The sequence below is a fragment of the Diadema antillarum genome, unplaced genomic scaffold (genome assembly GCF_040938485.1).
Source record: "Diadema antillarum isolate AM-2024a unplaced genomic scaffold, OU_Dant_1.0 seq00002606_RagTag, whole genome shotgun sequence".
NCBI classification, from domain to species: Eukaryota; Metazoa; Echinodermata; class Echinoidea; order Diadematoida; family Diadematidae; genus Diadema; species Diadema antillarum.
Genome location: NW_027273206.1, coordinates 1 through 60,974, shown reverse-complemented (window position 1 = coordinate 60,974; position 60,974 = coordinate 1). Strand labels below are relative to the sequence as shown.

Here is a 60,974-nt window from a genome sequence, read left to right as displayed (position 1 = left end):
GGGTTCCACAGGATTCCAGGATACCAACAAGAAATGGACACACACGGAAAGAGATTCATCTCTACTCTGGCCCGATCAACACCAAATACGGAAACAAAATTTGGTCTCTTTTCTCTTCCTCTCACTCTCGCTGCTTTTTTTTTTTCTTTCCAGCCCATTTTAGAAAAATGAATAACGAGTGATGCATTATAAACTGAATCTGTTCATGAAATGCAAAGGAATTTTACCAACTGGAAAGAAATTCTGGAGTTTGAATTGACTTTTCCATAATCTTCACAGACACTTCTGTTTAAATTGTAGTGGCTTTCACTATCGGAATTTTTCGACAAAGAGCCGTTATCAGACTAACCTGGAGATGATATTCCTATGCATGAAGGAGCACTCACTGCACATAAAAAGTACTGTATGAATGCTTTGGAAACTACATTGTACAATGTTGTCACTATAATCATCACGAGGCCTGTACATACAAATGTATTTGCATAAACTCTGCATATTATTATGCTAATCATACACTGAATTTTCATATTTTAATGATGCTTGCATTGTACCATTTTTTTTCAAATGAGTGATAAATTGCCATCAATGACATTTGAATCTAAGATACATTGTACTGTATATGCTGTTATTTTTGCGTACTTATTTTCGCCAATGGGGAGGTCATGGACATTTTTGCAAGATGTTGTTTTTGCGATTTGACACCGAGGCTTATCATTTAAGTGTACTATTACAACTGTAGCCTAGCATAATGGCAACATTTTCATGTGTTGTTAAATTTGCGGTCTGGCAGTGATTTGCAAAATTCATGAAAATTAAACCCTCGCGAAAATAACAGCTTACAGCACATTAACACCAATTACTGACAGTGTCTTGAGTTTATATACATTGTACCCATGACAAAATTAGCCCCAGTGTGTCAAAAAGTCACAACATCTACCTGGTACTTGAATAATAATATTCTACCAGTAATGTGAACAGGAAATACTGAGTAATTACATATGATCACATTAATCAAAACTAAGAAATTTCACATTAAATGAACCATTCTAATAGCATATATACTGTACATGTGTGCAACCCCTATATGACTGCCATATGGGGAAAAATGGATGTGGCATATCATACAATTAAACCGGCATTTAAGAGCGACTTCAATTACATCAGAACCACTTTGAGGACAATGTATTGTACCAATGCACTGTATAGATACTGTATAAATGTCATTTCCAATTCATGGCATTTATCGGATGCTGTACAGTGTAGGTGTGTCAAGAACGACAGAGCAAAGGTTACAAAGAAGGTTGTTGGTGTTTTTTTTTTCAATTTTATGGAAAGGCCTTCCACAACGAATGGTTGTGCCAGCCAGATGCAGAGCTATTTTGTTTGGATGATGTAAGCGATTAAATCTTGCTTGTAATGTATGGCAATGTGATAAATGATGACTAACATGTACAGAAACACACAGCTCTAATTATGTTTAAAAATGACTCTAGTGTATTAAAGGCTACTACAATGTATTTACATTGTATGTGCCATGTGTACAACAATATAGTAAGGAAAATATATACAACGTAATGGAGAATTTCATCATATTCTTTTTTTTTTAATGCACATTCCCTCAGGCTCAATTTGCATTTTCCCGCTTTCTAATAAAAAAGAAATACAGAGTCAAGTACATGTACTTGTTATAAATTCCAATGCTAAAAAAGTGAAAATACATTGAATTTTCTGCAGGGTTCGAAATTGGCGATGGTCCGCTGGCCATTGGCCACCCAAAATCACGTCGGACTAGCTAAAAATCGTAAATTCTGAAGTTACTAGTCCGTCTGGCTAGCCAAAATATTGCTTCAGTGTCAAAAATTGATTCTAAGTAGTCCGCCTGGCTAGTTTAAAAAAAAGTTAAGTGCGACCCCTGTTCTGTTCATTTGCTTCAATACATGTACATCTTTTCCCATGATACAATGTATGTAACATCACAAGTGTAGTGTGGAATAGTCTCCTCATCCAGCATTGGCTGCACAAAACTTCCAAATTTCATCAGTTTTGAATCAATTTTCCTCAAACTTCGATGATGTGTTCTATTGATATTGCTGCATTCGCTCATTTCACATAAAATATTCGGGTATCATTCTCCTTAAGAAATTCCAATTTAATTCAAACTTTTATTGCACTATTAAATACTACAGGTGGGCAAAGCGTGTAAAAAAAAATTAATAAATCCACAAATCCTTTGCAACAAGCAATGCACAGGCTGTGTACCAAAATATAAAGCACTGCATAATAAAAAGCAATGGGACTTAACATACCATGTACAATAATTGTGTACAGTCTGTACAATGTATCACAGCTTGATATTGACATGATCTCCTCATGTTGTTTTTGAACTTTTTCTCTTTCTCACCCGCAGTGATTATTGATTGTCTGTGTGGTTTCCAACACTACACAATGGGGAAAAAAGAAAGAAGGTGCCTGGATATCCAGGTCAGTGGGTGTGGTCTACTCTCTCTCTCTCTCCCTCTCTCTCTCTCATAAAATGCCTTCACACCAGCAGTGCAATGGTGGACACTCTCGGAATGTCATTACAGACATTGTACCTTGCGTGTACATTGCCTGTAAATTGCCTACCATGTCATACCTCATAATCCATCCTGCTCATAATGCGAGAGGTCTCATCCCGGCATGCGCACTATTTTGTCCATATGTCTACCTACAGTGTTGTGTCACTTGGCTATTAAATGTTCCTACCTATTTATCTACCTATTCATCACCAGTGTATCTAGCCAGCTACATACATTGCCTTTTATTTATCTACATTGTAGCCTTCTACAGTGTACATCAATTTCCTCAACAATGTACAGTATGTACAGGTACAGTGCAAGCCTACAACGTACAAATGTACATCTTGAAATGTAATCTTCTTTGTTTTCTCATATAATACTCTCTATCTACACTCAATATCTACATACATGTTGGACCTATCGGTTGATAATTTACCTATAGCTAGCATAAAATTTCATTTTACTGTAGATTTATCTATATGTTCAGCTACATGTAGATTCTAATATGTATAATGTACAAATTATACCTACACATAGTACAGTGTACATTCCACTATTCATCCAGGGTGGTGTCTCTTCCCACCTCCCTGATTCATCCATCAAACTACAATGTACATTGTACCTATCCTTCCATTCATACATCAATCAATTCATCAATCTATCCTACTACAAAAATTGTATCTGCCCATCTATCCACTGTGGTATCTGTTTTGTCTATTAATCTACAGTACACACTACACCTATTTATTATCTGTGAAAGCTGCAGTGTTTTTTCTCCTGACATATTTCCACAGCTAGCCAATCAGCCATCTTTATTCTTCGAAGCGCCTTGCTTTAACAAACCCAGCTGTCAAGTCACTCATTGTGATAGATCCGTCTCTGAACAATTGAAAATCCTACACTGGTATGCATAGGTCTACAGTGTACAATAATATATCATCATCTCATAGGGTTTGCATAGAAAAGAGGGTGGAGGCAGTTACACTGTACATCTATTCCATATATGGCTGCGTTTATCAACTCACTTCTGGTCCCAATTTTATCAAAAGATATAATTGATTACAAATTTTCTTACTACATGTACACAGCCTGTCATAGACTTACCATGGAAATCAACTTACTGTCCATGTAGTTATGATCAATTATAATTGTAACTCTTCATAAAACAGGGCCCTTGCTGCAGTTTCAACACAACTTTCAAGGAGTTTTGGGCAGTTGATGAACGCATCTGTTTTGATTACATGGGAGTTAGTTCTAAACAGGTTTCTGAAACACCAAAAGAAGTGCAATCACACAAATGTGCTTCTGTAGACTTAATGAATGCAAAGTAGTTTTGAAATGCATTCATACAAGTGTACAGTAGCTCAGACCTGCCCACGCCAGCAACTGCAAACTACACGTCTCCACTTCTTGGGTCAAACTGTGCAATGAAGCTGAGCAGTGACAAGGCTTCCCAGTCGACTCACGACAGAGGTGATAAATGCAAGAACTCGAAAAAACGCGACCTGAAGCTTTTGCAAACCCGTTGTGATAGTTGGTATATTGAAATGCCTTTCAAACATGGGAAAGTTAATAAACACAGCCTATATAGTCTACAGCAGTTTTTTTTTTCTTTTTTTTTACTTCAAGACATTCCCTTAATAGAAAAGGAAGTGCTCAGTTTGAGTAGAATGTGGAATAAAATAGACAATCTTTGAACAGGAAAAATACAACACATTTCTCACAAATGAAATTGCATTTATATTACCTTGCTGCTCAGTCTATTTGTTTGTACCCAAGATTTTTCTCCAGTCAGACCATCTCATTCTTCTACTGTGTGCACATACTGTATATTTTTTAATGTACAACCTGTACCATACGGAACATACCGAGCATATCAAGAGGAATTCAAAGTTTATTTGATGAGAATCGGGTTTGAAATGACTGTAAAACATCCAAAAACAAAGTAAAACGAAGCAATCATAATAAAAGGTGGGTCCCACACTTTATTAGAATCGCTCTGTTTTAGATATCTCAGCCATTTCAAAACCTATTTTCATCATATAAACGTTGAATTCCTCATGGAATTACATGCTCTTTAATATTTCATAAGAGGTTCCTCATTATCTCACACAAAAAAAAAATGTTAGAAACCTGAAATTAGGTCTCAACCAAGGCTGTATGATCCCTTTTAACATACATTGTACATGATCTCTGGTTTTCCATTCATCCTTCAAAAAAAACCAAATCATTCATCAAGTCTCCTATCTATCATCCACCTTCCATCTTTTTATCTCAGCAATTAACATCACATTACGTGGATACACTATGTACATACATTGTACATGTACAGTAAACTTGTGCAAAGACAAGCCCAGAGCTACCAAGTCTCACGCATTCTGCGTGAGACCCAAGCATTTACAATGTAGGGGCCATCTCACGATCTCACGCATGGCACACATTTTTCTCACGCATCGGGCGAAGTCTGCAACTTGGGCCTATAATAATAAGCATAGCTCAAAAACTTTAAGTGAGAGTTGCAAATGAAGGTATATTTCCCTTTTGTCTTTCAAAACAAGTAAGGGTCAATCCACGTCAAATCATCCAGTGCTTGTCACCCGACCCCCTCCGATTTTCTTTAAAATCGCACCAAATGTTCCCCAAAGTGTCTGACGGAAAATCCCAAAATATTTTGCCCCAAGGTCAATTGGTTGCTAAGATACAGCCTCACATAGCAACCGATGCGCATTCCAAAATATTAGTTAAAAGAAAATTATGCATTTTTGATTGATTGTGGTAGCATGGATATTTATGCAAAAGTGTTCATTATCTGGAAATTGAGAGAACATTATAGTCTTTGCAAGAAAAAGTGACTGTGACGCGAAATTGGCTTTTCGTTAACGTGCACGAGGTCACCGAAAATGGTGTTAAATGTTAATTTCGAAAATTTTAATGCATATTTAGAGGTTAATATCTTCCACATTTCATCACCTTAGGTTCTAAAATATTATGCTGTTGAAGGCTTTGACTTGCTCAGTAATTTTGAAAAAAATTAGCGGATTCGTGCTCACCGTTTTTATGGAGAGCGCCCTCAAAGTTGACAAAAATGAAAAATGTGCCAAATTCAAGGTCACGGATCACCCTTCGTCCCACCTAGGAATGGCATCAATTTTTTTGTATTGATAGACATTTACCTATATTATCTTGGGTTACCAAAGAAATTTTGCTACCGAAATGTTCAATGGTAAATTTACCCCACTGAAAATGGACGTAAACGGCCAAATTCCCATGTAATATCACATATTGGGTTTAGAGGACATTATAAATGTCCATGCTTTCAAGCTGAAAAGCCCTAGCCCTGTGATATTTGCTGTAGAGGTAGTCTGTTATACATATTTTAATAATATATACCACAAAACACTTTTATTTCATAATAATGACCTTGAAATTTAATCCAAAATTTGATAAAAACAATAAGTCGCTCTATTTTCCTCATTGCACTACATGTAATAATGTGTTTTGAAAGACTTTTCACAGAGCAGTATTTCAAGAATTATGAAAGCTGACAGCCTACCATATTAAGGTTCTAAACTATTTGTGCTCTTCTTTCAGATTTAGTGTCAATTTGATCATGAATGTTATACCTTTGACCTTGAAGTGTTTCTAAAAATAGCCGTAAATATGTTAACTACAAATTACACACATGACAGGTGTTTTATGGCATGATATACTTGTGATTCTTTCACAAACACAAAAGCTTTTTATAGTGTAAATGTTATATACTGGAATAAATCTATACGTGCTTGCAAGATTATGTTACAATTAATTACTTTGTTTTGACAATGACCCTCAATTTCAATCACAAAAGGGGACAGTAATATTTTGTGATTTTGTGTGCATTTCCTATGGAAAACAGTGCTTTGTGGTGAAATTCATAAAAAAACTTGACCATTTTTACTATTTATCACTTTGATTGATTAATTCTATTCAAATTATGGTAGAAAAAGTGGGCTGTGACAATTTCCAATAAAAAACCCCCACAAATGTTGTAGAAAATAAAAAACAAAGAAATGCTTAACAAATATTCCAAAACAAGAAAATACATAAGAATGGAAATTATTTTGGAAGTTGTCATAAGTTACAGAACAAATCCCCCCAAAAAGAAGACTCTCAGTGCTTTTAATGTGCGTTTCACAGGCTAGAATAAGAATCTTATGTGTTGGGTGCAATGTCCATAATATCAACTATTACTTAAAGCAGTCTTTATGGGCAGGAATAGGCATTTCTCCTGATTTTGAAGGTCATAAACTCAGGGTCATTGTCAGAACAAAGTAATTGATTGTAACATATCTTGCCAGAACCTATAGATTTATTCCAGTATATAACATGTACACTGTAAAAACTTTTGTGTTTGTGAAAGAATCACTAGTATGTTATGCCATAAAACACCTGTTGTGTGTGTAATTTGTAATTTTAACAAATTTACAGCTATTTTTAGAAGCACTTCAAGGTCAAGGGTATAACATTCATGATCAAATTGACACTAAATCTGAAAGAAGAGCACAAATAGTTTAGAACCTTAATATAGTAGGCTGTCAGCTTTCATAATTCTTGAAATATTGCTCTGTGAAAAGTCTTTCAAAACACATTATTACATGCAGTGCAATGAGGAAAATGGAGCGACTTATTGTTTTTATCAAATCTTGGATTAAATTTCAAAGTCATTATTATGTAATAAAAGTGTTTTGTGGTATATATTATTAAAATATGTATAACAGACTACCCCTACAGCAAATATCACAGGGCTAGGGCTTTTTATCTTGAAAGCATGGACATTTGAAATGTCCTCTAAACCCAATATATGATATTACATGGGAATTTGGCCGTTTACGACTATTTTCAGTGGGGTAAATTTACCATTGAACATTTCGGTAGCAAAATTTCTCTGGTAACTCAAGATAATATAGGTAAATGTCTATCAATACAAAAAAATTGATGCCATTCCTAAGTGGGACGAAGGGTGATCCGTGACCTTGAATTTGGCACATTTTTCATTTTTGTCAACTTTGAGGGCGCTCTCCGTGAAAACGGTGAGCACGAATCCGCTAATTTTTTTTCAAAATTACTGAGCAAGTCAAAGCCTTCAACAGCATAATATTTTAGAACCTAAGGTGATGAAATGTGGAAGATATTAGCCTCTAAATATGCATTAAAATTTTCGGAATTAACATTTAACACCATTTTCGGCGACCTCGTGCACGTTAACGAAAAGTCAAATTCACGTCTTAGTCACTTTTTCTTGCAAAGACTATAAAGTTCTCTCAATTTCCAGATAATGAACACTTTTGCATAAATATCCATGCTACCACAATCAATCAAAAATGCATAATTTTCTTTTAACTAATATTTTGGAATGCGCATCGGTTGCTATGTGAGGCTGTATCTTAGCAACCAATTGACCTTGGGGCAAAATATTTTGGAATTTTCCGTCAGACACTTTGGGGAACATTTGGTGCGATTTTAAAGAAAATCGGAGGGGGTCGGGTGACAACTTTTCTGAAAATTGGATGATTTGACGTGGATTGACCCGTAAAATAAAAAATATGCACCTGATCGCACCATTAAGAGCTAAAAATTGAGAAAGCTCCCTACCGTGTGAGGCCACAGGGGGGAAAACCCCCTCCCACACCCTCACTCACGCGCACATTCGCATTCCGAGATGCCGAGTCATGAAAATCTCACTCATACAATTTTTTTGAACTTGGCATCCCTGCAAACCTACACATGTATGTATACAAGTACAGACAGACAGACTGACACACACACACACACACACACACACACACACACACACACACATATACAAGGCTGAGGTTTCTGGTGTCACTATGAGGTACTGTAGTGGAGAAAAAAAAAAAAGTTTCGTAAGAAGAAAAAAACTGTTTGACCTCTTTCTGGGAAACTCTGGACAACAAAAGCTGAGCTATAAAGCCAGTTTTCCCCCTGAAATTCTTGGAACTGCCCTTGGGCAGTCAAGTTGATACCTTTGGAGTGTAAAGATGTTTTCTTTATTTTGAACAAAGAATCAGATTTCCTCCCACATCTTGCCACTATTGGCCTGTGCAGCCCAAGGACTGTGTATACCAGGAACAACAGAACACAGTGTTTACCAATGTGGTTTGAAATGCGATTCCGGGGATGCTGTGTTTCCTACACATTCTCTGATCACGAAGAATGCCATTTTTACCTGTACAACTGTTCTGTATTTGCCAAGTCCAAGACTGCTCTAATTTCAATGTCTCAGTTTATCAAAAGTCATTTAACTAGCACTTCCTACATGCTTCAAGTGTATCTGTACACAGAAATTTAGTTTTCTGACATTGTAGATTATTGTACTGGTATTAATATCCCTATCAAATATAAGAGTGCAATGTTACTCACACACAGAGATATACATTTGAAGCAATATAAAGAGACATCATATAGAGCATTCTCTAAAATGCCCAAAATGACATGCGCCTTGATCTAAGAGTGGTCGTCTGGCGTTATCGACTGCATGCCATTGCGTAATTCGATGCTTTTCTGTACGATCAGTGTACTACGATACTCTCAAAATACGCAAACGCACGCAAATGTCCATGTACGCAGCTAGGTTGGTGCTGCCGCGCCACGCCGGGCCACTGACCAGGCAGCCGCGGCAGCATCTACTCATGCGGATGCATAATTTATATGGCTTGATGAAGTGATACCGATAGACAGTATTCGATACGGCTGTGTGCCGACGGAGGCGAACGAAGGACACGTGCACACACCGATGGTCTACAACTACGCGCAGCTAATATTTTCAGATCTGGCTACTATGGCAGCGCGCACTAGTACGTGCTGATAATATTTCACCGTTTTGGGGTATTTTTTTCTGATGGGATATAATTTTCTCTAGAGTTCTTAGTACATGCTCTCACACCTCTCAAATTTAAATTTTAGGGGAGAGATTCCCTTTCATTTAAATGATTGACACTCTATAGAGTATGAAGATAGTGAAAGCACTCTTTTCTCTCTTTTTTTGTTTTTAAATCAGAATATGAAACTGTAAACGAAAGGCAATAACTGGCAGCTTTACTTCCACTATTTCCTATCTAATGTGTACAGAAATTAAACTTGAGAATAAGGCCACATGGCAGTCAAACTAAACTTGAGGAGAGTGCTTTCCTCGACAAAGAAAATAAACAGGGGTTTCTCTATGACAGATTGTGGTTTCTAATGTTTCATTTTATCCAGTTTTCTGTGGGTAGTCTCCACTTCAGGCTGACTGTCTTTTTACAAATTGACACATGGTATGTCATCAAGGAAGTTTCAGCAAATCAAAAAACAAATGTCTCCAGTCCTACACTGTACATATTAAACGTATGAAGGCAATTCTAATCATTTTACCTTCTCTGTGGTTTGTTATTACAAAACAAAATGCATAAACGTATTTTGTTTGTATGTTTTTCTACCATTTTTTTTTTGTAACATTGGATATCCGTGTAATTTCCATTTTATAATCAGAAAATGTAAGGTCATTTTGTCTTTCTTTTAATACACTAGCCAGTGAATACCGTCTTGAAGTACAATATGCAGGAACAGCTTGCTCTCGTATGCTATCACATATCTGTACATACTGTATACGCTGAATATTTCGTAAGGTTTTTATTTTCACAAATTTCGCAAGTCAGGTGCTAATCGCGAAATTAAAGACACGCGAAAATATTGACTCTGTTCCCAATGTGGATTTGATGCACACTTGTACATTTCTCCATTCAGTACAGGACTCCACGATCGCGAATTTAAACACTCGCGAAATCGTCGGGAATTCCCGATTTGCGAAAATTTAGGCTCACAAAATATATATGGCGTATTCAGTAGTATGTAAAACATGTTCTTGTATTTCAATTCTAGTCATCAGAGTGGACTGAATTATCAGCAGTGTGCAATCAACACACAAACAGCCATGAATTCCAACTCCTTCAGGAAAGTTACATTTGTGGAATGCCTGGGAAGATGACAAGAGAATTTTAATACAATTTTACAAACATACAGTGTATATTTAAAGCTCCCAGTGAGTATTGTAATACACTTCCTGATGTCATCCTATGGGTCGAAAAAGGTACATTTTTTCCTACATTATGATTGCATGTGCATAGTAACATGTGTACAATTGTATGTTACAATAACATGCTTGCATACTTGCATGTGTGTGCAGTGTGTGTATCCCCCAAGTACATTCGTTTTGTGTGCACGCCTAGTGGGGTGGGGTGGGGGGGGGGGGGGGGGTGGGCACAAGAAGGGGTACCCAAAGGGTCATCAAAGCACATATTACGTACATTTTTTTTAGCAAATCTGGCAGGTTAAAAAATCAGACTGCTGGTATTGTACAAGTATATGTGCAGCACAGGATTTTGACTCAGTACAACATGTACATTGTAGACCCCCTACTACAACCGCCTGTGACCTTGGAGTGAATTCTAACACACTGTACGCACTTGACCTTTCACAATTCATCACAGAATGGTTTATGGCACCATCCTGGGGGGTAATGCATAATTCACCTCCTCACATGAATACCAACTTGTATAATACAACATTCCTAAGACAGCAAACAACATGTACATTGTACAATCCTTGTTGATTTCCCTGTAGCATGCCCTGCAGAGCTGTGTACATACATGTACAGTACAAGGCTATCAACCATGTATTCACTTGGTGAACTTTGCCATCGAAGAATGCAGGACACGCCTAGAAAGTCGCCCAGAGTATTCCGGGTATTTCATTAATCAGTCGAAGATGCACAAACAGAACCCACTTTTCGCAAAGTTGACTGCCCTGTGTTGTACGTCTAAAAATCCTGCATGACAACTGTCATTGAACAATACACACAATGTGCAGTCATTCACTCTTATGCTGTACATACAAATCTTGGCCTCACTGAACCTCACCTCCCTAGAACAGTGTGAAACTCCAGTGCGTTGCCCCCATCTCCAGCATTGTGATGCGAGCTGGGGGACTGAACATCCACAGAGCAATTACTATGACTCCAAATGTTGAGACAGTGCACTCTCTGCTATTTAAAAAGTGCAATTTTGAGGTAATCTGCGTACATTGCTTCTACAATGTAAATACCTGAACATCAGCGTGATAAGAGACACATTGTAATCATACATTGTAGAGCATTATCACAAGGGGAAGAAAACCTAATCCCCTGGCCCTGTGTAAATGCATCACTAGAGGTAAATTCTATTGTTGAATACATATGTAACAAAAGGCATCCAATTCACAGTACAGTACCCTCATGGCTTCAAAAACAGAACCTTTTCTGAATGCAATATTCTCGTCATTTTTGTCCATGCATTATTGGACCATGCAATAATAAAAAAAAAAAGAAATGAATTACCTCCTTGCATATTAAAAGATTACAGGGTTTTTTATAATTGAGTAGTACACCATTAATGATAATATTTCATAGAAAACACAAGGGAGAAAGAAACAGATCCCCAGCACACAACAAATAAATTTAGGTCTGAAAAAGTCTGCTGATTGCATCAGCACTTTGCCCATTTCCTTGTTGCCCCTAGCAACCACCGATGCCAGGGGTCGCCTGGTTTCACTGCCCTTTTAAGGAGAAGAGTGTGTGTGTCAGTCGCTGGGTTTTGCTCCCTGCAAAAATATGCCAGTTTTGAAACAAACAAGCAAAACTGGTTTACAGATTACACACCATCCTGCATTCTGTTTCCATGGCAGCAGCCATCGGTATGCTGTAAAAATGTCATCCTGAACAAAACAGATGTTTTTATCTCTACTAAAAAATTTTCTTTCTTCTTTTTTTTTTCCCTTCCTCCCTTACTTATCTAAGGCTTATTTTTTCAACATACGATAGAAATAAGTAAGAAATCCTTTCCATCGGGAGACACAGAGCCAGGGCGGGAGAAATCAAATCTCAAACGGGAGAACGGGAGATTGTCCAAAAATGGGCTTTCGGCGGGAGATCTCCCGTCGAAAACGGGAGAGTTGGAGTCTCTGCATTTTAATATATCGTGTAACATTTTTCAACAGGGTGCTACAACTTTCCTTCTTGTCATGAGCTCCTCTAAAAACTTATGCATGTGACTTTGACTGAGCCATAAAGTTCTATACCTGGAACAAAATAATATATATTCCTTATGAAACCTTTCTTCCTTATTTCCTAGAGTTGATGATGAAACTGTCACTGCTCACCGTTTTCTTTCCTTTTTTACTCACTGATGCTCTACGGCTATATGTCAGGGAGAACTTATAAATGTATTCAGTGGAGTGGTTACAGTGTATGTGGTACACCGCAAGAAGTTCACTAACTTGAGCATCTACTGTACTTCAACGAACATATTACGTGACCAACTCCAGCCTAGATGTCCAGGGTTTTGGAAATACCACACTCAACACTCCCAACAAGTGGAACCTGATACAGCTTTTGCATGGAGCTGGAAAATGCCTACCGATCAACGGCAAAAGGACGCATGTGAAAGATCACTGAAATCTCAATACATTGGACTCCAGGGGGGTGTTTCATCAACGTTCGTCAGTGCTGACAAGTGTCAGCGCTGACAATTTCAGCAAAATCCTTGGTTTTTATTGGCTGAGATGCTCTGGTCACTGACTGTTACTATGGTGATTCAAGTTGTCAGCGCTGACAAACGTTGATGAAACACCCCCCTGGTCATATGTTCAACTTGGAATGAAGAGTTTTGCACCGAATGGGTCATTACACTGAGGAGCATTTCAAAAATGCCACAACACAAGTATAGATTTTGCTGACATAAATAACACGAAATGCATTTTTAATTTCACAGTATAATTCGACATTGTTGTAATTTTGCTTATTTTTTGCCCAGCTACACCTTGTAGGACAGACTCTTTTTTTACGGCTGGCATCCCTGCCTCTTTGTAAACGGCATAAATTCACAGCTTTGGAATGTCTGGCATTCAAACAAGCTTTGAGAAATCCCTGACTTCACAAAGATAGGGTCCGTACAAAGATTTGAATAACACTTCAAGATTAAAGTCCGCAACTGATGGATTGTGAAAAGCCAACCTACAATGTACTTGAGTGTGCATGATTCCCAAACTCAGATATCATCCTAACGCAGATTAGCAGAATTTTGAAATCAAACAAATGTCATAGGATTATAGAAAAGAGAAAAAAAAGGATAAATTTTAAGATTTGTACATAATGAAAAGTTTTTACAAGATACCACCGTACAGTTTGTATTCTATAAACAAGTCTGTGAACTACAGCTGTACATGTATTGTACATAGAAATCTGTAATCTAGAGAGACTTCTTCCAACATTTCCATACCTTGTACACCTTGTACACCGTCACACTATCATAATTCTTTATAGTCTGACTAAAAAGCCTTGGGAGGCCCTTTGTGTTCTATTGTAACAAAACTGATAAATGATGAAATCTACTTCATAATCAACATGTGTGTCACTGTCAGTAGTTGTCATAATGCACCAATGCCTCACACCAATACCTTAAATTATTCAAATTCAATGTACTGATACTTTAAATGTCATTGACTGCAGACCACAACAAGGATCCTTGCATGAGGATTCACTGGATGGGATAATATAATCTACTTTACTGATATAGCAAACAAAATTCATGCAACTGGATTCCAAATATTCAGAGAATTTTTATTAATTAAGCAGGTACAGATGGATGAAACATTCACTTGTTACACAGTCCAGGGAGGAAAAATATCCATAAATTTGAATAAAGTACACACTACAGGCTGTAGTAAACAGGTTTAACACTGCAAGATAAATGTGGAGAGTTTGAGGCTGTTGAACTCCAGAGCGTGTTTTGGTATATTTAACCCAGTTACAGAAACTATTTATGTTGACAACACTACACTCTGCATTACTGTACAATTGTACAGTGTACGGTGTACATGTACATGTAGGCAAATTGAGAAAGCAGTGTTTTGGGCACAATCATTATTCATGAAATGCAACATTTGCTGCTAAAGGACTCCTCTATACACCACAGACGTTGGATTGACAGTCTGTAGTACGCTGTGTTTTCTGCTGAGCCCCTAAAGCTCTACATGTATACTACATGTACGAGTTAGGGGCAGCTGACGGCAGGGAAAGGAGTCTTACGTGATCTCTTTCGAAAGTGATTTTCCTGTCATATCACTGCCACGATGGACATGTCAGTTCATGGATTTGCTGTATAATCAAAACATGGCCACAGTGTTTATATGATACTGTAAATACATACATACAGCATAGTACACATCACACACTCTTTGCACGAGTTCATACTACCCGAACTACTGTCCTACAAATAATTTATAAACAGATCTGTCATTTTCATTACCACCACCAGTATCAATCGTTATCATTTTAGTCTTCATTATCTACACCTGCAATGTATGTAATACATGTACTCAATAACTACTACCAGAAATCTAGTTTTGTTTTTAAAGGACAAGTTCACCTTCATAAACATAAGGATTGAGAGAATGTAGCAACATTAGTAGAACACATCATTGAAAGTTTGAGGAAAATCAGACAATCCGTTCAAAAGTTACGAATTTTTTAAGTTTGTGTGTAGTAACCGCTGGATGAGAAGACTACTGCAGTGTATGAATAACTTAGATGTCACATGCGTACAACAATATAAAAGAAAATATAAAGAGAATTTCACAAAATTCCATCTTTTGAAAAAAGTACACATTCCCCTGACTCGTTACCGACAAATGTTATGGGTAATATCATTCCCCCTGCCTTTAGAAAGAGGGAAGTCAAGAGCTCTTTTATTATGCGAAAAAAGTGAAAATATGTTGAATTTTCTTTTACATTTTCTTTATACCGTTGTACGCACATGACTCACCAGCTGTAGTAGTCTCCTCATCCAGCGGTTCCAACACAAAAATTTTAAAAATTCATAACTTTTGCATCGATTGTCCAATTTTCCTCAAAGTTACACTGATGTGTTCTACTAATATTGTTGCATTCTCTCAATCCTTATGTTTATGAAGGTGGACTTGTCCTTTAATATGTTTTGTTTCTTTACCTACAAACTGTGGAAGTTCCATCTCTACAATTCATACTAGTGTTCAAGCTTGAATATTTTAGTAAACACTTTGAGATGAAAAGCAGCTAAACTCTTTAATAGCTTACTTGCTAGCCCCTGGGCTACTAGATCTCACTGTCAGGCAAGAATAATGTGTACATGCAGAGAGCACAGGGCAAACACACGGTTTTTGTAGCTGTTTGCCCATGTGATAGTGTGGGTGAAATATTGGGTTATTGGGTGTATACAGTGTATGTGTTCATGATGACCCCGCTGGTGTGTAGAATCTGTATCATCCTTGAAAATGCAAAAGACGATGATCCCTGTTTTAAATACCAGCGTAGGTGTTAACTCACACTCAAACAAAATTGTGCAAAACCACAAACAAAGCACTGACATGTATACACGTACAAGCTGTACAAGTACATGTACAACACTACATTGTATGCAATTGAGTATATGAATATAACAACGACCCAAGTCCAATTTTTGGCCAAATTCAGTTTGACATGGGAAATTGTAGCTTATGCATGGACTCATCTTGTGTATAAATGATAAATCCTAATTACCCCCGGAAGTGCCTGAAATAAATGAGTTAAATCTTATATGAATGTAAGAATGAAGGACTTGGGTCATTCTTACATTCATATTTGAATAGCGCCCTCTCTCGTCCTTCTCTCATCTCTATAGCAGAATTTCATGTATATGAATAAAAGAACGACCCAAGTCCATATGAATCAAAGAACGACCCAAGTCCATCACACAAAATGGCGTCTCCACAATTACTGTTAATGTTAATTGTCATAATAATATATGTTCTAATTTGTATATACAATGTTGCCTTCCCATCACAGTTAAATAGAATATTATTGGACAAACAAAAAAGATATGAAGTTTTTTTTAGTTTACTCGAAATGGTCTTCCATGGACTTGGGTCGTTCTTATATTCATATACTCAATTGGATTGTGAAGGGATTTTGTGCTATTCTTTTTTTTATAGAGTGTTTGTCACATACTCATACACACACAATGACAGGGCTGATTAAAAACTGTTGGTCCTTCAAAGAAGCCTCGCCCAAACCTTTATCTGTATTTCACATGACGATCGAGTTTCGCAATGCTGTTGAAAACTTGTTTTAAAATTACGGTTTATCATTTCCTGTTTCCTGTTGGTTTACAGTGACAATGACACAAGTTTCAGAGACTTTGTTGTGTGTGTCATACCTATGTACAGTGTATGTAAACTGTACATAGTATCTTTCTGGGAAGATCATTGCCAAAAACTCTGGCCTGTGTTGCAAGAGTGGCCATTCAGGCAAATAGCCCAAATACATACTACAGTACCATTCATTTTCACTTGCCCGACAGTGATTGTTCATAGCCTTGGTCAACTGGACAATTACAAGTCAATTCCATTACCATGTACCAAAAAATATACAATCGATCGGAACAGGAAGCCACATGTCAAACTACAGCTGTATGGATGCATACCCTACAAGTTGGATGGGAGAAACATACAGCGTTACACCACCTCTATGGATGGTTCTATACATTGTAGATCCTGTAGTATATTAAAATTGTTATGTATCCTGTAGCCATCTACAATGACAATCAACATGAATGTTCAACAAGGTGAGATCATATTTTCACTGTGTGCGTTTGACTCAATTATGGTGAACAAAGAAAGTTGACAGCATCACATTTACAGACCAACCACACCTTAATCTCAAAATATACCTTTGTACAAAACAAAGCAACATATGGACTACAACTATCTCTGCTAGCACAGGCCAAAGAGATAAATTATGAAGTATTCAACTCATTTCAGCGTGTCCGCCAAGCCAATCTACCCATAGAGCTAAGGACAAGACTGCCACTTTGTGATTACGGCTTTGAGCTTTTTAATAGTTTCACATTCACTCCATCCAAAACTCCACATGGTGCATACTGGATGACTCGTGTGAATGGCATCTGCCTAGCTGACCTGGATGCTTGGTTGTTGTACATGACTATTCACAAGAGTGGTTTGCAGTACCACTTACACTATTAAATGCAACAGGTTACCCAGAACAGAAGTATTGCCCATCATTATCAATGTCTACTGAACTCCTACGTACTTGTAGCACCTACATGTACTAGCTTTAACCCGTTGAGGACGGGCTGATTTTGCTATAGAACACGCATTTCCCATAGACCCTTGCCCGAGTATACTTGGGACTCATCCTCAACGAGTTAAGATCCAGTTGCTGCATCATTATTAATATTCCTGCTCTTTTGCTTTCCACATCGCCACCACCACAGGTGGTTCTCCACTGTGTATAAAGTCTACAGCGATGGAAATGGGACGAGTGTCTACCATGTAACGTGTCTATGCTATGGCAAGAGACAGGGGGAGTGCAAAATGCTGCAGCAGCATGTACATGTTTGGAGTGGTGACATGACATTTAAACTGCGATGATACCAATTTGGAATTGGAACGCAACAAACCCAAACAAAAGGCCAGCACATTTGGTTAGGAAGACTAAGATCTTCTTTGAGAAACCTTGCAGCTAAAATATAGAGTAGATGAACGTTTGTGACATTTAAAAAAAAGAGAGAAGACCTTAGAGAATAATGAATTTGAAACAATTCAAAAAAAAATTAAGTTGTCTCCAATGTAAGAAAAATCAGGTTATTTCCATCATAGTACATTACATTGCACACGCATGATGTTGCTGTATCCAGCCAACTTGTAGTTTACTACACTAGATCATATCACTCGGCTCAGACATGTCCACAGGCCATGACGGCATGACCATGTCCATTGTCCATCGTAAAGACACACACATGCGTGTGACACACATGCCTGTGATTGTATACACTGCCTTCTCGAAAACCTTTAAGATTGATGATCTCATAATCCATATCGTTGTGGCCTTTCCTTACGTCGAGTACACATGAATGAGCAAATGATTGGTGACCAAACTTCCCAACTTCTTCTTCTTCCGTGAGAGTGACCGCAATCAACTTGCTGATTATTCTGTCACTTTCGGGGAGGTCTCATACCGGTACTCTAAGTTATGCAAGTCTTCAAAGAGTTCCAGCAGTTGCAGTAATAATCATCATCCAAATAAATAGATAAATAAATAACCAATAAACTAATAAGTCTATCAATAACAAAGTGATAGCATCACATTTATAGATCTTTTAACTTTGTTATAGATCTATATAGCTGCTCGTAGTCGTAGGTAGGTAAGGTAGGATCTACTCGAGTCGACCCCTAGTATACAACGTAGTAGTATGGTAGGTGTTCAACCCACCAACCGGGTCCATAACGACCAACCGCGCATTATAATGGCATTGCGCGTACAGAAAGAAAATGTACGCATGGGACTACGCGCAACGGTGTTCGATTCTTCACTGGGCTACGCTACCGAGTAAAATGTGGCGAAAACAACTAAGTATTCCCTCTAAATTACTGAAATTTAGCAAAATCGAATAAGGTTTATCGTGTAACTATATATAACTAGGCCTACCTTTGCTGACTCGTTGTTAGATGCAGAGTATCCTTCCGTAATAAATTTGACGATTTTGACCGCAAAATTGTCACTGCCGCTTGTACGATCGTGCACACACGTTACACATGTATACACATGACATAAACATTTTGTCGCCCGCGCGCTACGACCGTACGAGTTGATGCAGAAACGAGAAATGAATGTGAAAAAACAAACCGACTCATCTAATTTATTTCAATTACGATGAAAAGTTTCCTAATGAAAATCAAGTCAAATTCATCAAACAGTCCTTCAAAAGTAATATCGAAGGTTTCAAAATATATTCAAATATTATTGGGGAAAAAATGACGGCTAGAAAAAAACAGCGGCCTGTCGAAAAAACGCATTAAAGTGCCCTTTATACGTATTATCAGGGTGGTCGGCTGAAATGAGCAGGGCAACTGAGTGCGGAAAAAATGACACCCCACGCGTTCGAAGCCGCCATCTAAGAGCGCGTACCTCAGATCGCATTTTCAGTGCGCGCTTGTGAATCCGGAGTATTTTCTCCACACGTGAGTAAAATTTCAGGCAAATTGTGAGATTTTTCACGTTTCTATTGATAGAAAAACGTTAGGTGTCCGGTATTATGAACACCCAACCATACATAACCACTACACTATTAACCACTCACAGTCATAGTCACAGCAAAACACACAAAGTTCCGTCCCACCTCATCTTTTTAGCTTTAAAAATTCTTCTTCATAAACGGCTGTATTGAAAAATCATTATCAGTGTAATCATGCGTGTTTTGTTAGTACTTTCATGAATGCAAACAATCACATTACATAGCCTTAAAGAGCTGCAAGCAGTATTTACTTAGCATGCATCGTACACAAGTGACACAGAATCGCAGTGACAGGTTTTTCTCTCGTAGACCCACATGTGCAATTCCATGTTATCCGTAGTGTCACATACGAGTCGCGCTGCCAACCTGGCGATAAACACACAACGATATGAACTTACCACCAACTACAACCAACTTGTATTCCGTCATTTTTTACGTCTCTTCGCAGCCCTCCTCCTTCGTAATGGCACTTCTTTTCCGTGGAATGTCAGCAAGCACTTTGATTATCCTCCTTGTAATCTCAAAATCGAAGAGAAAGTGAGCTATCATCGACTTATTGGCAAGGTCAAAGGTGTGTTTTTTTCACATGATTCACCAGATTGGTTGCAATAATGTCGTTGATCGCAGACACGGTGTACATATGCCGAGATCAGCGATAACTACTACGCTTCGTTTCGCGTGTGACGCCCTAAAATATCTGGAAAAGCTTGAGCTAAAAATAGCACCCAATGACAGAGTCGGTTACTGGGAATTTGTAGAGTACAATTAGATGTTTTGATATATTTGACATATTAGAGTTACTTAGTACTAGCTGATTCTTCAGGTTGAAAAATTATAAAATCAAAATATCATCATAATAGTGTTTATCAATTGCTGTTTATCCATTTAGATATTTATTATTTCATACTGGATAATAACTGTTTTTTTCTTTCTTATTAAATAAGACTACGCACAAATTTGCGTGGGATTGTGAATCAGTCGGAAGCTGGCGCTAGACCATCAAAGTACTAAGTAGATCGCACGCTCCGACCAGCCGGGCACCTCAGCCTGGACCCTGAGCAACTTGCGCTATACCAATGTCGCCCAGAAGGTTTATTATGCGTGGAAACGTTGATCAGTCATTTGTAATAATTTATTATTATCACAACAATTGCGTAGTCTGCCCGACAATAAAACTGACCTCGGAGGTTTAGTACTGTAGCAATGTTTACATCAAGAATTATTGCTATCCCGCTTAAGTCCGGTTACAGCTGAATCGCGACATAATAAAATCTAATTGAAATCGTTTCCATTTCACAGTGATGTATCAACAATAATCTACTTGTAATGATTTCCTAGACTTTCAGCAGCAAGAAATATTTTTTGTTCAAATATTAGTGGTTCTTGCGTCAAGCTGATTTTGTGTGAGGCTGATAGAAAAATTTTGCCCTTTTCGACGTAAATAGTAAAAATCATTAAAAACACCGATTACTACTAGTATTCAGAGTTTATGACGTCATCATAATTAAGAAAAAATCAATGATGTACAGTCATACTCGGGCAAGCCCGTGATTTTTTTCTTCTTTTTCTTTTTCTTCTTTTTCTTCTTCTTCTTCCTCTTCTTCTTCTTCTTCTTCGCCTTCTTTTTATCATAGCTTCTTCTCAAACACTGAATACTAATCAATGTTTATTTACGACGATGCGTCGGGCGATTTGTAAATCAGATGCATTTTCGTTGTTGTTTGTGCTTGATCATACTTAAATTTACAATTTTCTTGCGCTTCTAAAGGAAATGATTAAAGTCTTACTAACATTGTTCTTTTTGTTGTTTCTCTGTTTCCTTTGCAAAGCCACAATGGATTTGCAGGCATAAAGAGGAGAAGGCGAAGATTATCATAAACGGATGGTTAACTACTCTTTTGCGTGCTACACTAATTTCTTGAATGTCCATAGGTATAGGTTTTACAATTTGTGCACATTTTGACTCATGGGCACCCCCGGTTGGCACCCGGGATTAGCACCGCACTCTAACTCATTATGACTTGAAGTAACACGTAGGCCTATAAACGGTGAATCATGTTTGTTGGTATGGAAGACCAGTGTATTGTGTATAAAGGCTATAATTGTAGAAGTTAATTGCAAGCTACAAAGATTTTCTGGACTGCCAAATAGTTTGATTTCAATTTTGTTTGTTTCGTTTTTATTTTACTTCTTTCATGCATAACGTTATCCTTCTCGAATCGCTGCACCTGCGCTCTATCAATCACTGAGTGTCTCAAGCTGGAATTTGTTTACATATAACACTTGTGTCAGATATTTCGCCAGGTAAACCAGGTCCCAGGTACACGGCCTAAGGCAAGCCATCCAACCCGCGTCAGGATTTGTGACCTTTTGCAAAAGAAGTATGCATACAATAAATGAATACGTTATAATAAATTGACCGAGTTGCACACATTCCATTTTTTTTTCTTTTTTTTTTTTGTCAGCTCTGTCCCGTATGGAAGTTATTGATGTCTGTTGCGGTAAACACATCTGCTGTTATGACAAGTATTTCTGCCAGATCGAGATCAGTGGTCCAAAATAATAAGCTGGTTAATTAGTATGCATTCAGGTTATACAAAACGTTTGGACATTGGGTTCCGCCGAGGCCTAAGAATTCAGTGTGATAGCACCTATAAAACTGTGATCAACGCATTTCAAAAGCTAAAATTAGCAGGCCTCGGGCAAGCAGGTTGGTTTGTAACAACTAACCCTCATTATAATGCATAGGCCTACACTGATTGAATAAAGAATGTTGGCAAATTGTTCAGTTGAGGTGAGTGACCGTGTAGTATAGACATGGTAGAGTCAACTTTGACAGCGACTTCGGATTTTTATTGATCTGTTCCCGTCTTACAAATTCCACATAGCAAAGCTATCATAGGACGCGTCTTGTTGTATTACTCATCGTGCTTTATTCATATTGTAAGATGTTTACAATGGTGTTGAATACAATCGTAAAACCAGTTTCGATTTTATAAAGTATTTAAATATTATGAATTCCCATCTGTCGCCAAAGATTTTCTTGAGAGCTTCAGCGTTAATCCCGAGTGTATAAGCCAATTCGTAATTAGCTCATGTACACATTGGTACAAATGACCTTTCTCGATTATTGGCACTTCACACTCGTTTTTAAAGTGACATAATGCATAAGCTTAATTGCCCGACGAAACAATATGGAATTCATGAATGTTAATGAAAGAATTTCGTCTAGACGAGGTGCCCAGAATAGTCCGTCAGTTGTTAGCAGGGCATCCATTTCGTTGTTTTAACAAATATTGAATGCAATAGCAACCTTTTCTTTTGATATTGCCAATTATACCAGGCTTGGTGTCAGGTGGATGTGCTGGCAAGCTGCACCATTTAAAAGGATCTAGACATGAATAATCATCACATCACAATACTTATATTACATCAGTGTATACTAAGAAACCGAAATGCCTGTTGGGCAAATGACCTTTTATGCTCATGCGCAAAGTGGAATCACGCAGTGGTCTCATTTACCCTGAGAGTGATCATGAGCAAAAAATTCTGTGGAATAAAGGAAAAAAAAATCATATGCCGTTAGAGAAAATGATATTGTTGGCCAATCACACCATAGGCCTACATTGAGAGCAAGCACGCCGGAACACTTCGTTTTGTTTGTTTGTTTGTTTGTTTTGTCTTGTTTTGTTTTGGTGTTTTTTCGTGTTTTTTTTTTTTTTTGGGGGGGGGGGGGGGGGGGGCAAAATCTCGACGGGGCACATTCATGTGACAGTGTGAGATCCTCGGCGAGGGAGCGAAGCGACCGAGCGGGCCGGGGGAGGGTGTGTGAGGGAGGGAAGGGGGGGGGGGATACCCCTCATATGGTATAGACTTTTTGTAAAAACAGAGTATAAAAGTCGCGTTTATATAGATCATTTAAAAATAAATTTCTAGGGAATTAAACGTAACAGAAGAAATCTAAACGATACAATTAGGTGTTGGAGGCGTCAGTTCCAGCGCGAATTGTTCATAAGTTAATTACAATCTTTAATTCTTTATTCGCACCATAATATTATTGATGCAGATTGATACTCATTGCGAACAAACTTTAGTTTTTTCGTAGCAAATCTAAAGAAAAGGTGTTTGTATTATGACTCCAGACTACAGCCTTCGGTAAAACACTACACACGTTGATAGCACCTGCGCTGCTTCTGACGATAATCCATTATTAATGAGCCGAAAACTGTTGAAATGTTCTTGGTAAAGTCACTAAAGTGTTACTCGTTCACCATCTTGTGATGGTATTCCATAATGCGGATGAGCCGCTGGGTGCGTTACGTGCATAGGCTATGCAGGTTAGCGCCAGCATACATTTTTGAGCCACTTTCACCTTGCCATTTAGTTTTAGTCTGAAATGCATTCATAAAAGCTTAAGCTTACATTAAGCGTGATCGCATTGTTCGAGCAATGATAACTATTCTTATATTGCTAGAAAGCTAAGAAGAAAAAATGAAAAATGAGAGGGTTTACTAAAGGTATGTTTCGGGGGCACAATCGTCGAAGGACGCGAGGCTACTTATACACCAAATTTACTTATAAGTGTAAGTGCCCCGTTGGGGGCGAAAATTTCGCATTTTCAGTTATGAAATTGACAATTTTTAGTCAAGAAAAGTGCCTTTATTGTTCATTTTGGTATTTTATTATATTCATATCAATTGTTGATTGTTTATTAATTGTTAACTTTCAAGGGGCACATGGGGGGGGGGGGGGCAAAACTCGTTTTGTCCCCCCCCCCCCCGAAAAAAAAATATATAAAATATGAATTATATATATATACATATATATCGCTGGTGTTTTCACGAACCGGCACAGCCGGCCCCGGAGCCACGAAAGTAAGTTTCGAGATAATCGCGTTTGAAGTTTTTGCCTTTGCAAAATCCATGATTGCGCCTATATTTCACGTCCAGTTACCTAAATATCACACTGAACGACAGATTAGGAGTTGTTTGTGTGTTTCATGTTCTTGGTTCATCGTGAAAAACAAAAGTTTCGTTGAAATATCGGGCAAAGTCCGTCGTGCCGGTTCGTGAAAACACAAAAACACGTAAACAACGCTTCCAATATTTTCACGAACCGGCACCGTCGGCCGTGCCGCTTTGATTCTTCGCGCATGGTGCGGATTTCATTTTTCACGAAGTGACACCATCGGCGCGCACGCGCTGCGCGTTAGGTTATCTTCATCATTTCTCATAGCCGCGCGCGCACATAATCGAGCGCGCGCATTAGCGATGCTCCTTTGTATGCTAGTGATATGAATTGGGTATCAAGATTTTGTTTGATACTTTTTTTTTCTTTTCCCCTTCTAAATCTCTCATCCATTCGCAGAAAGGCATTGTTATTGAGTTGTTCTTCATTATATTACACATTGATCATTGCTCTCAGCTCATTGCATCGGTCTTTATGCACACTATTTCGGATCATAATTTTCAAGATTCACTCTCTTCCTCGGAGCATTACTGTATCTCGTGCTATAACCACGAAGCATGTTGTTTTCGAATATGAAATGTAATCAGTTTGCTATATTGCTTTGTGAATGTGTCATTCTTGTAAAGAAAATAATTCTGTGCTGGTAATATCACTCTCTTTTCCACCCTTTCTTTCGCTTTCTTTCTCTCTCTCCCTCACACACACGCAAACACACACATACACACAAACAAAAACACAATCTCTCTCTCTATTTATTTCCTACACGTGACACATTACAAAATTTTTTAAATTACATAAAAACTAAATGAGCTTTATTTGGGTATCTTTTCTCATTCATAGATTTATTACCACGTGTGTACACGAGTTTTGAATATGGCTTTTCAATAAACTATACGTGGATCATACTACTCATATAATGCAGATTCCAACTTGAATGAAGTTAAGGTACAGTACATTACCTTTCATTTATTTTTCAGATGTAACGAAGGTTTCTGTTATGTTCTAACATTTATACCAAAGCTCTGTATGTATCACCCACCTTGATATCTATATTTTATGGCATTCAGGGTACTACAATATCTCTTCTTTTTTTTTCGTAGATTCAAAAATGTCAGTCAGACGTATGAGACTAGACTGACTTTTGCCTTTACAGCCCAAAAATCTTACAAAATAATGACCAAAATGTTCCACCTCCTTCCATATCCCATAACCTAACTTCAACCTGGTCAAATGCTGTTTACCAAACATTAATTTTATAATCAATCTAGAATATGATGATATGAATACAAGTACATAATTACAAAGACACTAGCTGATTTGGTATGGATAACCTTCTTCATATCAAAGGCAATACAATCTTGTAGACAGCGACTGAACTAATTGATGTTTAAATTGCTGTGACAGTTCACAAAGTGTATTATAAATCTTCTGCAAACAGTCTTGATCTTCCCTAATTTTGTAAAAGTTTGTAAGCACTCATATTATGCACAGTATGTGCCTGAAATATAATTTATTACCATACCATGTTATTTTGCAAGATATAAAAATCCTCATGTTTCCCTTTCTTTTCTCTCACTGCTAGAGGATACCATACACAAAGTTCCTTATCTAAGCTCAGTAAGAAGTGGCTATCAGATCTGCATTTACTCATTATTGTTTCAAAAATAAAATCCACAACAATATGCAATATAGAAAGACATAGATAATGATGTCTAGGCCATAATTTCTGATGTGGACACAGACTGCAATAATATGGCTATGTACTCCAGTACATCTATCATCCAAGAAAACATTTTCTGTCAAAGTTTATTAGTCATTTATTAGTTGCAGAGAGAGAGCAAGCAGAGGAAATGTAGGCATCCAATTGTTTATATCCCTTTTGCAGTCTACTAATACCTTTCTAACTTGCACAACTTGACTTGACTTGGTCCTGACTTTAGTTTACGTCTGCTGTGGTGTCACAGGTGCTGTGGTAGGCATAATTCAAAAATACTGAAAATTGTTTATGGGTTTGGCATAATGGTGGCTGGGCTAAGGGAGACAAAATGAATAGTTTGATGGGAGAGCTGGTTCATAAACAGAGTAAAAGAAGAGACATCTATATGGTATTTAACATTGGTATGGTTTTGTTGTTTAAAGTCAGAGAGGGGAAGCATAATACAGTGGAAATTGAGGATGGCATCATTGTGACAAAGCAGTATAGAGAGACCCGTGGATTGATGGTTATCAAGAGTAATGTCAGTGAATAAGGTGACAGTGAGAGATACAGTATGTAGGATTAATGTCCCTTAATGTCTCCTTGATTCTTTCACATATCATATTTGGAAAATTTGAGACTTTACTGATAAATGCACAGCAGTACATTCAGTTCATGGTTTCTTAATGTGACATGTTGATCTTGTCATTAATTACATTACTTTGTGGATTGTCAGTCAAACAGATACAGAGATTACAAGCTATTCCAAACTCTACTGCAAGAGTAGTGTCCAAATTCCAAAACTATGAAAAAAAATTTCACCGGTGCTAAGAAGCTTGCACTAGCTTCCAGTCAAAATTCATATACAGATCAAAATGTTGATATTAACTTTTGAATCCACACTATTTGAAAGAACTACTTTAAATAGGAAACACACCAGAGAGAAACCTTCGTTGAAAAGGTAGTGACTTATTTGTTATTCTGAATAAAAAAGCAATGGCATACATTTGCTTGTAATGTCTCTACCATTTTATATGGAATAATCTTACCCAGAATTTAAAATGAATTGCAAATGTTGACAAATCTAAGTTTGCCTTGCAAACACCTGTCATTACAGTCTAAATGTGAAACAAGGTATCATTGTAATTGCAATTGTATGTTTTTGTTAGATCATTTCTATCCTTGAGCACAAAAGGCATAATACAGAATGTTTCCATATGCTATATAAGCACAGTTGATTATTATAATTATTATTATTCTTATTCTTATTCTTATTATCAATATTATCATTATTAGAAATGATGTCCTACTTTAAGACACCACTACCCCCCCCCCCCTCATTTCTGCACACATACAAACCCAAAGTCATTAAATAGAAAATCAAAAAGAACATCGAAATAATGTTCTGCCAGAACCTGCCTGTCCATTCATAAAGTACACACTCTTGTGAAAAGTTTGCTGCTGCTGTGTGGAGCAACTCTGTGATTGTGGTGAAATATTGCTATGATCTCCTTCCATAATGATCCCAAGGCTTGGATTTTAGTGCAGATGTTCAGCTCAGCCACCCTAGTCATTTGCAGCTGTTTCGGGTTTCTCTTGGCTTTCTCCAGTAGACAGTTGTTATCTGCTTCTCTCCCTATGCAAAGAGGAACAATTGTTTTTCACAGACAATGTTACTTCTCCATTGCAGAGGGGAATAATGACATTTGATACAACAGTCATAACATACTTCTTAATAAATTTTCCACATTTTTTAAACTACACCGATTTCCCTAAGAAAATAATTATATGATAATGTTCCTTTCATATAAACACTTTGGTAGTGTTTTACTCAAAAGTGCTAATGCATTTTTTTTATCATAAAGTTTAAATCAATGGGATAATGTGCATAAGAAGACTGTACTAGGATTACACCTAATTGTCCATTGACACTGGATTTTCTTAGTAATTGTCTATGACAAAATAAAACCAAATACTACATGAAAAGGTGTTGCATGGATTGCTGTTTATATCTTGCTCACCTTTAGCATGGTGCACAATGTAACCCTTGAGTGCAGTAAGAAGAGGATGCTAAGCCAGACGAAATGGTGAATGAACATATTGTTGATTAGAATCAGGAGCAGAACTAAAGTAAAGAATAAAGAAAGCAGGACATCACAAGTGAAAAGCAGTGACATAGTTAATTCCATGCAAGTAATGTCTCAGACATTTGACTTCTGAGTGTACAAAGAAAAAACACATTGACATGAGTAAAACTATAAATGTATATTGAGACAGTTCATTTTCATCGTCTCTGCCAAGAATTTGTCATACAGTATGTGCCATTGACTTTGGCAAAGTTGATGGTATCTCATATCAGTACAGAGTGTATAACTGTTCTTCCTCATCTCCCTTGCCCCCCTCCCAATAAAAAAATAAAAACACAACAATAATCAAACTAACAATAAAAAACTAGTTACAACAGTCCTGAAAGATACATGACACTGAAGAAATTGCATACTGCTACCATATCAAAATCAGACTCAGGGACAGCATTGCCTTTATAACAAAATGCAACATGACTACAGGTAATTAGATGTCAAAATGTTGGATTCCATGTTACATGTTATGTCAGTGCTTCACATTCATAAAACTACAAATACAGTTGTAATTAAAGAAAGAGTAAGACAAAACAATTATTTCAGTATGTGGCAAATCATATTAGTAATATTATTATTACTAGTAGTGTGCCTGCACTGTCTATTACACACTGATCTGTCTAATTTACTCTAAATCCTTGACAGATAGCAATGTAACTTACAGTTCTTGTTCAAGCTTGAGATGATAGGAGAAATCTGCAGGAATACTGTAAAGTAGCCCATCATCGAAGGACAGCACTCATTTCATTCCAGTCTGCAAGTTGTTGGGTTGTCCACACAAATGCCTCAATATCTGTTTGTAATGGAAGATGAATGAAAGATGTCAGTCACATGAAACTCCATCACTACCAGTTCTGTAAGATCATAAAATTGATGCACAGATTTGCAAAACATCACACTGCCCCCCCCCCCCCCCCCCATCCCTTTCAGGTCTATATTCTACAGCTTACCAGAATTTGAAGTTTATGAACATCTCTCTGGTTTAATTTTACAATTTGCCCAGCTCCGAATCCCCAGCCTCCATCCTCCCAAAAAACCCTCTGTGTTTCAAAGAACCATAGATTGTAGAAAATCAAAACAAACAAAACGAAACATTGCAAACTAAAGCAAAAGTACTTGCCACGTATAGACCAATTACGTCTACATTGAGGCTCTTAGGCTCATAATATAGCATGATAGAACAATTTATGAATTCAGGTGCTGAGCATAAACGTTGCACAGCAATTCTTTTTTTTTTTTTTTTTTTTTTTGCTTGTTGTCTATCCATTATTTCAAATCAAATTTGCTGGTACAGTATTCTTGACAACATTATCAAACTCTTCATTGTTGTTGGTAACGCCTCAATTTAGACAGGGAGGTGGGAAGAGGACCTCCCTGATTTAACGTTAGACTTTTAGCAGAAGTAACTCTCAAATCATTTTTTTTTTTCATTGAGAATTCAAAGGTAATCAAAACAATTATTTCAGTATGTGGCAAATCATATTACTAGTAGTAATATTATTATTACTAGTAGTGTGCCTGCACTGTCTATTACACACTGGTCTGTCTAATTTACTCTAAATCCTTGACAGATAGCAATGTAACTTACAGTTCTTGTTCAAGCTTGAGATGATAGGAGAAAACTGCAGGAATACTGTAAAGTAGCCCATCATCGAAGGACAGCACTCATTTCATTCCAGTCTGCAAGTTGTTGGGTTGTCCACACAAATGCCTCAATATCTGTTTGTAATGGAAGATGAATGAAAGATGTCAGTCACATGAAACTCCATCACTACCAGTTCTGTAAGATCATAAAATTGATGCACAGATTTGCAAAACGTCACACTGCCCCCCCCCCCCCATCCCTTTCAGGTCTATATTTTACGTCTTACCAGAATCTGAAGTTTATGAACATCTCTTTGGTTTAATTTTACAATTTGCCCAGCTCCGAATCCCCAGCCTCCACCCCCCCCCCAAAAAAAACCTCTGTGTTTCAAAGAACCATAGATTGTAGAAAATAAAAATAAACAAAACGAAAAATCGCAAACTAAGGCAAAAGTACTTGCCACGTATAAGCCAATTACGACCACATTGAGGCTTTTAAGCTCATACTACAGTATAGCATAATAGAATAATTTATGAATTCAGGTGGTGAGCATAAACGTTGCACAGCAATTTTTTTTTTTTTTTTTTTGCTTGTTGTCTATCCAAATCAAATTTGCTGGTACGGTATTCTCGACAACATTATCAAACTCTTCATTGTTGTTGGTAACGCCTCAATTTAGACAGGGAGGTGGGAAGAGGACCTCCCTGATTTAATGCTAGACTTGTACTAGTAGCAGAAGTAACTCTAAAAAAATTTTTTTTTTCATTGAGAATTCAAAGGCAGTCAGTGAAATAACATCACTTTTAGAGTAACCTGGACAGGTAACGCCAACGGTATTCAAGAACAATATTAACACTGTAACACTGTTAGCTATCTTAGTTAGATCTTGAAGTTGTAGGCCTAGATATAGACTCCCTATTAAACAGCTATGGATCTAAATTCCTGGAAGATTCAGACATAATCAAGTAAGATAAGAGAGTTAAATCAGTCTACCTGCCACCTGGGAAGAAGTAGGTCGTAGCATTACATATTTGAGCTCGTAATACAGGTAACAATAAAACTTCACAATATATCACCAGTTAGTGCGTTTAAGATTCGATGCAAATGTGAGACGTGTTCATTTGACTTTAGGTCGAATCACTTTCCCTGCCTATTCTCCACTTACACCGAATAATAGATGTGGGACTGCACACGTAGATCACGAAGCTAGGACAGCGCCAAACGAAGTCAATGTGATCTGCAAGAATACATATTTACGCTGTTTTGATATTCTAATTCCTCATTCATAAATCTACATTCAAGACTGTGAACAATTCGAACAATTAAAGTGTCAATACAGAGCGAAATGTAACTTTACCGATTTCATCTGTCTAGTTTCCGTTGCTCTGGGCGCAGCCATCTTAGACGCGCGCGTACGAGGACGTTTGGCAGATAAATGATTTATGATGACGTCCGGCGTATACGCACCAGCAACCCGCGATCGTGCCGCTTCGTGAAAATCGTAGACCGACCAGTCGAAGTTTTCACGAAGTGACACGGTCGTTATTATTACGTAATTATTTGAGATTGAGGTTCAAAAATTTGTCAGGTTGTAGATCTCGGTATTTACTATCATAACATGCAAAAATCTTAAAATCAAAAATTTACTCGATTTTTGCCGGTCGTGCCACTTCGTGAAAACACCGACGATATATATATATATATATATATATATATATATATATATATATATATATATATATTGGGGGGAGGGGCAAGTGCCCTCTCTGCCCCCCGCTTCCGGCGCCCTTGACTGAGAGGGTTGGATATTTATTTCAATTCTTGCCAAAGGTATTGCACAAGGCTTCCCCGAACCATGCACCAAGGAATGCGCGCCTTACAAAATACCCAAAACGAAATAGAAGTGGAATCATTGTATACGTATTGGAGTGTGTGAACTGATAGTTCATTGTGTGTAGAAAATGATCCTGAAGCATTCACGGATTGAATATGACACGAAACTTGCTTTTTTAGAGAATGTTTATGTTACTCTGTTTCCTTCTTTTCCTCTCCTTTCTCTTCTTTTTCCTTCTTTTTCCTTCTTTTTCTTTCTTCTTTCTCTTCTCCACCTAATCCTCTTTCTCCTCTTCATCTTCTCTGCTTTTCATGATTCGTTCTTCTTTTTTCTCCTTTGCGTTTTCTTCTCTTCCTTTGATTTTCCTTAATTCTTCTCCTTCTCTTTCTCCTTCGTTTTCCTCTATATTCCTTACCCCTTTCCTGTATAATTCTGTACATGTTTGTGATGTCTGCGTGTTGGCAATCCTCACTGACTCATTCAGTTTTGAATTCATGTACACGGTACTCTGTACTTGTCTAATGTACCTCTTTTTTAATTAAAACCTCATTTGTAATGGTGGGAGTGTCTCAAAATCAAACTAACATCATTTGAAATCATGCAAAAGAGCAACTCTTGTGACAATAATCATATCCACATCAATATTATATAACAATGTGTGCATAATCATAAATCACCAAAATGTTAAGAGTTTGTTCGCAAAAACCGATAAGTCCATTTTTGAAGATTTTGAAGTACGGTCTCTGTCATAAAGTACAAAATAATACCTTTTAATTAAATGATATATTGGTCACTACATATAAAGGTACATTTTTGAAGTTATGGACAAAAGAAGCCAAATTTTTCTTATTATTCTCTTTATTTTTCTTGACCTTTAATCGCAAATATCTCCATTTGGCAAATATGGACTTACATCGGTTTTTGCGAACAAACTCTTCCTATGTGAATGTACATAATATACAGTCAAACCTGTCTATAGCAGCCACCCGAGGGAGATATAAAGACAGGTGGCCACTAAGACAGGTTTGACTTTTTCTCTCTCTCTCCCTCTATTCATATTATACATGTATACATGCTGGTAATGCATTTTTGGCCAATGAAGCATGAGTTTATTGGACTCAAATTTTCGGCGTCCTGAACGCCTTCTTATAGGACGCCGAAAATTTGAGTCGAATAAACTCATGCTTTACTGGCCAAAAATGCATTAATTACATGTACCAGTTTGTTTCTTTATATAATGTATAAAGAAACAAACTGGTACATATACATATATACATATATATATATATATATATATATATATATATATATATATACACACACACACATATGTATATATTATACTTATTTATTTATTGATGTGAAGACTTCCAATTAAAAAATCGTGGTATATCAATTTTCATCAACTTGGGAAATTTGCAATTGAAGCACGCTGAAAAGAGAATGAATACCAGTGTTATCAAAATATCTGTGATGGTATAATTTTCATACTCTTCATAAACATTTCTTGTTCTGTAACAAGTGCAGTATCATTTTAAAGATCATCTCTCTCTATTTTGATGAAGACCTTACTTGAGGAAAAAAACAACAACTCTGAAAATGGCATTTATCTGTTTTTGCATTCAAACTCTTCATAATACATGTTGTATATACATATACAATCATATATATTATGTGTGTACTTGTATATATAAAGAGTTTGTTTGCAAAAACCGATAAGTCCATTTTTGAAGATTTTGAAGTATGGTTTCTGTCATAAAGTACAAAATAATACCTTTTAAATTATATATTGGTCACTACATATAAAGGTACATTTTTGAAGTTATGGTCAAAAGAAGCCAAAATTTTCTTATTATTCTCTTTATTTTTCTTGACATTTAATTGCAAATATCTCCATTTGGCAAATATGGACTTATCGCTTTTTGCGAACATCTCTTCATATATATATATATATATATATATATATATATATATATATATATATATATACACACATAATTATACATATACACATACATATACATATACATATACATTATGTATATCTCAGGCTTGTTATTCAACCCCAGTCTATTCTCATACGAAACTCATAAACGCTCAGGAACAGATAAGAGTTCATGACTTAATTCTATTAGGCACCAAGATATGTTGTTTTAATAGTGAATGACATAAGCACAGGCATGGTCATAGGATTACGAAAAATGTAAGACTTACATGCAAAGTCATTCATGGTCAGATTCTTTCCATAATAAATCCATTGATTTTCTAAAACCGAATGAATGATAAAAATACCCTAAGTGATAGAATATCATTCCGAAAGAAACAGGTGATTCAAGAAATTTGCATAGTTCCATTAGAAGAACTACAGGCGTTTTCACATCAGCCCGATGTTTCGAAATAGCGCGCTATTTTGCTGACTATTTTCTGCGAAAAATATCTCGAGCTTGGATTTTTATCGGGCTGATGTGAAAACGCCTAATGACTGTGTACAATCTTATCAACTCCTACATGTAATTATGATAATTTTATACCAGTATAAGTGAGCAGAGGGCATTAGTGTGTACAATGTACTACAGACAAGGTTCTGCTACGTCAAATGACACATTGCCTGACAGGCAAAAACAAATGTGTGTGTACATGTATACTGCGCATAGTTCTAGCGCGCGGTATGCGAACTGCATACACCCAGCATTGGGATTCAAATCATCAGTTTGGGTACAGTATTCTAAAGATGCACAAAAGACAGACATTCATGATAAAAGGTCACGATCTTTAAGAGAGGCAAATCTTGCCCGAGACACCAAACCGATATTTCTGAAATCTTACTGCCATTTTTCTTGTTTATGAGTTGTATCATTTCAGTTTCAAAATTGACAGCAAACTGGCCCACATTTAACATTCTGTCATTTTGGTCAGTAAAGTCAAATTACTGCGCACACAATCTGGGTCTTGTTTCATAAAACTTGTTATCAGTGACAATTGCCACATTTCTGTGACAAATTTGCTCTTAGCCAGTCAGATGCAAGGATTTCAGTAGCTTATAACAACTGTGACAACATGTCACTGATAACAAGTTTTATGAAACGGGCCCTGGTGTCAGACTGTAGGGATTTCTGTACTCATTCTGTAATGACAAAGCAGCATCCAAGGTGGCAAGTGTTTGACCTAGAGATGATAATAATGATGATAATAATAATGATAATAATGATAATGATAATAATAATAATGACAATAATAATAATAATAATAATAATAATAATAATAATAATAATAATAATAATAATAATGATAACAATTGCATTTATATGGCATTTTATAGTGGTGTTTTTTAGCACGAGATGAGAAGCTAATGTTTAGACTCTGGGTTTGAGGGGAGGAGAAGTGTGGAGCAAGCAACTGAGAACTGAATGCAGTAGCATGATGGGCAGGTGCATCTTCACTTTCATCTCCCCCCCCCCCCCCCCCCCCAAAAAAAAAAAAAGAAAAAAAAAAGAAAAAAAAAAGAAGTTTTTGAAGTTTTGCAATCAAAGAAACTAAAAGTTCTCTCTTTTGAGTTAAACATTTACAGTAGAATCTGCAAAAGTTTAATATGAATCACTGTAAGTTTGAAAAAAAAATGTGGATAAGGGCAGGTGATGAGTTTTTATTTCAAGATAAAGCTATAAAGAAAAGCTGTGGAGAACCCCTCCATTTGTTAAATAAAATAACCATAAAATGTACACCTTTTCCCAGATAACTTGTTTTCCAGAAGCAACTTCACAACATGAGAAAAATATATACCCAAATTGCAGAGGAGAATCTTTCATTGAAGAGATAAGTGGAGAGAAAAAAAGAGAAATTTCCAGGTCAGACACATGCAAATACACCATGTCAGAAATTCAACTGCTGCTCTCTAATGATTGCTAGATTTCTGAAACCTGTGGCATAATTATTCATCAATTTCATCAATATTGTTCAATTTTTCCAAGATTCATTTAAGAGTTGTCTTTCAAAGCTTACACCTAGAGTATCTGGACAAGAGGGTGTTTTTTTTTTCAGGGTTTGGCAAATGTAATCTTGACGTCAAATAACATTAAAAAAACCAACAATTCGGTTGGCATAAGGGTAGCTTGCCATAAAAGGAAACAACCTGGTACAACAAAAACAGGAACTGACAAAAATTGACAAACATTACAAAGTAAACTCAAAAGGGTTTCTTTTAAAGATGTACAATATAACATGACAAATTGTAAATTCAAAACTCCAAATTGTATAATATGAAACACATTCCTTATCTTACTGTAAGCAATTCCCTATTGTGATTTCATGACTTGTTAATTCAGTAACAACATCTACTACATGGAAAAAAAATAATAGTGTGATACTTCATTACTATGATTGTTGTGCACAAACATACAAAGAGTCTAAAAGTGCAGACTAGCACAGATTCTGTTTTTGTTTTTGTTTTGAGATAAAAATCCATTTGGAATGCAAGTAAAACAGAATTTTGATATACAAAGTTATGTACAATATGCTAAACAGTTAGTGTTTGTGGTATTTCAAGAGATTTTAGGTCAAAGCTCATTGCTTCCCCAAAATGTTTCGAAAGTTAGCCACTTTGTGAGAGCACGGCCAATCTGGACTGCAATTTGCGATACGTCTTGTGAATTTGCATACTAATGCATATTCAAACTTCAACAGGCATCTCCATTCATTTACAAAAATGCATATTCATAGGATTCATAACAAATAACATGACTACACTCTTAACACAGAATCACCTCTTCTGAAGCACACTTAGCGTGAAATATATCAATAATACAATATATTCACTTTGATATAATTGCACAACCATACCACCAGTAATCTCAGGGCAGTATTTGTACTTACAGTGACAGAATGGAGTAGCACACATATAACACCATAAGACCCTGCAAAGTGGAGTTGTATCAATTCAGAAGCCACAGTGCACTTGGCTTGGGGAAGCTTGGGGAAGTTACGCAGGAAATTTTGTCCTAACAAGAAAATGTCTATAACAGACAGCATTGTAATAAAGCATGGACCAAATACCATGGAAACTTGGTACAAAATATAATTACACATCATGACATATGTGACCCGCTACCACAAAAGGATCCGAAAGTCAGGGGAGGACAATTTCTTGAAAAAGTCATGACATTATTCCCTTACTCTTCTACTTTAATTTTATATATAGCACAGCTCATAACAGTACTTGGTTGCAGAGATATCGATGATTTTATCAGCGCATGTCAAGTGGTTGAGGAAATCAGAGTTTCGAGAAAAACGCCTTCAAAGTTGTCCTTCCAATGCTATCATGATCAAGGGGAGGCGAGACAGTTTTCACCCCTTGACAATAGAAGACACGCCCCTAGCGACCTCCGCCATGTTCCTCCAAGCTTAGCGCCAGCAGTCTACACACGACCAATTGGTAATCAGGATGCCACGCACTGACCAATAAGATCGCTCCCTCATTGCTAGGGGCGGAGTCTAGCTGTGGCGCTAAATCCGAATCGTCGGACACATTTCTGTTACATTGAAAATCGGAAAATCATGGCCCAGAAAAACGCTGATTTCTTGCCTTTCCTTTGATCATTTAGCTTCAAAATATCGGCAGACGATGGACAAGACATTACACTACAAAATTATGCCAAAAACAGAAATCCGATTGTTTTGACCAATTTCGATAGTGTCACTTCAAACTCGATTTTCTCTCCTCGGCCGTCAGCGACTTTAGGATCCTTTTGTTGTAGCGGGTCATATATCTTAATGTCTTATATAAAAACATGCATTCTTAGTGTAGGTTCAAAATGAACAAAATTCCTTGGTTTATAAATGTTTACTGCTCGACGAAAACATCATAGTAAATGATATCACTTGATCCTTGGTCCTTTCATGCACTGATTTTCTAAGATATAATTAAACCCCCTACATTCCTCAACCCCCCCCCCCCAAAAAAAAAAAAAAAAAGAAGAAGAAGAAGAAGAAGGAGAAGAAGAAGAAGAAGAAGAAGAGGAAGAAAAAGAAGAAGGCCATCACCAGAAATACATGTCCGAAATCACTTCTTTAAAAAAGATATGTTTTCGGCTACAAAATGTCAATGTTGGCCACCAAAAAGTTAGTGTCGAGCCTTGTTAATATATATGTATACATAAAAACACCCTGTGTACTTCCAGCATTTTTTTATTTTATTTCATACTTCTTATACAGATCATATACATTCAATCATCTTATGCAAATTGGCATCTGTATAGTATTTCAGTATTCACTTTGTAGCTGGAAAGTCAGTTGCATTTCTGTACATAATAATAACACAATTAAAGGGGAAGGCTAGTAACTGATCAGTGGGAATCAGTGGAAATGCTTGGAGATGATTGTTCCAATCCTTATGGGATTCATTCAAGAGTTCATTGTATATCTATTGTTGTGTGAAAATGATTTGCTTCAGAATGGTCTCATATTCAAGTAATGTGCAGTTTAATGCTTCCAGGTTAGCGTCCCTGGTCAGTGACGGAGCATTATCTGCACATTACTTGAATATGAGACCGTTCTGAAGCAAATCATTTTCACACAACAATAGATATACAATGAACTCTCGAATGAATCCCATAAGGATTGGAACAATCATCTCCCAGCATTTCCACTGATTCCCACTGATCAGTTACTAGCCTTCCCCTTTAAGCAAATATACTTCCCTTCCTCATTAAAACTATACTTCTTAATACTAACAATACACCACACATACACAGACACAGAGTCACACATTCTATGGCCCGACTCATTACTCATAAGGTAATTGAACACAAATTAAATATATTGGTCACTTCTACAAAAGAATGACATCCAGTGTGGTTATTACTGCTATGCAGTATAACTGCAAAATATGTATGGTTAGTGATAACTTCTCACAGTAAAAAGATATATCTTATTGTTTAGGGTAAGATATGGTATATCATGAAAAAAAATATGCTTCAACCAACCATGATATCTAACTGGCTAGGTTTTGTCTGCTATTGTGGACTGGATAGATATTGGCAGCTACCGTAAAGCAAGATATTTTTGCGGCATGAAATTTTTCGCGAATTGGAGCTAATGGCATTTTTTGCGGCATGAAATTTTTGAGAATTGCCACTGGCATGCAATGCCTATGGTGTACAGTATGTCGCAAAAAAAAAAAATTACAATCAGATTTTTGCATTGATAACAACCAATATGATTAAACTGTCTAAATGCTACTTCAGGGTCTTAAAATATAACATCTTAGCTCTATTTTGCAGAAAACCCCATTCAATTTGGTTAAGCGGTCACAGAGAAATGTGGATTGTTGTAAAGTATGTCATGAGTCTGATTCTTCCAAGTTTAGCACTTGGATGCTTTTGTGTGTGAATACAATTGACAGAACTTGGAGGGAAGAGATTCCTGACATGCTCAACAGAATTCCTCATTTCTCTTTGATCACTGAAGCAAATTGAATGGGGTTTTCTGTAAGATGTGGGCAATGAGTTATAGTTTCGTACCCTGAAATTGTATTTGGATTGATTCATCATTTTTTAAAGTTATCATTGCGGAGGGTCCCGTTGTAATTTTTTTTTTTGGACATACTTTTGTGTCCATTTCTGGTTTTACAGTATCTATTCTCCAGTGATCCCAAAGTCATTTGGCTTGAGTACATGTAAGTCCATAGTAGTGGACGAGGGTCAGCCAGTCACATGGAAAGTTTGATTGATGCCTTTAATTTTGTTGCCTTATATGGCTACAATTTCAGAGTATGCATACATTCAGTAAGGTTCATATAAAATGTGATAAGACAATGAAATTGCACATTCATGGAAACTAGATTGCAGAGATTTCATATTTCGGGGGAAAAAAATATAGAGCTGAGAGTATGCCAGGAAAATTACATTTGAAAAGGAAGATGCACAATTACATAACAGCAACATAAAATAACAACAGTATCGAATTCATACAGCATGTTTTATCACTAGTTACAAAAAGTGCTGTTTTAAAGGGAAAGACATTGTCACTATACAATAACATCAGACCTTAGTCCACATAAAACAACCAGTGAAAGGTACATACAAATCCACCAACTCAGCATCATAATAATTAACCCAAAAGTGAATCATATTCACATGAACTGCATACTTATGGCAATTAAGTTGATTCACATCAAACCCAGCTCTACGAGCAATTTCAGTTTAATCTATGCATGAATTAAATCAAATGTTTAGACCAGGCACCCAGCATTAAATTCCAAAACTCCATTCTAAGTTAGTGTTGGCATGAGTCTACCATTTCATTCAAGATCACAATCCAAGAATCATTTATAGTTGACCTTATGGCGGCGAGTTGGTAGCTTGGTTCAATGGCCAAACTCTGCAGGCAACCTGAACACAGTCTGCACTCCAGCACTATGTAACCAGTATCTACAGAAGAAAGAAAAAGCAAGATATTGCTTAATATGAAAATACATCAACATAAATATCCATAGTAATAAAACATTTATACTCCAAAATAAAACTATGGCTAAGCAGGAAAAAAACAGCCAAAGGAAAGATGATAACTGTGGTTCATATTGAGCATGATACCCCATAAACTTTAAACATGCACATTTAAACAAAACAAAATGGGGGTTTTGTGGGGCAAAAAAAGCCTGAACACTATTGATGCTAACACGTTATTTTGCCTGGATGGGGTACCAAGAAGTAACCTTTTTAAAAATTTGGTGGCCCGACATCAAGTTTTAGTGGCCCCGGGCCATCAGTGCCACAGCTAATGTTGAGTCCTGTAGTGGTACGTGTAGCATGAGCAGGAGTTACAATTACACTGTAGTAGTGCTGGCTGTAATAGAAGGGGAAGTAAAGGAGAGAGAAATGGTCCTTGCCGCAACATACATGGACGCGTACGTCACAAACATGATCTAGACTAAATGCTAAATGTTAACCACTGCATCTCAAAAACACACTTTTGAGAGAACACTTACTGTTTGAGCGTTGCGTCAAACATCATTCAGATGTTGCTAGTTACTCGTACTCTGACAGATTCTGTACACGACAGCAGCTACTGCCACAGCACCAGCCATCAGTAACAGGTTCCACAGCATCTTGTTACGGAGCCGTTTCCTCAGACCCCAGGCTACTAATGCTTTCTTCCGCTCCGAGAATGGGGCGTACAACAGCCTGCGGATATGTCGATACGAATAAAAAGATTTGTAAACAAGGCAAAACACCAAAACAATATTACACAGGCATATCGCAATTTGTGGTTATAGTGCTTTTCAATGTAAGTTCATTGACCTTTGACCTTGTGGGAATTAATGAACCAGTATTCACACTTGACCAGCACCCTTAGGTGTTGCACCTGAGGTGTGAGTTTCACAAACATAGCTCAAAGCTGTGGAAAGTTATTGAGAGTACACCACAATATTTCAATTACAGTACTCGTCACGGAAAGTTCATTGACTTTTTTACTTTTCACCTTGCCGTACTTAACCACTATTCAAATCTGAACGGCATCTTTAGGTGACGTACTTGTGGTGTGAATGTCGTGGTCGAAGCTCAATACTGTGGAACGTTATTGAGAGTACACCACAATACAGTGAGTACGGTGCTTATCACTTTGACCTTTGAACTTGTCAGACTTCACCAAAAAGAGCAAAAATCAACACTTTCAACTGTGTACAATGTACATGCACATGGAATAACTTTAAAGTCAAAAGTTTAAATCCACTATACCGCATATACCATCATAGCAAATCACTACAGACTCACCCTCGGGCCATTTCAGACACAGTGTAGATCGGGTCCACCAGACACGCCTTGCGGTGGGAAAACGTGTCGAATGTGAACTTTCCATGATAACACCCTGTACCGCTCCCTCCTACGCCTCCAAACGGGAGAGTCTCCACTGCACATTATTCAAGAGAAAATACCGGTAATCAAAGAATCGAGGAAAACAACAGCTTTATAAGTAGGGCCTACACATAGACATCAATATTGAAGAAAGCAAAGAATGTACATGATAAAAATGTTATCGGGCTAGAAAGAGGGTACAGTCTCTACTGCTTGTCCAGCTATTGTAGAGAGTATACAAGTAAACATGGGAATTAATATGCAAAATAATATCATTAGCGGTCAACAAGAATGCTTATAATATATTATACCAAAATTAATATACACGGGGAGGAAAACTCTCTAAAGGAAATACATTTTCTCTGTGGCCAGAAAGTACTTATCAAACCAAAATTTTTTAATGACTTTTTGAAAACACTTTTTGTAATAATGAAATATAATTTTACATATAATATTTCTGTGAATGGTAGTGCTTTTCCATGAAATGACAGATTTGAAGCTTGACAAAACATTTTGCTCCTTCCAATACCATCCTTGGATAATATCATCATGTTTGATAACAATGATAATAAGCAAATAATCAACGTTAGTGAAGGTGATGGGACAAACTATCACTTCCGAGGTGATCTGGATGTAGCTATCTTTCCGAAGCGCAGGTGAGGAAAGATAGCGTATACATTCAGATCGCCGAGGAAGTGATAGTTTGTCTCATTGCCTGAAACTAAAAGTTGATTATTTGCTTTATATTCCACATCTAAGGTCCTAGAAATTCCCATTTCATTCCACATCTGAAACCGTTTTAGCTGTCTTTAGGTATCCCTAAGGCTTAGGCTACGTGTGCGCATAGATGACAAAACAATGAATTTGCTGCGCGCACCGCGCGGCACCGAAGTGAAAGTGCGTTGCACTGTGTACTATCAAGTGACCTAGGTCACATGATAGTCCACAGTGCAACGCACTTTTATTTCGCGCGTACTCATCTTGCGTTAGGATTGTGTGGACTGTGTGGAGATCAGCGAAACAAAAGGGACTATCAACATAGAGTGTAACGAACTTTTCCTCTCAGGTGATGTGATGGGCAAACCTACGCTTCATCACTAATCAGCTCTGGACCAATCCTACGGCAACATTCTTAGTATGTGGAATATAATAAATAAGACTTATATAGCACTTAATACTGATGTTTCTAAGCGCATTGATAAAGAAAAAAATATTAAATACTAAAGAGGACATTCCACCAGAAGAACTAAATATATCACTGCTTCAGTAGAATGGGGCCATGGTAATTTCTGGGGGGGGGGGGGGGAAAGGAAAAACCACAAATAAATGCTACTGTCTTTGAAACTGAGAACGGAGACTTCATTCCTGCTTTTCAAGTAAGAACCCCAAATCTTTCTGTCCCAGTAATGTCTCACGTTTTTTCTAAAATCAAACAATGTCAAAAACAGGTCTCACTTTTCTGCGCCAGGAGTGTCACTGTGCGATAGACACGGCACATTAAAAGACTCCACCATTTTCATCAATATTACTATCATCATCTTTCAGAAGCTGTTTGCGTAACGCTTCTTACCTCCTCCATACACGAAACACTCGTTGCCACAGAAAGCCCCACTCGAGGTTTCATCCCGGAGTCTGTCCAGCACCCGGGTATCGTTGGAAAATGCATAGAGAGCCAGTGGCTTGTCCCTGGAAGATCAAAACAAAAGCTGTTGAGGGTCACTTTGACCTTTTATATGAAATGCTCTACATAAATACTGGTTAAAAAAGTCAGCAATTACATATGATGTCACAGACAGGTTGTGGAAACTCTGATCTGTGAATTTGAATGGTGACAAAAAAAAAAAAGGTTCCATCAATTGCTTGGCTTTTATCAATCCCTTTTGCGCTGAAATTGCGTGTGAAGGTCGTTCTGGGAAGTCGCAGAAATGTCTGCGGCCAACAGCAAACGTGCAAAGATTGTGTACAAGTACACTGTAGGCCTATGTGTGTGGGATGTGGGTGATTTCCACCTGTTTGTATCACCTGTAGCATCCTACTCTGTGATTTGATTCACTTTCCAAACATACAGAGATATATTAACCCGTTGAGGACGAGTCCCTAGTATGCTCGGGCAGGTGTCTATGGGAAATGCGCGTTGTAGCAAAATCAGTCCGTCCTCAACGGGTTAATTGCTTTCTTCAGTGACCAGAGGTTGATATGGCAAGAATCCTCTTGGCATTCATGCATATGCATGACTTTTATGCATGTATGCATGAGAAAGAAATGTTTTATGCAAAGAGAAAGCAAATCATGCAAAGTATTAAGGGACTAACCTCTGATTGATAAACTTGATAGCCTCATCTACAGAATCCTCTTGGCATCATGCATATGCATGACTTTTATGCATATGCATGAGAAAGAAATGTTTTATGCAAAGAGAAAGCAAATCATGCAAAGTATTAAGTGGGACTAACCTCTGGTTGATAAACTTGATAGCCTCATCCACAGAGTCTCTGTTGAATATTGGCAAAATGGGCCCGAAAATCTAAGCACGGCATGGACGACAAATCAAAAGAATGTTTTATCAATCAGAGGTGTTCTGCGATGTCAGTTTCAATAATATACTTGCACTTCATTCAAATCATCACTCTGTCTCATGTTTGTTGCTTGGTAATCGACTGGTAAAACCAAAGCCTCCGCCATGTCATCTCTCTTCTTCTTCTCCGCATTCTCCACGTGACCACACCTCCCCTTCCCCCTTTCCACTTCCCCTGTCATTTCCACTACCTCTACAGACCTTTGACCTCTTCCATGACCCCTCCAGCTCATGTCACTATTAAACATTACCATTGCACCGGCTCTTTTCTATCCCATCACTGGCAATGCCTCCACCTCTCTCCTTAACTCTTTATGTGCCACGTTCGCACGTCCGACTCAGTTGATGGCGTGCCAACTTCGCATATTCCGCTCAAACGCACAAACCCGCCAAAACCTATTGATAAATCGCCAAATGCCACAGTACAATGAAAGCGTTTCTCGCAATTCCGTTCCTCTTACATGCAGCTTGCTTTTCATGTGCTGATTGACTACCAAACAGGAGTCCTGACTGGATTTGTGTGTAAATTCCATGTTTCTGTCACTATTTTGAGTGCAAGAGTCATTCTTTTAATGTAGCTACTGGGCAACTGAAAGAAAAACAATCATAAATTTGTCATACAATTTAAAATCAACGTAAAGCTTGGCATTTTCTCTACAACTTTGCTCACCTCGTCAACAATTCAGCAGAAATCTATACAAGTTAAATAGATTTGAAAAAAATGACACAATGTTTTCTCAAAGCATGACTACGTTGGTGTCGTAGAATTACGTGGCACACAGGGGGTTCACACTATGGTACATAAAGAGTTAACCACCCCATCCCCCTTCCCCTTATCCCTTTTCACTACCCTCTTGTCCCTCCCGTACCCATTCCCTTCCCCCTCCCTGATTACTCCCCCTCTTTCTCCTCCCTTCTCTCCCCCTTTGGTCTTGCCTTACCCTCCATTCTCAATCCGTCTCCTCTCCTCCTCTCCTCCAGTATCCCACCTCCCTCTCTCCAATTTCCCATCTCCCCTTCATACATTCCCACCGCTTTAATATTGCTCCTTCCTCTAAATTAATGATAATAATAATACAGGGTACAGGTCTAGGGAAATTACCCCCTGGGCAATTACCCCGGACCCTCCCCGTGGCCCTAATCCTAATCCTAATCCTGAACCTAATCGTAACCCTAACCTTAATCCTAATCTTAATCTTTAATCTAACCTTACCGTTAACCAGTATTTAGCCGGGGGTGGGGGGGGGGGGGGGGGGGGGTGTAATTGCCCTCGGAGGTAATTGCCCGGATACGCGGGGTACTTATAATGCACCAATTCCACCTGACTAACGTACTCAAGGCGCAGAACTCCCACACTTCTTCCACCCCATCTCTCCTCCCTGTCCCCCCCCCCAATTTCTTTCCTTCCCCTACAATCTCTTCCCCATCCTTCTAGATTTTCTCTCCCCCCCCCCCCCAAGCCCATCAGACTGTACTTACCTCCTCCTGCATGACTTTGTCCCCGTCTTTGACGTTAACAAGAACCGTGGGGGCGATGTACAGGCCTTCCTCGTTTGACTCTCCTCCGATGGCGATCTCTTGGTCCTCCAAGAGCGACAGCAATCGTCTTTGACATCCCAGAGGGGAAACAAATGGAAATAAATATGTTTAAAAAAAAAAAAATGAACACAATACGGTGAGTGACACAAGTTGTCAAAAAGCATGTCAACCGGTCTAATGAGTAAGTTCTGTGACAGTCTGTCAAAAAAAAAAAATTACAGTTAGATTTTTGCATTGATAACTTTCAATATGATTAAATTGTCTGAATACTACTTCAGGGTCTTCAAATATAACACCTTAGCTATATTTTGCAGAAAACCCCATTCAATTTGGTTGAGTGGTCACAAAGAAATGTGGATCGTTGCACAGCATGTCATGGGTCTGATTCTTCCAAGTTTGGCACTTGGATGATCTTGGAACTGCATAATGTGTGAACACAATGGACAGAACTGGGATGGAAGGAATTTCTGACATGCTCTACAAAGATCCTCACTTATCTTCGACCACTGAAGCAAATCAGATGGGGTTTTCTGTAAGATGTGGGCAATAAGTTATAGTTTCATACCATGAAATTGTATTTGGATCGATACACTATTTTTATAAATGCAGAGGGTTCTGTTGTGATTTTGTTTTTGGACAATGAGTATACATAAAGAAATGGCAAATAAATAACCACATCAATTGATACACAGTGTATCATTTTTTTATGATTGCAATGCTTGCATTCCATGATTTGCTGAAAATGATGACTTTAACCATGGCTCGACACTAACTTTTTTGTTTGGTGGCCCGATGGGGCCATCAAAATCCTAAATTTCAAATTTTTGGTGGCCCGAGAGAAAAATTTGGTGTCCCGAAAAAAGAACAATAAAAAACATTAAAAGTCCTTTTTTTAAATGAGTCAAATATTTAAGTTTTATGACAGTAAGAATTAGAAGTTGGACATAATTATCTACTCATAAATAAACTTCAACAAACTTGCAACACTCACTCTCAGGTACTCATTCAGTCCTTTTTATCCATCCTTTAAACAAATTTAAATGCTAATTTCCGTCGCAAAAAGTTACGAATTTATGGACATACTTTTCAAAAAATTTTGGTGGCCCGAGGCGGGCCAAATTTGCCCTTTTTTGAAAATTGGTGGCCCAACTTTCATTTTTGGTGGCCCCGGGCCACCGGGCCACCGTTAGTGTCGAGCCCTGCTCTAACCCTCTGTGTGTTTTGAGTGCTGATAGACACAGAAAACCCCATAGCATTGTACACACTGTCCAAAGTCCCTGGCTCAAAAAGGGTTAAATGAATATAAAGCGCCTACTTCATATGCCTCAAACTGACGATTCTCCCAAAGTCTCCCGACTGCTTCGGGTCTTCGCCGAAAAACTGCTTCAGAGCCCTCTTGATGCTTGCCACCACCTTCTCCGTCATGTCGCGACGACAGATGATGTAGTCGGGGGCGATGCACGTCTGCCCCGCGTTGTAGAACTTCGCAGACACGGTTCGGCGCACCGCGATGTCTACGTTGCAATTTTCGTCAATGTACACGGGGCTGCAGAGTAGATGGTGGTAGAAGGACACATTGGTACAATGGTCACCGATAAACAGGAATTGCCTTAGCAGAAACAACACTTAAATTTTTGTGTGACAAAATAATCTTTCATGCTCTACAATGTGTTTTCCGAGCAAGATAAAACTAGGACCCAATTGGTAATCCTGTTATATGTATGTCAGATGATATACTTTCACCATATTCTGTTGCTGTTAACAAAATGATGAATACATTGAGATAAATAAATCACAGATATGAATTTTCTATCTTACTGCTACTTCACAATGTATCTGGACAGGATTCTGCCGATTGTACAGTCTCAAATTTGCTGTTTTAGCACCATTTTGTCAATTTTGGAAATTGGTGATCTTTGCTGACTGAGCTCTATAAGGACATTCCATGCAAGCAAACACAAGTTCCAATAGATTGGTAAACACATTTTTCACCATGATTAGAAATTGTTCACTGGATGGGTCATTCTAACTCTACCACCTACAGAAATATTGAGCATAGTAAATCTGGTGAATCTAAGATCTTTTTTTTTTGGGGGGGGGTCATATATTCCTTTTGCAAAAGACACAGAATTTTGTATATTTTGTTATATATCTCCCAACATAACACATGAAAACTTACAGTAATACACCTCAGAGTCTTTAAAAAAAGAATTAAAAACTAACCCCATGTCATCAAAAATAATGATTAGAATATTTTGAGGTCCAAATAAATTCACTTGAAATCTATAATGCTATTTCCCCCTCCATCATACAGGAGTGTCCAGTTCTATCATTCTGAGGTAAGGTCTCAATTACCTCACTCTACAATATACCAGCTTATGAAAGGAATCCAATTTTAAGGGTTGCAAGATGGACACACAAACTTTAAGTTTCAATTACCTCTTTTTTAAAACTTCATTTTTGCAGCTTCATACATACAGTGTATCTCCACAATAGACATTAGAGTAAGAGGGGGGGGGGGGGAGGGGAGGGGGGTAAAGTTGTTTCTCTCAGACCCCTCATTACCCCCTTCCCATTACTACAGTGTTCCCCTTCTCCAGAGAATGACATGGATTTGAATGTGATATGCTATTGACCTCTTGCCCCCGAGCTCCAAGGTCACAGGGGTCAGATGCTTGGCCGCGGCAGAGTAGACGATCCTGCCCACTTGACCGCTGCCTGTGTACATGATGTGGTCAAACTTCTGCTCCAGAAGGGCTGTCACCTCGGCAACGCCTCCATTCACAAGCCGGAAGCAGCTCTGGGTAATCAACGGTGAAGGATAATAATGAAAAAGAAAAAGAGAAGAGAAAAAATAAAGTGGATCAGAAATTGTCATGAGTGAGTGGCTAAGACCGCATGGACAAATATCCGGTCTTCCATGCACGTATGAGGTCCCATCCCGGTAGTAGTACCCATTGGCAAAGGACTTTATTTTCATTATGAAGCTTTTCAGAGGGGATTTTCTGCACGTAAAGGAAACCCATATCGCTTCTCAGGAGGGAGAAATCCAGGTGACGTGATTAAAAACACATAAGAACTACAAATGTAGCTGATTTAGGCCTACTGAGGTGGTACGGTCAAATGCAAAGGTCACTATGAAGTTAATTTTCTTCTGTCCTGGCAGACTTGAAGATGGCTAAAGAAGGCTTCTGCTAAAACTACTAATTACTACCAAATGCTACTACTGCTACGATTGGCGCTGCTACTGCCACTACTACTACTGCTACTACTACTGCTACTGCCACTGTAGATTCCTTGGATACCCATTACTTCAAAGTCCTCCTATTATAGGTCTTTGTTTTGATAGTCATCTCATAATACTAGATGCCAGGATGAAAAGCAGAAAGTCCACAGTATAGTTCACCTCAGTCCCATGTGTTCAATGTAACGTTGGGCAAATAAATCTAGAGATCCATGCGTTACAAATAGCAGAGTGCCATGTCTACTCAAGCTATGGCAATACTCACAGGGTCGAGGTACTTTGGGAACAGCTCTTCGAACAACTTGGCACTGGTCTCACTTATTTCAGACGGCTTTACAATCACTGCATTCCCTGAAATGACATTAGAAAGATGGCAGCATATATATAAGTTCAATGTTTTTGACTAATTCACAGTTCTAGGACACTTTACGTCATGTCAGACTTGTAGAAAGTTGTAACTCATTGAGGACGAGTCCCAAGTATACTGAGGCAGGTGTCTATTGCAAATGCGTGTTGAAGCAAAATCAGCCCGTCCTCACGGGTTAAAGAACTGAAACGAATGCCATTATGATGCAATGTGCAAGATCAGTCAGCAACAACTCTATAGTATGAACTGCACGACAATGATCGACACAGGACCAGGGTAATGAAGTGTATTCAAATGATTTACTGTACACGCCATATATTTAGCAAGTCTAAATTTTTCGGCAATCGGAACTTCTCGACGATTTCGCGAGTGGTTAATTTCGCGAACATGGAGTCAAGAGAAATGAATACGCGTACGTCACATTCATAGCTTGATCAGACTCAATATTTTTGTGTGTCTTTAATTTCGCGAATAGCACCCGACTCGCAAAATTCACAATTTAAACACCTCGCAAAATATTCGGCATATACAGTATACATGGAGGGGGTGGGTTAGTTTGCAGGCACAAACCCTTGTTGGTCGTAAAGGAGTCTGCGCCAAGACTACTATATGCACCACTTTGGCACTGTCCCATAGGCCCTGTGTTGTAGCTTCTCCTTGTGGTATGTGTATTAGTCTTGGCACAAACAGACTCCTGATATGACCAACAAGGGTTTGTGCCTGCAAACTAGGGGTGGGTGGGGGGGGGGGGGAGGTGGGATGCTAATTAGAGGAGGGCAGAAAGACAAGGGAGGGAGGAGACAAGAAATTTTGTCACTCTTTCTCGTTGACAACAAGAATATATGAAGAGTTTGTTCGCAAAAACTGATAAGTCCATATTTGCCAAATGGAGATATTTGCGATTAAAGGTCAAGAAAAATAGAGAGAATAATAAGAAAATTTTTGCTTCTTTTGACCATAACTTCAAAAATGTACCTTTATACACTGTATGTAGTGACCAATATATCATTTAAAAGGTATTATTTTGTACTTTATGACAGAGACCGTACTTCAAAATCTTCAAAAATGGACTTACCGGTTTTTGTGAACAAATTCTTCATATAGTAAATCAACTGGATCACAAGACAGGAGCAAGGGCAGGGCAGGAGGCGGCACAAGAAAGGGAGCCCAAATGTCATAAAAAAGACTTAGAAATACAAACAAAGAGGCTGAAGCATACTCAATAAGTGGTTTTAAATACAAAGTGAAACAACATAAATTGTGTTAAAAGTTTTCCTCCAGTCAAAGGGCATCATATTTTCTTTTAAGCCCCTTTCTGAGGAGAGAGGGGCTCTTCACTTCTTGTTTGGGGTGGGAGTATTCTTGCCAAGAGCAAGGCATGAGCACACAGAGTAGAACTAATGCCCACTTGGTGCATCTCAGCTGTCAAACATTGTTACATAAATCAAAGTAAATAAAATATCCAGTATTCTGGTGTGAAACACCTCATTTTGAATCACAATTCATAGACTCAAAGACACGTTTCATTTTAAGGTGCAAAAAGGCCTTCGAAATATACCTGCCGCCAGTGCTCCCACCAAGGGGTGTACCATCATCTGGATGGGGTAGTTCCACGCCCCTATGATCAGGACCACACCCAACGGCTCCCTCTGAATGAAGGCATGCTTGCCAATGGCAGCTACAGTCATGCCCACCTTAAAAGAAAGAGGAAGAAATAATGATAAAAAAATTAGAATAAAAACAACTGATTCTGACTTTGCTACTTATTCGCCTTTCACAATCGTTGCCATTTCTGCAATACATTCCAGAATCTGTGTGGAACACATCTGTTGACGTTCCAGGTGTTGTATAAAACAAATACCGGTAGCGTATGGTCTTTACTCATGCAATTTGGAACAAGATGTCACACTTAGACCCCGTTTACAGTGCGAGGCTCGGCCGCGGCCGTGCCCAGCCCCGCTTCAGCGTAAACGCGCAAAAGGCCAAATGCGGGGCCAAAATTGGCCTCGCATTTGGCCTCGCTCTGGAGGTGGTCTCGGCCGCGGTCGAGCCGCGGCTGAGCCCGGCCTTTTGTCAGTGTAAACGTAAACTGGGCCAAATGCGCGGCCAATTTTAGTCTGGCTTCCAAACCCTCTGCCTGTACTATTTCGCTGTTCAGGATATTAACCCCCTTAACGGCGAAAACTAGTATAGTTTAAGGTGGTTTTGTCCTGCAAAGGATTTTTTCCTTCGGCAAAGGCCTTTGCCCGAACGGCGACTTCGTCGCCACGGAATTCATTTGACAAAGGGTCTGAAAACCAGACAATACCAAACTGCATTTGTTTACAAGCAGAGCGCCACTACGACAACATATTGAAAGGCTTGAATCAAAAGCGCGGCCGAGCCCGGCAGTGTAAACGGACAAAATTGCGGGGCCCCGCCTCGCAATTGAGGCTGGGCTCGGCCCAGCCCCGCACTGTAAACGGGGTCTTGGTGAAAGATGAGGTGCACTAGGAACTTGCCTTTGCATCGTTGAGTAGAACGTGTTACGCCTATCTTTCACCCTGTGCGAAATTTCCTCCCATCACACTCCTGACCATTCCTCTTTTGTATACCATTAATCTATCATTAAATCTGTCAATCAATTAATCTATTAATTTTCAATCAATCATGCACAGTGTATCTATCAATCCACATATCCATCCATTCATCAATCTATCTGCTTTAATATCTATCCATCTATCTATCTACTTGTAAATGTATCTATCTATCTATCTATCCAGCTATCTGCATGCATCTATCTACCTATCTAGATGTCTATATTCTAACTTTTCCTTTTATTTTTCTAGCACAATGAAGGACCACTCGACTAACCTCTTCAGAAAGCAGGAGGAATAATGTCACCTTTAATATTCATCAGTGAAAAGTTGGGGGAATGTGTACCTTTCATAAAATTCATATTTTGTGCAACTCTCTTCCCATTTTCTGTATGTTGATTATTCTGTTTTGCTGTCATGTCACAATTGCTATGGCTTTCTCATCCCGCGATTGTGGAAATGAAACTTTGTTAAAAAGTCTTAACTTTCAAAGGGAATGACCAGTTTCCTTCAAACTTTTACTGACGTGATCTCCCGATGTCTCTGCATTTACTCAATCCACATATAAAATAGGAGGGTATCATTCTCCCTTCATGAACCACCACTGACACTGCAACATCCAACTCACACCTTTTCTGGCTTCATCCATTCCTCTAGCTCATTGATGTATGTGATGACCTCATTGTAGCAGAAGTCGATCTCGAAGTTAACAGTCTCAAACTCCGGCTGTTGAAGAGAAAATACAAAGAAAAACAGAGAGGGAAAGATGAATTAATGCCACGATAGAATTTTAACAAGATAAAAACGCCAGTTAGTTTCACGCCAGGCAAAATATTCCACCCTGCGAAAATTTCCACTTTCACAATAATTAAGTAATTTGAGTAAATCTTACAAAACAGATTTGTTGAAGAGCCAACATACAGTCTGACCGTGATTATCTGTCCCTCTTTCATCTGGATGCCTCCACAAAGATTGAGGAGAGGCTGATTTTGATACAACATACATTTCCCATAGGTACTTGCCCGAGTATACTCGGGACTCGTCCTCAACGGTTTAAAGCCACCTTCACTCCATGGAGGCAAAACCCAGACTGTTTTCTCAAAGGGGTCTCCCCTGGTCCTATTCAAGTACTTGGAATCTTTACAACAATCACCAAAGGGGGCTTTAGCTGCCTTCCACAAAGAGGATTGGCTAGTGCAATGTTAATAGGGGATTAGACACCTAAATGGCTTGGCTTACAATAATGGGACAAAGAGATATACTGTTTATCACAGGAGTAGTCCCAGGTGACATCAACTTCCTAAACTGCCAGGGAAGGATCAAGGATACTGAATTGGGCAAAAGACACAATAAGGGCGACAATTACCAATTGTATATCAGTGACCACGTTCTATTAAAGCTTTTAAAGCAGTGTGTCTTTGATCCCTAACAGGTTGGGGCCTTCCTATATTAGAGCTCTCAGTTTATATTAGATTGTGTGGCCCATCGTTGATAACAGGACATTGATCTTAACTGTGAGCTAGCCAGAGCAGGACAAGATGTTAACCTTAACGTTTTGAGGATGAACTGATATTGCTACAACATGCTATATCTCATAGACACCTGTCTGAGTGTACTCGGGACTCATCTTCGATGGGTTAATAATTAATATACACTGTAGACCCTATGCACGCGATGTCACATGGCCTTGGAAACAGAAGCACGCCCTCACTCTTGATGGCAAGCAAGCATGCGTGAGCGCTCCAGGCCTAGGCTATTCATCATTCACAAGTTAACCAAGTTGTATGCGGTTTCGACTTTATTCCTTCGACAAAGCTTTCCAAAATGGTGACATTTTGCTGTGTTGTGGGATGTTCAAACCGCAGTACATGTAACCGATAGGACTTTGTCTTTCTACAGCACACCATTTTGCAGCATCAAGGTGAATACTCGCAGAACGTGTGAATGAATATCCTCGAGCAACGCTTTCTTACCCTCAGAGTGAGGGGGGTGCTTCAGTTTCCAAAGTCGTGTGTGACGTCAATGCATAGGGTCTATTACAGAGGTTCTAGGAACAGTACCCCCTGGAAAACCACCCTCCGGATAACTACCACCCGGATAATTACCCCCCAGGACAATTCCCCCCTAGGGCAACTACCCCCCGGACAACTACCCTCCAAGGGCAATTACCCTCCAGGGTAATTACCCCCTAGGACAACTACCCCCCGGACAACTACCCTCCAAGGGCAATCACCCCCCAGGGCAATTCCCCCTTAGGAAAACTACCCCCTGGATAACTACCCCTCGGATAACTACCCCTGGATAACTACCCCCTCGGATAACTACCCCCCTGGATAACTACCACCCGGATAACTACCCCCTGGATAACTACCCCCCGGAGAACTACCCCCTGGATAACTACCCCCCGGAGAACTACCCCCTGGGTAACTACCCCCCGGAGAACTACCCCCTGGGTAACTACCCCCAGGATAACTACCCCCCGGATAACTACCCCCCGGATAACTACCCCCCGGATAATTACCCCTCGGATAATTACCCCCCGGATAATTACCCCCCGGATAATCACCCCCCCCCCCCCCCCCCCCGATAATTACCACCAGGATAATTATCCCCAGGTTAATTACCCCCTCCTCCGATAACTAGACCCCAGATAACTTCCACCCGATAACTACACCCTCCGATAACTTCCCGAGGATGATTACCCCGGATAAGCAAGCCTACAACTCCCCCTCCCCTATAACTATCAAGACGAAAATTACCCCAGGACAGTGCACCACGCCAATTACCCCCTGGGTAACTACCTCCCGGGTCATTGCCCCCCCCCCCCCCCCCCCCATCTTACCTTTAATAAAAAGAATATCATTACTACAGGAAACGAAGTTCTTTGTATTATTTGCCAGGAATCACGGAGATGCCATACTGATACATCATTTTATGAAAACAACATCTTAAAGATTTACTATTTGTATCGTTTGCACTTAGGACAATTTATGTAAAAGCTTAATTTCTCCCTCTGTATTTTGACTCTATGTTCATAAAAAACGAAGCTGTCCCTTCATATCCTACCCGGTAATCCAGTAAATGTCAATGCCTTTAACCAAACTATTTTCGCTAAATCTGTATTTTCTTTTACTGTTCCGAAATTTCGGATTTCTCTTGATAGTATAGTATAAAAGAAGTTTTAAGTTTGAATGCCTTTACCATTGAACTAAAGACATTTTGAAGAAATGTTACACTTCAGAATGAGTTAAACTTTTGCAATATTTTTTTAACCACAATTGTCTATCGTTTACCACAACTCCATGTAACACTTCTTTATTTTGAGGAGCTTATATCTCATGCCTCACGTGCCCTGGTTTTGACCCATCATCTTCCTCTTCCCTCTCGCTTTTCTCTGTCCACTGTGAAGGTAGTCTATTCCTGTCATTCATAACTCACCTTTCCTCTTTCTCTCATTACAAGGGATTTATCTCGTGTGTGTTCATGTGCAGTGCACTCCCGTTAAAACGAAATGCTCAGGACCGGCAGTTTTTTTTTTTTTTTTTCGTTTTAACGAAATTTCGTTGTAACAGAACAAATATAATATGCAATGTATAACGAAAAGAAGGAAACCACGCATAAAAAATTTTGTTTGTTGAATCCTCATCATACGCTGGAAAGCTATGTGAAATGGGAGAATACCTTTTTAATTTCGTTTAAATATTACATTTTAAAAAGAGCATAAAGTTGTTTGTGTTGTCACACAGGTGTAGAAAATGACGGTGTAGGATTTGGTTACAGTTCGCTATTCCAAAGGTTCTTTTCTTACTAAAGTACGTTACTCCGAAGACTCCTTATTCCGAAGTTTCGCCATTCCCGGGATTCCGATGGTTTGTTTATGTGAAGGTTCGCATTTCCGCAGAATCATCATTCCGAAAGTTCATAATCTAGATCAAAATAATATATTGTTCATTTTCCGAAGGTTCGTTGATCTGCAAATGAAATGAGGTTCGTCATTCTGAAGGTTTATAAATCAAAAAAAAAAAAAAAGGTTCACTAGTCAGAAAGTCCGTTGTTCCGAAGGCTTTTTCATCCGAAAATGAAATAAGGTTCGTTATTCCGAAGAAATTTTGTTAATGAAAAAAAAGATGAGAAAGGTTAGTTATTTCGAAGATTTATTTATCTTAAGACGATTATAAAGATTGCAATTCTTAAGTTTTGTTAGTGTACTCTCCTTTTTCCACCATGGATTAACGATACTTTTTGTAATGTTCCGATTAACGAACGTTTTGAATTCCTATCATTTTCGGACTAACGAACCGTATAAGAATAAGAATAAGGACCATATTTTATTATCGAATTAACGAACCTTTGGAATAACGCCAAAATGTGCTTAATAACAAACCCTCTTTCATTTCCGAACTAACGGACATTTAGTTGTATCAGAATCTGTGTGTTTTGTATTAAAGGACTTCGGAACAATGAAACAAACCTTATCTGAATTCAAATTATTATATTACAACAACGCAAGTTCCCCTCGGAAACTGTGCGTGATACACGGAGTGAACATTTAATGATGCGTTCGCTCATGCAGAGACGCTTTAATAATGCTTGTTCCGCTACGCATTTTCGAATGCGATCCGCATTTCGTTATAACGGAGCGCATTTCTTTTGTTTTTCTTTGTCAGTGGCGCTCAGAAAAGACTTCGTGATAACGAAAATTTTGTTATAACCGTCTTCGTTATAAGCGAATTTTGTACCATAGACTTTAATGGCGATAATTTTGGGACCAGAAGTTTTGCTTCGTTATAACGAAATTTCGTTATAACCGTGTTCGTTGTAACGGGAGTGCACTGTATCTTTATTTGTGTACTTCGTCTCTGTCTTAATTTGCTTTCTTTACATTGTTTCATCAATTTTGTAACTATTTTACCGTTATACCGTTAACGCTCATTTCAGAATTGCCCTACTGCATTATTGGGCATATTAACAACTAGTATATCAAGGATGTGGGAAGAGATTGTCACCTCCTTGGTATGATCACTGCAGAACATTACCTCCCTTGACAATTACTCCTTATTAAAATTAGGCTCCAAACAATCACCCCTCTTACAATAACTCTCCCCCAGAAAATTACGTCTCTCATTGTTATTTTCGAACACATTAGCTATTTGAATTGAAAAAAAACCCAACATTTTTTCATATCGTCTGGTTTTGGTCGAGACCTAACTTCAGGTTTTAAACATCTTTTGGGTGAGATAATTAGAAACCCCTTACGAAATATTAAAGAGCATGTTATTCCAAGAAGGATTCAATTTTTTGAGGAAAAAAAAATACTCTTGAAATGGCCGGGATAAAACAGAGCAGCCCTATAATGTAAAAAGGATTCTGTCAACTACAACTCTCCCTAGATCTATTCAAAAAGAGGGTGCAGGACAAAAGACTTCGTTAACAACTAGGGGTGTTTTGTAAAAAAAAAAAAAAAATACCGTTAAACTCGTAATATTTTACTCTTTCTAATGAGACTAACTTATATTTGAACTGGATTTCCTCTTAAAGTGTCGAGAACATTTAATTTGAAAACTAGCACAATTCTACTTGTATGTAAAACAAGCTGTAATTTTACTCTCATGACAGATTAGGGCACCTTTTGATAAAAGTTGCCAGTTATGACATCTTGTTAGTATCTAATAATTTCAATAAAACCATGGGTTCTGCTTGATTGATAAGCTCGAGTCACTGACTTGTTACCATGGACCTGCTTTGATCGACCTACAACGATTGGTAATTGTGTGGAACTGACAGCTTGTCAGGACTGATAACTTTCATAAAACCGTGCCCGGATCCTATCATAAATTATGGCTTTATATCGAAGAGTCCCTCGCTAATGTTAAGGGAATATGAATTGCAGTGAAATCAACTCTCCTTTTCTTATGTTTATCGTCTATCATGTGTTATAACGGTAGAAAATAAATGACAAGCCAAAAGAGTGATGACAGTGTAAGAGAAAGGTGCATCTTCTGATATGGTGTTATGAACTTATGGAAAATATACGACGGGTGGTAACTTTCGGGGGGGGGGGGGGGGGGGGGGGCGGGGAGGGAGGGTTGTCCAGTAGGTAAGTATCAGGAGGGGGCGGGGGGGGGGGGGGGTTCGGGGTATTGTTAATTGGGGGGGGGGTAGTAATCCGGGTGGTAGTTATCCTGGGGGTAGTTATCCGGGGAGTAATTATCCGGGTGGTAGTTATCCTGGGGGTAGTTATCCGGGGGGTAGTTATCCGGGGGGTAGTTATCCGGGGGGTAGTTATCCGGGGGGTAGTTCTCCGGGGGGTAGTTACCCAGGGGGTAGTTCTCCGGGGGGTAGTTATCCAGGGGGTAGTTATCCGGGGGGTAGTTATCCAGGGGGTAGTTATCCGGGTGGTAGTTATCTGGGGGGTAGTTATCCGGGGGGTAGTCATCCAGGGGGTAGTTACCCAGGGGGTAGTTATCCGGGGGGTAGATGTCCTAGGGGTAATTGCCCTTGGGGGTAGTTGCCCTAGGAGGGTAGATGACCGGGTGGTAGTTTTCCTAGGGGGTAATGGCCCTGGAGGGTGATTGCCCTGGGAGGGTAGTTGTCCGGGGGGTAGTTGCCCTAAGGGGGAATAGACCTGGGGGGTAATTATCCGGGTGGTAGTTATCCGGAGGGTAGTTGCCCAGGGGGTAAGTGCCCGGATACGATTACAGAAGTTATTTTTTTCTTCAGTATACAGTAACAAAGCAAATGTCTACAACTTGTGTATCTGTTCAGTATACCATAACAAAGCAAATGTCTTGTGTATTTGTTCAGTACATTTGAAAATGTCTTCAACTTCTGCGTGTTAAACTGTGACCATTGATAAGTAAATCATAATTCTAAAATGATTATTTGTTGGAAATTATATCATCTTTTACATCACTTCAATAATGAAATTGTTGCTGAGATCTATGAGCGAGTAATTGAGAGAGATATGTAACACAATGACATTTTCATCACCCTTTTTATACATGGGTGTGATTTTGACTGAATATTTGGGAGTCATCATTCTATGTTCTTTTTTTTTTTTTTTTTTTTTTTACAGAAGTTATATTTTTCTTCAGTACCGTATACCATAACAAAGCAAATGTCTACAACTTGTGTATTTGTTCAGTACATTTGAAATATCTTCAACTCCTGTGCATTAAACTGTGACCATTGATAAGTTATCATAATTCTATTTACGAATGAAAATGATTATTCGTTGGAAAAGATATCATCATCACTTCAATAATGAAATTGTTGCTGAGATCTATGAGCGAGGAATTGAGAGAGATATGTAACACAATGACATTTTCATCACCCTTTTTGCACATGGATGTGATTTTGACTGAATATTTAGGAGTCATTATTCTATTTTTTTTTTTTTTGAGAACATGATTTTGTAGACTTATAAACCTGTCACTATCTGAAACAGGTGACGCAGGAAAAATGTATGTTTTTTCAAAGAAAAGGTTAATTGTCATACTTATCATGCACAATCATTGTCAGGATCGTCAAAATACCTTTCCTAGATCCTTTCTGGCGGCGTCGACAAACGCCTGTGTGTTTTTCTACCAACAGTCGCCGTAGGCTGTGGAGATTCTGGATTCGGGCCTCGTACGATCTCGTCTTGCCCGCTTCAAAAGCCTCCCTACAGCTGTCGACGATCTGAAGAAGAAAATCACCAGATAACCGAGCACAAATCTTTTCCAATTTCTGACAGTTCACACTCTCTTGTCTCTTTCCTTTAAGTTTTCCGTTCTTATTCTTTAAAATTCAATATTTTGTTTCTTTGTGCATGTGTTTGTTCATAGGATATTATGATATACAATGTATTTGGTTGAAAATGCTTTTTTACATATTGGCATGTAATTGAATCATATTTAGCAGTGCACTTGATTACACAATGCCAAATTTATCACTGGATGACTAATTTTACTGTGTCACTGTAAATACATGTATCAAACAAGTTTGATTGCTATCTAGGTAGGGTTTTGATCTTCTGTACTGATGGGTACTATCTCACTGCTCCATCCTTACACTAATGGTAGAAAACTGTTGCACATTTGACGCTTGAACTGCGTGTACTCTCACCGATTTTGCATCTATTCCATCTGCCATGCTGCAAGTGTAAATGTCCTGCCTGGTAGATAAAGCTGGAGGTAGTACGATCTATATGTTCATCATCCGTGCTTGTCTACTGCAAAATCGTAGGTGGACAATTAATGGAGAAAATATCTTGATATAGCCAAGGAAAAAGAATTTACATACATGTAGAACCTCTGGAGAAAATCTATCAATGGACCGAGAAGTTGATTTTAAATTTTTAAAATTTTTTTTAATGAAGATAAACTAAGACTGAAACTTAAAGCTGTTTCAAATATCAAAGTTGATAAGAGTCCAAGAACAAAAAACATGTAATGATCTCAGTCTATAGATGCTGAGAGAGAGAGAGAGAGAGAGAGAAATATGAACAGTACCAATATCCAAAGATATTTCACGACACCTTAAAATAACAATCACAATACAATATAAGCTGTACCAGTAGTTTAAAGGCCTCTAGATGTTTTCTGCTTTCAATAGTGACAAAATTGTGTTCTTGGCAATGCATTCCTATGCTATGGTGGCTCATATACATTTAACCACATTTAACCGCACTCGAGATCGCTACTAGTTTATCAAATACTGTATACGCTGAATACTCGCGAGGTTTTTAGTGTCACGAGTCAGGTGCTATTTGCAAAACTAAGACACATGAAAATATCGACTCTGATCCCGATGTGGATGTGATGTACACTTGTACGCATGTACATTTCTCCGTTACACGTACTGACTCCACGATCGCAAATTTAACCAC

The 60,974-nt window shown here is 38.3% G+C and overlaps 1 protein-coding gene and 1 long non-coding RNA gene across 2 annotated transcripts; both read right to left on the bottom strand.

Annotated features, from left to right (window-relative positions):
- Positions 1-27,981: 27,981 nt before the first annotated feature.
- LOC139714991 (uncharacterized) lies at positions 27,982-29,330 on the bottom strand. The gene is made up of 3 exons (XR_011709777.1): positions 29,200-29,330; positions 28,421-28,524; positions 27,982-28,035 (listed from the first exon to the last, which is right to left on the bottom strand). It is a non-coding gene; the product is annotated as an uncharacterized lncRNA (long non-coding RNA).
- An 11,612-nt stretch (positions 29,331-40,942) lies between these two features.
- LOC139714990 (aldehyde dehydrogenase, dimeric NADP-preferring-like) lies at positions 40,943-60,238 on the bottom strand. The gene is given in 13 exon segments (XM_071626632.1): positions 40,943-41,132; positions 41,724-41,859; positions 43,375-43,490; positions 44,258-44,328; positions 45,859-45,985; positions 47,234-47,464; positions 48,555-48,718; positions 49,428-49,513; positions 51,088-51,223; positions 52,736-52,831; positions 59,641-59,685; positions 59,687-59,785; positions 60,212-60,238. Coding segments are annotated over 13 exon segments (1,494 nt in total). The 3' UTR covers positions 40,943-40,972.
- Between the last annotated feature and the right edge of the window lie 736 nt (positions 60,239-60,974).